Below are 72089 nucleotides of genomic sequence, written 5' to 3' on the forward strand. Positions count from 1 at the left end.
GGGCAAACTGGCACTTGGCACCGTATTTGCAGGCGCCGCTTTCCTCAAAGGTGCGGCACAGCTCTGTCTTGTAACGGGACGACATGCTGGCCGTGATGGGGCTGGCGGATTTAGGCGAGCTGGACCCCAAAGAACTGGTACTGACGGACAGCCCGGGAGGGGGCGCCAGGGTGGTGGGTGCCACCTGGCCTGTGTTGCTGAAACTGCCAACCTGGTTCTCGATCATGCTGACCGAACGGTCCACTCGGAAGGGGATGTGGTTCAGGCAGGACCGGGGGAGCTGCTGTCGGGGCTCCTGCGTCCAGCGATGCACATTGCCCTGCATTGACCAGCAGGACGGCTCGTTCAGGTGGTCAGCACTCCCACTGTTGAACTTGGAGTTGGCCAGGGTGACTGGAGAGGTGGAGTGACGTCGCTGGAAGCCCACTGGCTTTGGGGTCACCTGCTGTTCAGCCTCCGTGAGCTTCAAGTTTAAGAAGTTCTGCAAGAAAAAAAAAGACATGAATGGCTGGTCACCTAAATCAGCGAGTGACCACGACCCTCCCCACTATGCTGCACTTTGGCTCAAACACGCCCACTGGCACCTGGCACTCAGCCCAGCAGCGCCTGGCATCTGCCAAACGAGAGGAACGTCCATGAGTGGCATAGACGCCGAGCCGCGTGGAGACCTGACGCTCAGATAAGTCCGCAGACACGTGAACTGAGGCGCGCGCACTAAAGACCCGAACAAGCAGCAGGCCACGCGGTCGCGTTCACGAGATAAACAAGAGAAGAGGCACCTGAGCCACTGGCCGCGGCAGTAACACGCGATCGCTTCCACGCGCGCACACGTAGAGCACAACAGCAAGCGATCACACGTGACTTAAAGAGGACTCACACAGAAACAAGCACCTGGACACGCGATCGCGTCCACACCTCATAAACGCAAGAAGAAGCACCAAAGCAACCAGTCGCATCCACGCGCGCAGACATATTTACATTAGCATTCCGACTCGCGATCGCGTGCACGCGCACATATATTTACAGTAACATTAGCAGTCTGACTCGCGATCGCGTTCACGCGCACATATATTTACAGTAACATTAGCAGTCTGACACGCAATCGCGTCCACGCGCGCACACATAAAGACAACAACAAGCGCCCGGACTCGCGATCAGAGGTGATTTTAGAAAGTCCACGCGCGCGCTCTAAACACAAAGATTTGCACTTGTACAGGCGATCGCGTCCACGCGCGCAGATATAACTACACAAACAAGCGCCCGGACACGCGCTTGCGCCAGCGCACACATCCTGAGCCCGGCATCCTCACACGGTCGTGAATACACAATCATTCACGCATATACACACACACTCCTGGCACCCGCCTGCATTTTTGTGCAAATTCGCGCGTGGTATCGGGCTCATGTGGCAAAGCACAAGCAAAGTTAATTAAAGGCGCATGTCAGACTTGTTGCAAGTGCCCACCCTATTCAAAGTCTCCAAAGCTCTTCTCACCTTGCAAAAGTTGTCGTCTAACGCCATGAAGGGCGTCATGTAGTCGGAGGGCATGTCTGGCTGGGTTGGCACCGAGGGCACGCGGAGAGCTCAAGACGTTCCTGGCTGCTGCTCTGTCCAGTTATCTAAAGGACGAAACTCTGCCGAAAGTTTTAATACAAAGTTACAGAACCCCCTCCCCCCCCTCCACGGCGTGGCTCCTCCCTCCGCGGGTGAGGGGGAAGAACGCGAAGACACGCCCACATGTTCCCAGTCCGTATTGCTAGTGGTCTCATCAATCAGCGTGACACTGAAAAGGCTCATTTGCGTAAAGAAATAAACACCGGCGACAATACGAGCAGGTCGCTCGCTCGGTTTTCTTTCTTTCTTTCTTTCTTTCTTTCTTTCTTTCTTTCTTTCTTTCTTTCTTTCTTTCTTTCTTTCTTTCTTCAATGAGTGATGAAGGATGCAGGGACGCGCTGCAGACCCGTCCTGGAAAAATAATTTGAAAAATAAGTAAAAACAACCAAGAAAAGAAAAGACTGGCTTTAAAAGTCGGCTTTATTTCTCTCTGGTCATCTGGGCACCGCGCCTGGCGCTTTATAAAACTTTTATAAACTTCGGGTTTTGGCGTGGAGTTGGATCGGCAGTTTTCCATTTACTGCGATCTCCTCGTGTTTTGGGGAAGGGGCAACGACAATTAGGACAAGAAGAGCGAGGACCACTAGACATTAACATGCCAAAGGCGCTAAGAATTCATGACAAAGGCGCCTCACAGCGGGTGACCACTGCATGTCCGAATGGCGCTCGACGAGAGATGACGGACAGGGCAGTTGGATGAAGAGAGGCGCATGCGCACTGCCCAGTTCAGCCGCGTAGTAAACAACAAATGAGGCGAACGAGGAAATGCGCGATCGCGCCCGAGCACAGCTGCTGGCGTGTCTTCGGTGTTTGGTTCATATAGCGCCTTGAATGCTGAGCGCCATCGCTCTTTAAAAAAGCGTCAAATCTGAAAATGCACGCGTGTTTAGCGTTTCAAATGGCACACGAATAAACACCTCGGGGGGCTTCAATTAGATTCGTTCATTTATCGGTAACGCTGAGAAGTAAAAGTTTGAAACTGGATAAGCAAAGGCTGCCAGCGCGATCGGGACAGGACGGGACGCCCAGCAGAACAAACGGAGTGACCGGCGGCGGCTCCACGTGCGGCGCACGCTGAAAGATGAAAGACGAAGTCGCTTTAAAGAAACGGCGCGCCCGCCTCTGCTCCCACTCGCGTTTTAAATGAGCCGCGACGCGGACATGTCACGGCCACTGTCGTTAACCCACGAGTGACTCACTGTGCCTACTGACAAGAGCGTCTGAGAGGCTGTGGCAGTGGCCTGTGCCACCCTGGTCATGTCACATATGCTGGCAGCCCGCAAAGTGCAGAAATATGGCATTTTGACTGGGCAGCATTTACAAGTGAAAGGTGCTATATACAGTTATAAACGTCACCCCCCTTCACTTATTACATTTTATGTCACTACAATGCAGTTGATCGTTGTTTCCTGTTGCAAGGCACTATATAGATCTATCTATCTATCTATCTATCTATCTATCTATCTATCTATCTATCTATCTATCTATCTATCTATCTATCTATCTATCTATCTATCTATCTATCATATAGTGCCTTTCCTATCTATCTATCTATCTATCTATCTATCTATCTATCTATCTATCTATCTATCTATCTATCTATCTATCTATCTATCTATATCCACAGGACTTCCTTCCCGTGACACCCCCTTAGACGTTCCGCTGTTTCAGATGGCAGCGGGCACATTCTTCCAGTTCCACATTTTGTGTTGCTTTACATTTTATATAACGCCTTTGCTTTGGCTCTAGTGGCTGAATTTGACTTCACTTTACAGGTCTTCGGGTGGCACATGGCTGGCACTGCTGCTTTATTGTGCCAGCAGCTTGGGTTCAAATTGTGTACCTGGGTGATGCCCATGAGGGCTTTGCATGTTTTCTCCATGTATGTGGGACTTTTAATGGCATCTCAGTGGGCCAGACGTCATGCCCAGGACTGGTTCCTGCCTTGCACCCGATGCTGCTTGCACGTCATGGAAGGGTTCTCAGGGTTTAACCCTTTAAGTGGTCTCAGTGGGCACTTCTCCCCTCTTCTGTTCCTTCATCACTTGATCTTCTCAAAGGAGAATTAATGAGGGTCACTTGTCTGTCCTCTATAAACTAAGGGGGGGTGCCCTCGACTTGCCAGGCACTTTCAGACTCAACGCAATGCCACATGGTGCCCAGGAACTCCAAGATCTCAGTCAAATAAACATCAAAGCAGTGTGTGCCCTGGTGAATTGTGCTGCCCCACCACCCTCACTGAGTGTCTGTCCATCCATTAAGTGAGCCTTGAGGTGGGGGCTTTTCTCCATGGCACCAGTCACAGAGTAATGGACGGACATTGAAATGGGGCTTCATGAAATCTGCCTGTTGAGCTCCACTTTCACCATCCTGGGCAGCAGCTCCTCCGTCCACATGTTTTTAAAACCAATTCGCAATATCAAGGCCTGGGCAGCATGGCATGGGGTGGCAGGGCACCTTTAGCACATACCAGAACTCACTGAAATAAGGTATGTCAGTTTACCCCACACACAAGTGGGGGGCATGAGGGAAATGGTGTCTGGGTTGGCATTTGACCCCAGTGCACTGGAACTGTGTGCCAACAATGCCAATCACTACACAGTCACACCTGGGCAGTAACCGTAGCACACTGTGGTTCAAGTGGCAAAACAAGGAATGCATATCTTATGGCCTGTGCCAAGCACCATATGGAGTGACAAGGACACAAATGAGCTGAGTGGAAGGACTGGCAGTGGCATGGACGTTCAGTCGCTACTTTGGGCACAGAGCTTCGCTCACTGCATCATTACATTTGGGTCTTCAGATGTCGCACTCACTTCATTCATCTGGACCTTCACGTCCCCCAAACTAAATCACTCATCTGAAGCCCAGATGACGTCCCGAGGATGCCCATCAGCTCACGTGCCCATTCACCGTCCAGTGCCAACCACCCGTTCAGTTTCCATGCAATGCAGGGTGGGCTCCACGTTTTGCTCCTTGACCGCTGACCGGTGTGTTGGTGACAATGGTGGTCTTAATGTTTTTATGGTGATCTCTGATTTCCCACTTTGCTGTCACCCACCCTCTACCCCCTGCTGGAGGAAATTGTTTTAGCCATCAGAACAAAGACCACCTGCTGGGCAAGCAGACACCTCTGAGTGGTCACCTGGATTGGAGCTGTCTTGGGGGGGGGGGGGTGATGATGGCGATGGGGGAGGGGCGCCGTGCTTGGTGCAGGTGACAAACTCCTCACAGTCACAGGTGAAAGGCGCTATATAAGAGGATTGAAATGAACTCTGTTCATCTTGGCTCACTGGCTGTCAGTGTCCCCATAATGTTACAAAAGAAGTGTTGCCTTGGGGACTCTAAAAAGGGCGGAGATTGTTGGGTCACGGCAGTCCAGGGTGAGGCGCTGCTGAGCGAAGAAGGAAGCAGCAAGATGAAGCAGCAGCCACCACGTTCTGTTAAAGTTGGGCACACACATACCATGCAGTCTAAATTCTACGTGGCACAATCCAGTTGACCCAGAGGACACAAGAGGGTCGAATGGGCTATGGACACCCACGGGCGGGTGACCAGCATGTAGTGTGGCCTTTAAGGAGGAAACAACTGACTGTGTGCGCAGAAGACAGTGATAAGTCAATGTGCCTGTCATCAAGTGACAAAGGAGCCTGTGGGCCACCAGACAGAGAAGATAAGTGACACTTTAGGACACAGAAGGGACAGGTGTGAGCCGAGCAGATAGCATGGGTCTTCTGTGGCTTTTCCTTCTTTAGATTCATAAAGCTTCCCTTCACAGGTCTCACTGGTGATGAGGTGGCAGAGTGGACAGGACAAGCTCATGCCAGTCAAGAATGTCCATTGGGCACAGCTTCTTATGTTCACATAGGCGGCACAATGACAGCCACGCCATGCCAGAGGTCTCGTATGTCAAAGGGGCACAGGGGTTTCAGTTTTAATTCTCATAGAGAAAAATTTCATATGGGCACAGTTATTTGTACGCTGACAGTGCCAGCCTTCAGGCTCAAATCCAGTATATGACATTGGCACAGCTGTATATTCCAGCAGTGTAATGTCCATTTAAAGAATGCGGGCAAAGTAGACTTAGGCCAAATGACACATCATATAGACACAGTGATGCCAATAAGAGCTCTGGCCACAGTGACGCCAGTTTTTATCTCAAATCTGCATGATCACAGTTATGCCAACTAGCAATAGTACATACAAAGTGATGCCAACCACCAGCCCCAAATCCAGCTAAATGTACTTACACTTATCAGCATGGGAATGGTGACAGCTGGCATCATCTCTAAATTCAGCATATGGCATGAAGACAAAGACACCCGCCCATTATCCCAGGTCTTCAGATGGGCACAGGCTGCCAGACTCTTGCGTTTGGTTCGGTCACAGTTCCAGGGTGGCAGTGTGCCTTCATTTGTCCATAAGGAAGGGCACTAAGAAGCAGGTGACCTCCAGAGAGACCATGGACTCACCCCTCAGCTTTATAGCACCTTTCCTCTTGACACTGTCATGGCATTCACCAGTAGTGCCCAGCAGGTCCTGGCCCACCTTTTGCGGTTTCAGCACAACTGAAGGGAGTCCAGTACTTGTCCAGGGAGTGCCACCTGCCCTGGCACAATGTCATTGGTGTGTGTGGTTTAGTGACACCTTGACTTGACTGAAGAGTACAAGAGTTGAATTGTGAGAGATAAACAAGGACAGAAGTTGTGACCACGGGCACTCATCTGAAGGCGGGCACAAAGATAGATGAGTCTATGGCTGTGTGCCTGCCATAAGGTATGGGCAGACCACCCAATCACAAAGTCACCATCAGCTGACCTTCTCCTTCTTTTGAGCTGCCACCCATGAGGCCCAGACATTGGGGGTGGGCATTATAATGGCACAACATATGTGCCCAACTCAAATCGCCATTCATATTTCAATGCTGCTGTGTAATGAATGTGAAAGGCGCTATACAAGACACCATGGAGTGGACAATTAGGCCTTTGTGTGGCTGGGAGGACCCCAAAATGAGTGTCATGTCAAATAGCCCCTCATGCGGCGCTTGTGAATGGCGATAAGGGCACCTCCCTAGCCTGGCAGTACTAGTGCATCTGTGCCCACAGTATGTGAATCTGCAGCTCTCTGGCGTCTCATCAACAGCTCGGCATTCCTCGGGTGGTCCTCCGAGCCTCCTAGAGACCGACTTTGCCGTGTCGGCATTCTATTGTTGCACAGAGTGGCGGGGGAGGGGTGGGCACAGGCACTCGACTTCCTCTCCACTGTCCAGCTGCTGCCCACCAGCACAGCCCACTGGCCCCTCCTCTTTGCTGTCATTAACCTTCCTGCTAGATGATGGCACCAAAAAAAGCAGGTGACAAAGGGACAGAAGGGTTGGCCTTGGACTTCGTGAAAGGCACTATAGTTGAAGATCGAAGGGTCCCCTTTGTCACACCTTCGGTTTGCTGTATGTGTGAGGGTTCAAGTCAGTTTCAATTTGACAGCTTGGCTCAGCGCCCCCTATAGGTGGCCAGGGTCACCCACACAATCATCAGGATGGCGCTCCCCCTAGTGGCCACTCAGACTGAGCTCAATCAGGACAGCAGGAGGTCCAGCCGAGGTGAGCAGCTATTGGGGTCTTCAGAGTGGAGGGGGCCATTGACAACTCCAGGGTTTGAATGCCAGCCCGGTCACTCTCTCTGTCCCCATGCTAAAGCCCTGTGACGGAGTGGCATCCTTGTCAGATTATGTTTCTTGCTTGTAGTCTCAGTGGGATCAATAACTGGATGGATGGACCCCAGCCTTAGGACTCAGCAGGCCGGACCTGACGTGATGAAATCTTGGAATCCTTGGGACGATGGGGCATGAGAGCCATGGACAGAGTCAGGCAGGAGAACGGATGGGACCTCAGGGTGCCCAATCAGTGGATACTGAAAAGCTCACAGGCTGTAACGGTGGTCCGGAAAAATTAGACTGTGGCCGAGACGCACCACATGGGCACTGATGACGCTCCCCACGTCCAGATATTTGCCCAAGTCCTGCCTCTGTCTGGACACAGGACAGGTGTGGGCACAGCAGCAGGACAGCGCAGGTGGACTCGGGTGCAAGTAGCCAGGGGTCTGTCTTATCTGAGGAGAACACATTGGGCTCAGAGTCGAAGCAGTGAGAGAGTATACCTGTGGGTGCAAGGCACTATATAAATTAAAATGTGACTAACCATCCAAAGCAGTTGTTTAGCCTGGCATATTTGATGCCGGGGGTGGAATCGGCTGAAGACTTGAAGTCACAGCAGATATTTGCCAAGCAGCAGTCACACCACACAATCAAGGCGCTATATGTGTAGGGTAGAGAATGTAAGGGTTAAGTTTAGAGTTAGGGGTGGGCAGGCTGAGGACCCTCAGATTACTGGACTGACCATCGGGGGCATACTGGAGGTGAGACCTACCAGCCTCTCCTACTGGGCACAGTGCCACTCTGTGCATGGAGGTAAAGTGCATTCAGTGAGTCCAGAGCACCATGAGTGCACCCTGCCTGTCTCTAATGTCCCTAATGTCCCATGACTAAATATGTAGGACACCCTGTCACACTCCTTTTGTCATGGGAGGCTCTTAGGGTGGCGACGGGAATGGAACTTCATTTGGGGACACCGTTAGATTAACATAGGCACCGCCCCGCCAAGGGAGTCACAAGCCTGCCAAGGTCTTTACTAAGTGTGCGGCTGCTGGCACCCCTGAAGTCTGGAGTCCATAAAACCTGCCACCATGCCTTCTGCCCACTGGCAAGACCTGGCTGTAGACATGCCCAGCTGGCACTCATGTTTGTTTGTAAAAGTGACAGTGCCACCTACTACTACACACACACACAGCCCTGCCATGGCAGACAGACTAGGATAAAGCTTCCAGGCCAGGAGGATCATGCCAGTGTTGATATGGGGCACCTGAATGATCTTTGACCTGCTGCCAAGTGAGTCTCATTTGTGCCATATAGCCATGGGCACCGCATGTGAAAATGGGTCTGCAAACTGCTATGGGGACAGAGAGACCCAAGAAAGTGACCAATGGGAGGCAAGGAGATGGACAGAAGAGGGACAATGGGGGGAGTCATGTAAACATGATGTGGACAGTGGGGACAGTGGGGACAAGTGGCAGCGGGCAAATGAAGTGAGGCCAAAAAGCGGGACAGTACTGCACAGGTGAATGTGAGGGCCTGTAAAAGAGACAGGTGAGAAAAACAGTGAAAGGCAGCATCAGGTTAGAGTGGCAGTGCCCGATGGGGGCCAATGTGAGATGCCAGAGATGGCGACCACATGCCAGACATTTCCAGTGTGTTTAATGGTTAGGGTGTTGGATGGCGAGGCTGCCAGTTGCATGTGGGTTGGCGCTCATTTTAGGGACCCAGCAGACCTTGGTAATGGCCAGTCTACCAGTCTGCTGCCCGGGTGGCACTCATGTATCGCTTTCGATGGGCACAGCCCCCACCAAGCCATGAAACCCAGCCCGCCACTCGGGGCGATTTCATTTCATTCTGCTTTATGGTTTCCTAACGATTGTTTTGTGGCGACAGACGCTTCTGGGCACAATTCTCTTCTTTCCAAACGGCCGAGTGGTTTGTCTCGCTGCCCTGCCCTGGCGCTCTGTTCTGCCTGCGCCGCCTTATCTCTGACCACAATCTCGGCTCACTGCGCCTCGCAGGAGTGACTTTGCAACTGTTAACCCAGCCGGGTGTCATTTATATAACTCTTACAGTAACGGTCGTCTGCCTGCTGCCATGGGGAGCCAGTCTGGGCACACGCGGCAGGCGGGTGGCTGTTGGCACACGTCTGCTCATTCCTGAGCTCAGCGGCAGGGCACGGTGACATTGCCTGGTCCCTGGACTGTAGGGCAATTTAAATAAAATGGCGAGTGGTGGCAGGCTGTAAAATAATTGAGGGCATCCTGCCCTTCTATATGACTGGCGAGGCAGTCGACTTCTGTCAGGTGTGTAGACTGTGCCAGTTGAATTCAAGTATACTTCCAGCCTCCTTGACACATGGCTCCCTGGACCGAGAGCTAAAAAGCAGCATGATATGTGGTGATGCCATGGCCAGTTAGATGAGCATCCGGCATGATGATAGCCAGCTGGATGTCTGCAGTAAAACAAAAATTAGTGCCAGGGTCATCCTGGGCATCAGCCAAAGTCCCAATTAGCAGGGGTAGAAGTGAGTGACCCACTTGGACATGAAGGCAGTGCCCACCAAAGAGGGATCAGTTTGCATTAAGTACCCAGAACTGGTCAATATGTCAAGTAGCCAGGTGCCCAAAGGGCGGGCGAAGCTCACCCATTCAATTCAGTGCCCATTATAGAGTTAAGACTGGAAGCAGAGCCAAACTGATGGCTTTACTGTGTCCAAACCACCAGATGCCCATCATGGCAGGAGTGCAGTTGTCATCACAAGTTGGAGCTGTAGGGCTCACCCATGATGGGCATGTCCTTGGTGGTGTTCAAATGGGCATCTCCTGCTAAACAGTAATGGGAGCAGCGGGTAAACTGGCAGAAGGCTCCAGTGAGACACCGAATTGGCAATCATTCTTCTTTTTTTTATTCCCACTTAAGCCATACCTCAAGGGTGTGGTGTCAGGCTGGGGGTCCTCTGTGGTCGAGTGGCATCTTCAGGTGTCTCACTTCTGGATCTTGAGCCCCCCTCATGGATTCTGTCAGGGGGTCACTTTTCTTCATTTGCATTGCCGTGAATGTTCATTTGGGCACATTGTGCCCACTCACCCACCTGTGGCTCACTTTAGAGTGAGTGATTTCTGGGTGCGGCGAGTCACCTGACTGTCACCTCCTGCTGTCCACCTCCTCCTTTGCTCGGTCACTCCTGCTGGCCACGTGACCTGAATGTCTTTTTGCCAACTTTACTGGACGCTCATCAGATTTTTTATTGAATTTATAAAGTGTGAGGAGACGTGATAAAGCTTGCTGGTGCCACTCGTGTGCCAAGGCCCCTTCACTGAGCTCCTCCTGACCACAAATGGTGTCGAATTTCATGGAGTAGAACTTCTGGCCAGCAATGGTTGTGGAGGTGACGTCCTCGGATCACCGTGACGTCACGAGGCCCTTCATTGATGTGACATTTAATGACGGAGCTCCTTGGCAGTGTGGAGGACGTCACCTTTGAAGGTAACTCAGTCACATTACTGCACTTGTCACTTACAAAAGAAAACAAAGCTAGTCGTGTCACATCGTTAGCCACGTCATGTAAAATGTGTTGTGTGACAAACCGCATGTTCCTTTTTCTTCTTTTGTATGAAAGGCTGGCCAGCATGTGCTATGAAATCCATCAACCCATACGTGGACCTACCACAGGCAGGTGGGGTCATCTCATACTGCGCCCAGGGTCCGCACCGCAGGGGTCTTGTGCTTTGGTTTGTTGCATTTTACATGTCTCAGTTGTGTCCGTTTCACTCTTTTTATGTTATTTATTTTTTTGTGGATCTTTTATTTTCCAAGCGTCCATTTGCATTCTGTTATGCCCCCTGGGTTTTGTGGGTTGTCCCCTAAGAGGCGGGGCCAGGTGCCCATTACAGTCAGGAGGCTGGCCTCAGCCTTAAAAAGGGTGGGAGGAAATCAGTCAGTCCCTTGCGGTTCATTGAATGCACTGGCGGACACTTGTGACAATGACCACTAGAGGGGAGTATAACCCCAGCTAGAATAAGAGCACATCTTTAAAAAATTAAAAGGTTTATTCTCATAAAACGCTCCAAAGAGCACAAAAGGCACAAAGGAGCAAAGATGAACAAAGTCCTGAATCAGGAATCGTAAAAGCGGAGATTAATAAAACAGAACAAGAAGGTCAAGATGGCACAAACTGTGTCTAAGAAAAGGGGGCCAGCACAGCAAAAACACAAGAAAACTCACCAACTCCGGGGTGCCAGGAACTGTGGGAGACCCCACTGGGCAACACGCATGGAATGCCACCAACACAATGAAACTGTAAACGCAACCAGCATACCTGAAGAAGAATCAAAAATGAAAAAAAAAAGTGGACTTGAACCTGGGCCAGGGCTGTGACAGGACATTGAGATCTGTCTGAGCTTTAGTGAATTCACATTGATTTATTCAGCTGCTGCCTTTATCCAAAGCGACTTCCAAAACTTGAGATACAATTGGCTCCATTTCCTTTTTTTTAATTGGAGCTCTGGCAGGTCAAGTGATTTGGTGATAGAAGTGGGATTTGAACCTCCAACCTGAGGGTTTGAAGTCCAAAGCCTTAACCTCCACGCCACCCTGCCCCCTGATTGCTGTCTTTTTGATTTGTCTGTTGGCACTTTGCTCGTTTTGGCTTGTGTTTGTGGTTTTCCAGTGACTCCTCTGTGCCCGTTGCTGCGCTTGCCACATTTCTTGTACAGATTCTTCATCACTTGCCAGGGTTTGCTAGGCTTTCCCCCTCTAGTGGGCATTATGAGTCATTTGTGGAGCTTTGGAAACTCATGACACATTCATCCTCTGCAGTCAGGGGGTGCAGTGGGCTTCTCGGTCAGTCAATGCCAGTAGCCAATCACCTGGCTTTGCCCGTCTGGATCCACTTGCACAGATGGGTGGAGATTTTCTCATATGAATGCCATTAAAACAAGTCCCTCCATGACTAATGCCAGGTGGCATCAGTGACATTGGGATTGCCAGCTTGGTCAATGATTTCACGGACCTGAGAGGGCTGGCGCAGTGACTCTAAAACACCTGAGAAGGGGACACCTGCAGGAAGGTCACCAGTGAGTCATAAGAGGTGAAGGACAAAGAACAAAAACAAAAGGAACGAGAAAGTCGCAAAGAGGTTTGGGGGAGCTGGCAAAGAAAACGAGTGGAACTAACTTATGCGACAAAATGCCAGTTTTAAAGTCTGGCACCAGAAGTAACGTCACCGGAGCCAGGCCGGGCTTCCTGTAAAAGTTCTGCAGGAGAAAAAAGAGAAAGGGTTAATGCACTGCGCCCTCTGCTGGTCTGGAATGGAATTGCCCTTATTTGAGCCCTTCATGGTAGGCACTTAGGGTCCTGTGAGGGTCCTGCTCATTGGTGGTCTCATTCTCACTGGAAATCGCTGAAGCACTAGCCCTGATTTGCACCTTTGTATGTCCAGCAGTGCTTACTGTTAACATTCGCTCAGCACACAGAGAACCTCAAATACAAAACCAAGGACGGGTCAGCACTGGCCGAGGCTGCCCATTGCAATCTTCATGGCTCATCAGGGTGGTCTACAAGCCCTCTCTGCCAGGATTCGCCAACATGCCGCTGCTCCTGAAAGGGCCACACTTCAAAAGCCACCACAAGTACTACACCTGTCAGGTTTTGTACCCCAATGGCATCCTGATTTAACAGAAGCCAACGGTTAATCGCTACCCTGGGAGAACGTCACCTAATCACCCAGTCACTGAGCGTCACAAAGTAACAGGACAAAAGCAGCAAAGCAAGTCTCAAACTCCAAAGAAATCCTCAATTTAAAAACACAGACATAAATGTTAGACATGAAAACTGTCACACATGGGCGCCTGGGAGCCACCTTCCAGATTCTGAAATGGTCTGCAGTATCACCATGGGTCCTGAGGGGGCGCTGGTGCTCTCCGTGTTTTCCGTTCCCCACCACAGTTCCATGGAGACATCCCAGGAGGACATGCAGCTCAGCCCACACCCCAGAGAAGACTCCGCCCCTCCAATACCAGAAATGGGGGGGTGGGGTCATTGTGGACCAGGACCTCAATGGAGACCGAGTTCCCAGTCAAGTGCCACACTAATTGAGTGACCCCTAATTTTTTTTTTGATTTTCTTCAGCTGTCATTAAGTGGGGTTGCCCAGTTGGCATCTCAACTTTTTGTTGGCATCCTCCAGTCAGAAAGCATACAACCTGAAAGAATCAGAGCAAGCTGCCTATCAGGTGCCTGTGTTTATGGTTGTTGGGGTCTTTGTCTTCTTAAGCCAGGTGTGACGCTTGGGTGGTCTGAAATGGGCAAACTCTGACCGAGGGGTCTTCTCTCAGGCAGTTTTGTTATTTCTCTCTATTAAAAGTCTTTTAAAGCCCTTTGAATTTATAGCGCCTTGCCAGCTGACTTATGTAAGACGTCACACCGGTCAAAAACTGTTAGACAACTGAGAAGTTGTGACGATCGACTGTTTGTTAAGTGACTTTAATGTGACCATGAAGAGTGACAACCTTAAAGTCACAAGCCTGCAGTTGACATCTCCTGACGAACACATACTCTACACGCTGGTTAGTTTCTCTTCATCATCGTCATACTTGTCTTCCCAGAATTCTTGTCTCTGTCTCTTCTTTTGTATGCAGCTCAGGGTTCCGAGTTCAGCACTCCCTTAGGAATCTCAAGGACCCGATGAGCCCATTTGTGGTGGCCTGCTGTCTCGGTCGTCTCAGTGAAGGACATTTGGGTGACACCAGTTCAGAGTTCCCAATGTGCTCAGGGCAGTCAGGTGTGACAAGAATTAGACTCAGAAGTCATAGAAAGGTTTGGGGCAGCCACCTGTGTATTCTCCCTGGCAACAATTGGCTTTTTAGAAAAATAGATGGCACAGATGTGCAGAAGTCAGAGTCCAATACAGAACAGTTCAGCTGGTGCTACGATGGCGGGTTCAAAGGCCCATACGGGATATGATGTCAAAGGGGCCACAACTGGAAGGATCTTCATCTTCCTCCATAGGCTCGGACCTGGACGTGACATCATCAAAAGGGCCGGAAATGAAGTGGTCCTCCTCCATAGGAGAAGTGACATCACCAGAGGGGCCGGAGCTGGAAGTGATGTCATTCGAAAGGGCCGGAACTGGAAGTGATGTCATCAAAAGGGCCGGAACTGGGACCAGAAGTGACTTCATCAGAGTGGCCACAACTGGAAGTGACATCAGTGGGACCAGGCAGAATTTCCCGTGAACCATCTGCAAGAGTCAGCACACTGTGCCACCCTCTGGTCTGGCGGTGGGACTACTCTCATTCAGGTCCTTTAGCTGCCTCCAATGGGCACGTGGGTGACACCAGTTAAGAGGAACCAGCTGAGTGATCCTCCCATTTAACTGAAGCACCCCAATTCAGTGTTACAGTAAGAGCATGATGGTACAATGGGTTCGGCCCACCCGGCGGGCTTCATGTTGGCTCTTAGATCTGTTTTTCCAGATGCCATACCCTTTGTTCCCACCTTCTTGATGAGCGGATGTCGTTTTCAATGACAACTTTGTGGACGTGTTTTAACAGTTCTGGGTTTGTTCTGCATTGTGGCACCGGTGGACATATAAAACAGAAGAAGCGGGATCAGCAGGGCCACTGAGCTCATCTAGTGACAGGCCTGTCACACTATGACACACAGGACCGTCACCAGCTCACCAGCAAAGTGTTAACGCTTGGCCCCAACAACTCCTCTTGATTTCAGTGTTTGGACCTCCTACACATAAAGTCGAGTGGACAGGTGGTGGAAAGGGGCCGAAGTGGAATTTAAATAAATAAATAACAGAGAACAAAGAAGGACATCTGGGAAAGGGACACAACAAGGGGACAATCCTAACACTCTGAGAGAGACCCCCATCCTGCCGACTACGCCAATGTTCTTAAAGTGGCCAGGGGTTCAGCCTTATCATTGTCATGAACTCGGGGTTCAAACAGTGACTCAAGACTGGGGGGGGGGGGGGGGATAACTGTCAAACCCTGGCAAGTCACAAAAGGGCAAATGTAAACTCTTTATAAATAAAAACGTTTATATTTTAGAGGCTCAGTTAAACAAAAATAAACTCCATTGAGCACAAAGGGAAACTGAGTCACCGAAACAGCAAAGCAATCCAATAAATCCATCCATCCATTATCCATTATCCAACCCGCTATATCCTAACTACAGGGATACGGGGCTCTGCTGGAGCCAATCCCAACCAGCACAGGGCACAAGGCAGGATACAAACCCTGGGCAGGGCGCCAGCCCACCGCAGGGCTCCAATAAATCCCAATACACTAAATCAAGCCAAGCAAAAAACAACGGGACTCACCGACACCACAAGCACATTCAATGAACCGCAAGGGACTGTGGGCTTCATTTAGCCTATGGGGGTCTGGGGGTCTGTCGCTTGACAGTGAGGGGCACTCAGAAACTAAAGGATCAGTAGTGAAATGAGCAAAGCAGACATACAAGAGTCATCTGAAAAACAGCTGGGTGGCAGTGGGGGGGGGGGGGGCAGTTGGCTGAATGAGAACAATCTTCTTATGTTGGCACTGCACACAAAACAAAAACAACTAGTGGGAGGCCTGGAAAAGACCCCTAAAACCAAGTCCGGACCCTCCCTAGCCTGCCTTGAGTTGGCCTCACCTTAGGCAGCCTAACCTCCCAACTTCACAGGCAGGCTTTGGCCTATCCAGACCCTGAAAATGTGGAACAGGCCTTAAAAATTATATCAAGATCGTGAAATAATCCGAATCAGGGGGCTCATGTAAATACAAGAAAAAAGTCTCAAACGCTCAGGATGACAATCCATAAGCCCCCCGTAATAAAGAGGGCAGACACTAATCAGTAATCCAATCAAACCGAGTGAACTCACAAACGACTCCTACAAACTCCAATGATCAGCCACTGTGGCCCCCACCCAGGCTGTGGTCTCACCAGCAGTGACATCACAGTGGCCCCGCCTCCTGGGGAACCTCCTATTAAACACAAGGCTCTGCCACCGCATCACAGCCAGGCAGTGACCCTGAGTCCCGAGGTGGTGCCCCCTGCCAGTGTGCTGTTGTAACTCCTTCAGTAGATAACACACAGTGGGCTTTTAGAGTAAGCAGGTGGATCACATGTTAAATTACTGGGCACAGCTCCTCAGTGCCACCCTCCATGTGCCCTGTCACTCACTGATGTGGCTATGTGGTGTACCATCTGGGCCACTTACTATCAGCTCTCACCTTTTTAGCCGCAGCCATTTCTGATAAGTGAACTGCCTGGCATACGAGTCACTTAAAGTGCCATCCTGCCAATCCTCCGTGAAGATCTCTATAGTTTGGGCTGGCCACGACTGTCCCAAAACATTTGGGAAAGGGGGAGTTGGGCATTTAGAGCAGCTGCCAGTAAAACCAGTGGTGAGAATGGAAGAGCACAGCAGATGGCATTCATGGGCCCCCCTTCCTTTTTATGCTAACACTATAGTGCCTTTCACTGCATTACAGCTCAAAGCCTCTGAGACGTCACTGCAAGTGACTCACATGCGTCACCTCTACTGGTGCCATACATGCCAGTACTGACAGAATCAGACATCCATCAGAAGATGTTTGCATGTTGATATCTCTTATTATCACCTGTGCCAGTCCTAAATACGGTGCCCAGAATGGCACAAAGGCACTCCAGCTGTGGCTGCCCACTAGTCCAACCAACACCCCCAGGGCCCAGAAAAGATGTGTAGAAGACCCTAAAGTGATGGCAGACACATTTATCATTGACAAATGCCACTCAGTCCACCAATTGTTCTCTAATATAGCGCCTTAAGTACCCACACACTTTGTCTTCGTCAACTGCAGTCTTCCTGATCTGGCAGGAGTGGGTGTGAGGGGGCTGGTTAGCGAAGTGAGAGGGCTGGTTAGCGGAGGGCTGCAGCGGGTCTCCCTCGTGACTCCCAGCAGTTGCTTTTCTTCTTCTTTAATTTTAGTATCGTGTTGCACAAACTTCCTTTGAGGACGCGCTGGCACAACGGCCCTGAGTTCAGTTAGCACCTCACGTATTTCACCATGTGGCAGCAGCTGGCAGAGCCGCAGCATTGAGCAACGTGGCCAGCTCATCTTGCTGCTCTGTGTGCTGGGTGGGCGCCTGACAGCTCAGAGGGTCCTTATCAGCAGTGAGGGGGCACCACTTAGCGAGGGTCTATAGGAAACAACTGGAGGAGCAACTCAGGCTTGTGTGAACTGTTGAAGGGGTCTGCTTAAAAATTAAAATTGTAATGGTGGAACTGGTGGAACTGGCCTCCTGACCAGGATGGTGGATGGAGCAGAATGGCTATTGGAACAACATGCTCCTCCAGACCACCTGGTAAGGTGGCAGCATCCAGGAGCTGGAGCACCCTTGTGCCTACCAGTTGGTCAGACTGGGTAGAGAAGTCCTGAAGCACAACCCTAATGGATGCCATGGGTGTTGCCAGGGGGCACTGTTGAGAATAAGCATCTTTATCTGGACTGGGGTCTGTCTGACCAAGAGGCACTTCCTCGGTTGGTGGCCTTGCCTTCAGAAGACCTCCCCATGTCTGGCATAAAAGGAGCCACCCCTCATCACTAAGAGCTGATAAGCGAGAAGAACGGAGTTCATGTGGTTAGGAGCAAAGCTGTATGCAAGGAAAAGGTGGAAAAATAAAGGGCACCGCCAACTTGGACCTGAGCGCCCCCTGCTGGCCACATAGTAATGTTGTCTTGTATAGCACCTTTGACATCTATCTATCTATCTATCTATCTATCTATCTATCTATCTATCTATCTATCTATCTATCTATCTATCTATCTATCATATAGTGCCTTTCATATCTACCTATTGACTTTGTTATCCTTCCTTTCTATCCATTTTTCCCAATGACCTTCATCAACAGTTCATCCTCCTCCTTGGCACCTGCTTCTTGCCTTCTCTAAGCATTGCATTGGTGCCCAGTCAACTCACCATGTTCTGCATTTTCATATCCAGCACAGTCCAGCAGTTTGGTGCCCCTAATTCTTCTTCTTCTTCTTCGCTCCTCGTCCCACTGAGGCAGATGTGACTGCTGAAGGACAGGTTAAGGCCAGTAAAGTGACCTGTTAGTGGTCAGAGGTGGGAAGCTGAGGTCACCGACAAGAGGAAACAGAGGGAGAGAAGGCCACGAGTGAGTGCTGAGGCTTAGCATGGGTGGAGTACATGGGGAGTGCTCAGTGAAAAAGGTACATTGGGGCGTGGTCTGAGGTGGGGCCAAAGGTGAAACCTGACAGCAAGGTATGAAATTAAGGTGACTACAGGGGGCGTGGCCACAGCAAAGACACGCTGGGATGAGGTTGTGGGCGTGGTCACAGAGCAAGTCTGGATGTAAGGTAGGAAATCAAGAGGAGAGACAATCTGGGGGAGTGGTGTAGTGTGGGGGCGTGGTCAAAAGGGAAGTCTGCCAGCAAGGTGACTGTAAGGGGCGTGGCAATAGCCAAACCATTCCAGGGGTGTGGTCTTGGGTGTGGTCAAAGGGGAAGCCTGGCTGTAAGCAAAGAATTTTCAGTGACTGCAGAGGGTGTCATCAGAGCAGCTGTGACCTCATTTAGAAAGCCACCAAGCACAAGTGTCACATCCACTGAGGACCAGCAAGATGGGATTGGTGTGCCACTGGGTGCCCATCATGACATGGTGACCTGCAGTAAATGAAGTGAGGTGACTGACATGGAGTTGCTGTAGGTGACTGTCGTGTGCCTCTACCACCAAGGGTGCCATTCACACATGTCCTTCAAGAAGCTCCTGCCACCCTAACAGTGATGTGGATGCCAGCCTCTCTGATTGTCCAGTCTTGAGGGGAGGCACACAGAGCCCAATGAAGCTTTCATGGCACGATGTCCTGGGCTCAGAATCCAAGACAAAGGCCGCTGGGGACCTCAGAAGGCCCCAGCTCTGCCCACCTCCCCCTTGAAGCCCCTCTGAATGAACCTAATTATGTGTGTCTTAATTACGGTGGGCCTGGAGCAGCAGCCTGGGAAAAAGGGCCGCACATAAATCTCGCCAACAGGCGCGCACACACGCGGCCTAAAGAGCCTCAAAGAGGGGCATTTAAAGACGACCCTGGGGACCGGAGGCGAGCGGCCAGCCACAATGCCGTATTCTCCTGTTCCGGGATGCGCCGGCCCACTCCCATTGCCCGTCATCTGAGGCCCGCCCCTGTTGGCGCTGCTTTCCCACCACATTTAGGGGCTGCTTTTCTAAACAGCCTGCCTGCAGATGATCAGGGGGCAAGCTGGGACAATCGCTGTTTGTGTGCCGTGAACATCGGGCCACAAAAGCTTGACCTCTTCTGCACTGGGAGCGCTGGCCTCGGCGGGCTATTGAGGGGCACACACACACACACACACACACACACACACAAAAGCAACAATGAGCCCAGCGCTAATTTATGGGCATCTGCAGCTGAGCCTTTCAGACGGCTCTCTTCTCACAGTGCCTACTGTTTCAAGTGTGGTGCCCTCGCTTTTTTAGGGAGGACCCCAAGCAACTGGTGGGCACAAATGTCACATGAATTAGTGTGTTGGCTTTACTGAGTGCTTTTAACTTACAGCAAAGGCAACATGAAGCCAAAGCGTGCCCGATGCTGCCCATTTATCATCATCCATTCCTCTCTCAGCAGTTTTAGTCTTGAGCCTCCTGGCATCACTGTGTGCCACTCAATCCCATCTTTTTAAATGCTGTGCCCATTCAGACAATGTGGCGAAGTACCAGAGTCCGATTTGTCTTCTTAGTTTTGGAGGTGGACCCCTCCTGTGGCGATTGGTGCTTTAGCTGCCAACGTGGCTTTCCCATCTCCCTGGCACATGGTACTTCATGCCTGCTGATTGGTTCATCTGCTAATATGGGCACAGAATATGACACACTGAGCGAGTGATCTCTGACCTCGGCTTTAGTGCCCACTAATCAGAGTGGATGATCTTATATAGCGCCCTGTGCTTTGTGCTCTGCATAGGAGCAGGAACTTTACAACTACCTGTGGCATCTCTGCCCCTCTCAGCACCAACTTTTGTGCCCCCTCAGAATACAAGATAGGGCCGTATTCATGATGGCAGAAAGGTAAAACAAGACAAAGAGTTGAGGGCAGCCATTTAAAAGCCTCCCCAAGTCTGTGCAGCCCCCTTCCCCTCCTCTGATGCCACCCAAGGAGTTGAAATGGCCAAGAGGCTGGACCACAGACTCCAAAGATGGGTGTTCATGCCCACCTGTGCTCTAAGAGAAAGCATATGACGTGGTGGGCTCTGATGAAAGGCGCTATATAAGGTCGGGCATTGCCATCATGACAGGAAGCTATTAAAGGTGGCCTGGTTCAACGGTGACAGATGTCCATCTGACTACTGGAGCATCGGGCGCCCTTTTCAAACGCTTGCCACTTGATCCTTGTTTTGGGCCAGGCATGGGGGCATTCAGGGGCAAAGACTTGCTGGTGTGAAAGGCGCTATACAAGCCGGCTGATGGGAGCCGCTTACTGGCCAGCTGACCTCTGTGTCCACTCTAAAGTGCCTTCCCTCCCCCCTCACATTTCCACAACAAAGCCCCCAGTCGGATTCTCACGCACCCTCTGGTGGCCCCGCCCCCTCGGCGGTGACAGTTTTGTGAACAGATGTTCCCTCTGAGAGGAGCGCCGCGCATTCCCATGTCCTGCTCTCTCCGGATGAACAGAATGGATCAATAAGGAGGCCTGGCCCTGCCGTCACCCCCTCTGAACACTGGGCTGCATTCATGAGCCCCCCACTCGCCGCCCGCCCGCCTCTCATCTCACCAGCTCCTCAGGACAATTGAGGCAGACCCCCATTGTCTCCTGCCTGAGAATTTGGGAGCTTTGCTAGAGGCTTCCTTTGGTGGGCAGGAAAACGTTAATCATCTGGCCGCGGTGCCAGTGTTTGAGGGAGGATGACAGCTGGCATTTGGCAGGGCACACCCTAAGCAGTGATGCCAGTGGGGTGGCCTCCTTTTCTATGCCTGTTGTGTGGCCTTTGCCTGTTTGGCACAGGTGACCTGAGCATGACGCACAGTTTCTGAGTTCATGTAGGGCTTCAGGTCACCCATACTAACAGAACTGAGGGCAGGGCTCAACGTACACCTTGGCATCACCTTCCTCTTCCTCTCGTCTGTCCAGCCGCTGGGGTCTGCAGTCTCATTTCTCAGTGGCACAGTTGCACGGAGTGGACAGACAGGCCAAGGGCTTCAGAAGCTTCACTGTCTCCTAGCGTCACACTGGCCTGTGCTGCTGTCCATCAGGGTGAAGTTGGCACATTCTTCAAATGTACAAGTAGTGCCCCAATTTTACATTCCAAAATTTCAAAAGAAGTACAGCTGGCATTAACTGGTGAATATGCCCTGACATAGGCTGGGGTGCCATCCCAGAGATGTTGCTTACCTCAATGCCATTCCATTGTACTGAGCAAGTGAGCCCAAGGAGGGCAGAGGGGTGCCATGCCCTCTGCTCACTTGTGTCCTCTTCATGTGTGAACCAGCAGGACAAGTGCCATAATGTGGGCATTTACTTATGGCTCAATTGTTAGTTATGAGCCAGGTGTGCTGAAAACCAGAGGCCTTTGAACTGGCACATTCTGGCAGTGCCCATTTGTGCCATTGCATTACCCCAAACTGAATCCCCAGGTGAGCTCAAAAGTCCATGAAAGAGCGAGCAGAGGAAGTGGAGATGGGCTGAGAGGGTACGACTGGTGGGAGTCATCTGACCCATGGAGCTCTAGTGAGATGTCAGCCTCCTGCCTCAGCAGAGCTCACTTTGAAGAGGGCAAAATGCCAAACTGTGCCCACTGTGTGGGCAGCCATGAGGCAGATCTCCCTAGAGGGTGAGGAGATGGGCAAATCTCACAGAGCTTGCCACATGAGGAGTGGGCAGTAAAAGTGTGACTAAGTAAGGTCCTCTCGGTCAGCAGCCTTATTTAGATGCAGAGTAATGCTCAGCAACACTGGCATGGTGCCCACTACGCTGGGCTTCAGTGAAGGCTCTTTTATGAAGCTTGTGGATCAGAACACCGAGCCACGATGACCAGTGGGTTTGGGCTCAGGAAGGATGAGCACAGGGTCTCTGAATGGCATCGAGCAGCTCTACCATGCCATCAGACAGGTGCCCACAGACTGTTATCATGCAGGATGCCAGGAGCCGAGCTGGACATGCTGGACAAGGGGCCATCCCCCTCATCGGTCCTTGAAGGCCATTCACAATTCTCCAGGGTGCCAGCTGCCCATTTGACCACTTTAATGACAAGCTCAGCCTTTCTTTGTCATGACTGACCATTTGAGCCCCGCTGCCGGCCTGGTGAGAGTTTAATCCCGTCTTTGTGCCCGCCAGGCAGGGGGGCTTTAGAAAGGGGGGGCCTGAAACAAGCTGCTCATTACTGCAGCGAGCCGAGTGAAAACACGACAGATGTTGGTCAGCATGGAGTGGCCGGCCTGCAGGATTTGAGGCCCTCCGCTTCCCGGCATTTCACCACAGTCAATATGGAGCTGCAATGACGGGACTGGGTTTGGTGCCCATGATGCCAGTCAAGTCAGCCTGGCATGACACACGTGTGAAAGGAAAGAAAAAAACAAACAAACAACTGATGAGTGAAAATCCAATGAAGGGGACGACTGCCACAGAAACAGAAGGGAAGGAATCGAGAAGAGAGGGGATGGGCAGCGGACCACCTGGGCATTCTGGGGGCATTCCCGGGGCAATGAGGGAATGAAGCAAAATACCCAAGGAATGAACGAGTGAAAGAAAAATAAATGTGCCCCTGAATAAATGAACAATGAAATGATAAACAAAGGAGCGTGTGACTGTCACGGACATCTGATGAAAACATGAAGAGCGGAGCTCAATCCAATGAAACACTGAAGGAGGGAATGAAGGAGTGAAAGGAGAAAGGGCTGAACGAATGAGCAGATGAACGAATGAGACATTAAAGCGGTCAGTGTAGACTCAAATCCATGGACGGGTGGGGGGGGGGGGGATAAATGAGTGAAAACTTAAGGGACGGATGAATGAATGAATGAATGAATGAATGAATGAATGAATGGAGATAAATGAACACATCCATACAGGAAAACATATAGGAACGAAGGAACGAAGCAACGAATGAATTCACATACAATTAACTAATTAATTATGAAATCAAATGAATGAAACATAAATGGGCATTCCATGAACAAATGAATGAATGAATGAACATTTAAACGACAAATCAATGGACACATTAGTGAATGAATGAATGAATGAATGAATAGAAACCTCACAGTAGAACACATCCAGTGTTCAAATAAATGAACAAATGAACGTCAGATGAGTGAATGAGTGGATGAATCGGTGGATGGATTGACTAAAGACTAAATCAATGAAAGAATGAACAACTAATCAATGTAGGAAGGATGGAAAGAAGGATGAATTAGCCCATGGAATGAATGACTCAAACTGGCCCACCTGGCTGAGATGGCAGAACATTGGAGCGCCCCCTGAGCCCAAGCTGAATGTTTTTGGGTTGTGCCCCACAGATCAGCGCTGGCCCCGGGTTCAAGCTCAGGATGCTGGGTGGGTGAGGCAGCAGTGCTAAGTCAGGTGCCACAAAAGGACAAACATAAGAATGGAGGGGTGGATAAACAAACAGAGAAAAGAAAAGGAAATGAACGAATGAACGAATGAACGAATGAATGAAGGCAGGATGGAGTAAGCAGGCGATCAAAGCTCAGGTGTACCCTGCCCAGTTTTATGTAGCGCCCTTTGTTCCCTGTGACTGCTGACCCAAGTGGAGCAGGATGACAGCATGACAACGGCAGAAGCCTCAGTGCCAACCGCATTGTCACTTCACTGAGGGAGGCACTGTGGGGTCAGGAAAGGCCCAGTTGATGTCACAGAGCTGGCATTTGGTTGATGCCCATTTAAGAGAGTGGCTTACAAGGTGGCAGCACTTGTGTCTCTCACAGGCATCACAGGTTGCTTTAGGGGTGACTGAAGAGGTGGCTTCAGTTTTCTTGGTGCCCAGCAGAGTAAATTCTGGGGCCACGATGTCTCATGAGTGGGCACCTCAGGATGACCCTGAGATTGGACGTGGTCTTGGTGGCAGAGGGTGACCATGTGGCATACACTCCTGCTATAAATCTTCACTTGGCTTTTCCATTCATCCGTTCCCTGTGACCACTTCTGCCACTTCGGCCTACCTGGGTGGTATTGAGCATAAAGTTCTGGGCACATTGAAGACCTCAAAGCAGCCTGTCCCCCAAATCCACATGTTCACACTGGCACGAGCGGCACACAGGTAGTGATTTGAACCCGGGTCTCTGAGGGTGGTCAGGTGACATTCATTGAGCAGTAACTGGGACCCTCAGTGGACCTTCAACTCCTAATAAGGAACAAGCAGAAAGGCAACCATCCAATGACGAGGGGGCACCATCTGCTTTAGGGTCTTAGGCTGGCCATGTTGGGCACATTTACAGCACACCTTTCTGACAGAGACACGGGGAGAACATGCCAAGTTCATCAGTCAGTGCCCAGGGATGACCGCTATGCCACCCGTTTACACAGTTTCCTTTCCTTCTGGTTAGCTGTAAAGTGCCCTCTGGCTAGAGTTGGCAGCGGGTCAGCCCTCATTTGCATTAAAATGGCCATTTCTGATGGCCCATCTCACAGGCCTTCCTTTAGAGTGAGTTGTAGGCATAGGGTGGCATGTGAGCAGCCCAAAAAAATTCTTCTATCCTGTCACCTCTCACATTTAAAGATCACAAGATTAGAAGGGGATGACCTGACCGTCCACCACCAGTGACCACTGCTGGTATTGGGAGTGAAACTTAACAGATGATGGCCTCAAGCAGCCATTGGAGGCCACCTAACAATATTTACCTCGAGAGACCACCTAAGGGCACAGAAAGTAACAGGTAAGATGACCAAACAGACCACATGAACACCAGTGTGCCCCCTTAGCGTCCACCTCAGTCATCTACAGTCTCACTGCCAGTTGACAACTGCAGCATCTGCCGAGTCCCCATAGTGCTGCCACCTGCTGGTTGGGGGTGTATTATAGTGTAACCCAGGAGGGTCCTGTGAGTGGCACGCCCTGGCCACCACCATAGTAGATAATCAGAGGAGAGCTCAGAGGAAGGTGAAGTGACCAGGGCATAGCTGGGCAGGGAAGCACCAGGACTGTTCATCTCACTGTGTCACTCGTCTAGGTAACTGGGCACTACATGTTTAATAATGGTGACACCTCAGGGTTCAAAGTGGACCAGCTGCGCATCTGGGGGTCCCTACCTTATGGCTGATGCCCATGTAGATGACACTGAAGGGCTTGAACATGAAAGGGTCAGAGGTAAAGAGGGGCACACGGGTCTAACGCTGGGGGTACACCATTTTCACTAGGGGGCAGCAGTGGTCGCCATACAAAGAAGCTTGAAAAGGACATGGAGGTCATGGGCAAACCCTCAAGAGAGGCTGCGCTCTGTGCCCTTGTGCCCTGGCACCTGCCGGGGCCACTGTGGGAGGCTCCACTTGATGCTGAGGGTGTGTGCCAACCCAGAGCTCACAACATCCCTTAATGTCACAGACACCTGCTCCAAGAAGTTGGTCACATGTGAAAGGCGCTATATAAATCAAATGTGCCCTCTCTAGTGGACCATGCAGACCAGTAGCGCACTTGCATCGCCCCCCCCCCCCACAGGTCCACTCTCTAAGCCCGGATGTAGACACTCAGAGGAAGGCTGTGGCCAGTGGTACAGTGACCTGGAGGTGGCTGAGAGTCACAGAGTGACAGAGTCAGGGAACGAGGTGGAAGCCACAAATGTCACCGCAAGAAAAGAATGAGGGCCAACACGCCCTGCCAGCCTGCCGAGGGACATTTGGTCTCAACTGGACACACAGGATGGATCTTCCATCGTGAGGACTCAGGTCAAAGTGCAGGGTGAAGGGCTGTGCCATCGGTGGAGCCACAGATGACACATCACCACAATTGTACAAAAATACTTTTATTTCTCTAAAAACGCAGATTTTTGGTGTCTATGAAATCCAACGCGTCAGATTTACCTTTATGGAGAAAAATATGAATTTGAACCCCAAAGGATGCCAGCCCTCTACCCGACTGTCCGCCACTCATCGGTGAGCCGCTCTCCTCTCGGGCCGCATTAAGATTCCAAAGTTCAGAAGTCCGCATCCCGCTGCGAGTGCCAAAAAGAAAAGAGAAAAGAAAGCTGGAGCCAGCGGCCGGTGGGCCACAAGACGTCCCCTCTCTTCACGTCGTCCCCTCTTAGCGCTGAGGTGCTCGCCGGAAGACCTTCAGGTGACACCACAGGCCGCAGCCCCCAGACAATCTGCAGAGCAAATGAAACCCCAAGAGGGGCGTCGATGACCAATCCAGGGTACAGTGACTTCACGGGGCTTGGTGAGCAGTCCAGAGGTGACAACCAGGGAATCGGCCAACAAGCAGGACATCGGGGGTCTTCGGTGAGCCACCTAAAGAAAAGGCAAAACACAAAGTGAGGGCTTTCAATGCACCACTCAGAGCTGCCACACGGGGGCAGTGCTGCACCATCTAAAGCTCCTTGGTGGTCTCTGAAAGTTGAGAGAACTGTAATGGTGACGTCACTGACACCAAGAACAAAAAGTGGGACAACTGGGCACCAAAATGTGAGGCAACAATCCAAGGAGTGCCTTCACCAACATCCCACCCAGGATAGGACCCCAATATCGATAAGGAGACCATCAGCACTACTAGGCCACAAACCCACCAACCCCAGCATCACTACTGTGCCACTCCATGAGACCCCAAACTGGGGGTCCACCACCTCACTTATTGACGTGCCCCCCCGAGCTAACAGGGGGTTTCTGAGCACCCATACAGGCATGCTGCCCACCCAATTAGGAGCTCACCTTCTCTAATGTGCAAACAAGACCCCCACCTCCAGCTTCATTACTGTGCCACTCAGTCTACCAGACCCCAATCTGGGGTCCCTTCCCTTTGTGATATGCCACCCAGCTAACAGGACTTCACGTCTCAAAAGTAGCACAGGGAAAGTTCAGCAGTATGCCACCCAACTTACAGAGGGTGTCAGTACCACAGTGCCACCCAACCCTGAATCTCTAAGGGACACACTTAGTTTTATGCTACAGTGCCACCCAACCCACAATGTCTAATGATAGTGATATGCCACAGTTGTGATTCTGGGGCTCTCTTGACAGACTGCTGCCCTATGGGACTCCTCTGTCTCTTTGGAGCACACTTTGTGACAGGCCATCCAGACCATAAGACCCCCCCAAATGTCATTGGTTACCATGACGACTACATGACACCATTCAAGTGAATGTCTGCAGGAAGGCTGTGAGCTTCAAGAGCCTGCAGAGCATGCAGCAGTTGAAGGAGCCTTCAGTGGCCACTAGATGGCAGCATTGGGCTGCTCCTCTGCACTCACAGCCCACTGGTGGGGGGTTGGGGGGCTTCACAAACAAAAAGCATGGAGCTGAAGCGTGGCGGGCACAGTGAAAATGCCAAACCTTCTGGTGTGAATGCACACAGGTGGGCGCCGAGGACGGGGAGGAGGGCCATCGAGCGAGTGGACTGGCACGTGAGCCATCTGTCACATCAACGCCCATGTCACCTCCAGAGAGGGGGCCACCCACGCCGGTGTTTAAGCACATGTGGTGCAATGGCAGCTCCAACTGGGTCACATCCTCCGCGCTGGCACTGAGAATCACGCAGACCCGTATGGCCACTTAGCACCAGCCAGAACGGCTGGTCCTGTCTGAAGAGCAAGCTGTGCAGGGAATCTGAACGGGCACCTGTGGATGTGGTGCCTGCCCGCTCTGTGCCCACCGGCCACACTCAGCACCCCATACACACCCCTTACCCGTGGGGCTCTCCTCGTTTCTCTGTAAAGTCGTTGCAGCAGCTTTACATTTCCTGAGTTACTTGTGAATCTGAGGGGAAAGAAAAGAAAAAGTTAATAAAAGTGGCTAAGACCCCCTGGGTGGGCCTGGAAGAAGAGACGCCAAGCATCCTCGCCTGGGTCAAGGCGTTTGGCACAATAAAAATATTAGTGGGCAGCACAGTGCCCGATGCCACACAGCTCCACACTTTGTCCAGGTGGGGTTTTCTATGCCAACATGCCAAGCAGTGGCATATCATGGGAATGGGTGACTCTAAACTGTCCCTGTGTGGCTGGCTGGCCGCTGGCATGTGAGGGCAGTGAGCTGAGTGCTGCTTTCTACCTGGCGCTGCAGTGATTGGCTCTGCCCTGCCTATCACCACAGAGGACTTACTGAGTTGAAGGATGAGTGAAGGAGAACAGGGAGATGGCATCCATCCATCCATCCATCCATCCATTCCATTCAACAGCTCCAGGCTGCAGGGTTTACAATAAGAGTAAAGGGCTGGCATGAGGGCACACTGCCAGGGACTTGAACTCTTGTCTGTGTGGAGTCTGAGTGCCCATTTCCTCTGCTCAGTTGGTGGAGTTTGGGCGTGAGTGGGTGAGTGTGCCCTGCAGCAGACTGGTGCCGCCTCTCAGCAGTGATAACGAGATGGCTCTGTCTTCAAGCACTGAAACTGAAACAGTCATTGAATCTGAAAGTGATGTTCTCGTTACTTACACATATGTAGTAGGTGATCATATTATTATCATCATCATTATTATTATTATTATTAATAATAATCATTATCATCATCACCATTTCCATCATCATTATGTTTTCTACACTTCTCACTTTGGACTTTAAGTGTTTTGCATGTTCTACATTAGAGAGATGGGGATTTCAGTGGCGTCTTTGAGCCCCTCTGTCTTGAGCCGCCTCTTCAGCTGATGTTGTGCTGACCCCAACACGCATTATGTTAGTTCACACAAGAACTGATGTCCATCCATCCATCCATCTGTCCATCCATTACATTTATCTCCAGGTGGCTCAGATTATAATAGCACTATTGGCAGGTTGGCATGATGGAACACTGGATAGGGGTGCTGCCTCTCAGCTCCGGAGTCTTCAATTTGAGCCACCATCTGTGTGGAGCCACCATGTTGTGCCAGTGCCAGTGTGAAGTTCTCCTCTGCTGTGTTAGTTTACCCTCCATTGGAGTGTATGTGTGTGCCCTGCAGTGACCTTGTACCCTGTCCAGCATTGATGCCCGCTCTGTGACCCTCAATTGCTTTAAGTCACTTCATTAGAATGAGAAGAGTGAGAACCAAAACATCTAAGGGTCCTGCCAGGCGCCATCTTGTCACCAAAGAAGTTGCATAAGTGCTTCACTGGAGGCTGCCCAGCAGCCCCTCATGATGCCCACTCAGCACTCTTCATCCACCTGGCAATCATGCCAAGTACTCAGACAGGTTTAATATACCACTTTGGTTGATCAAGATGGTGGTCACGTTCATTTGAAAGTGCCAGAATGTTTTTCCCAGTCCTTCCTGAGGTCAGGGTGGCTGTCACACGTCCCCCACTCTGCCAAGTGGCCATGCACACCTTGACCCTCAGCTAGTTCATGTGGCACAGCAGGTGTGAGTGGCCACTTCATCCATTGAAGACACTCCTCTGGTGAGTGCAATACCACTGGCCAGGACTACGAGCAGTCAGTGCCAACTGATCTCCTGCATCATCTCATCACAGAGACTTGGGCAAGGTGCTCTGTGCCAAGAGAGAGATGGGCTGCAGAGTGGGCAGAGGGTGCAGTTGGAGTGGTCAGCACAACGAGCCCTAATGAAGCTGCAATGAGGGGCAAACTGAGATGAAGCAGAGGATGATGGGCACAAATCAGGCTAACAGCATAGCCAACAGTGGCGGGCATGAAACACGGACAGCTTTATGCCACAATGCCACTCGACGGTGACTAGAGATGGGGATTTCAGTGGCCTCTTTGAGCCCCTCTGTCTTGAGCCGCCTCTTCAGCTGATGTTTCTGCCAGTGAAGTGCAGTCTGATGGGCAAAAGTACACACCTCAGAATGCCAGTCAGCCCTGTGCCCTTTGTGCAGTGAGGAAGGCACTACAGAGTGAGTGACTATCTGAGCATAAGTGGACATGCCATATGTGCCATCTGGAGTGGTCATTCTGTGTGGTGATCATCTAATGATGGCAGCTGAGGGCAGCCCAGGCCAGTGCCAACTTGAACTTGTTCGACTTGGTGACCCTGTAACTACTTGACATGCACTGCCACACCTCAGCCACTGGGATGCCAAGCTGTGTTTGGTAGCCAAAAGGACAGAAGTAAGGGCACCATGTGAGGGGTCGGCCACTCAGTCAATCTCAAGTGTGATTAATGCCTGGGGGGGCTCACCAGCTCACAAATCAGAAGGGGGCAGCCATAATGTTGTGTACATCAGTGGGCATTGAGTGCTTTGGCTGTGGCCACAGAAATGCTGTTGGCATTTTGTTAAAAAGCTGGCACGGTTGTTATGAACCAAAAATCAGGGCAGTTTGGATTTCCGGTGCCCTTCCATTTTCAGGCTCATCCATGAATCTGAACTTGATTCACAGGGCTGGGTGGGGTGCCAGTCTACCCCCACAGGGCACATGCACGCACACAAGTCACACCACCATGGGAGTGGCCTGGGACAGGAAATCTGTTTGAAAAGACCACCACTACCAGTAAGTGACCCCGACACCAGGGGTCTTCCACGGCCACCTCTCCCTTGTGAGCTCTTTTTTGGAGTGCAGGCCCCCTAAAGCCTGCTGCTTGAGTTTGAGGGGTGGGGTGGGCAGGACGGCTATGAGGTTAGAGACTTGGGGTCTCCTCTTGTTTGCTAACCATTGTGTGATTTTTTTTACTTGTATTCTCTGCTGCCCAAGGCCTTTTTAAGGGTCCTGCCAACCTCGGGCTGGGTGCCAGTTTCGATGCCGCTGGCCGATTTTCGAGCCTGCAGGATGCTTTGGCTTTGTGTGCCATTTGGTGTTTTGTTGGTTTAATGATGTCGGCCTCGGCTTTTTGTCCATTTTAGACCCTTAGGCCCTTTAGGCCCTCGACTGTGTCTGCCCCTTGTGTTTCACATTCACATTGTGAATGTTTGGCCGAGGGGTCTTTTTGTTTGCCCATCTAAGTTCTGACTTTGGCGTCTCTTCCCTCTTCTTCTCAGGGCAGCTCAGGACTTTTTTGGCTTTGATGTTCTTGAGTGACCGCCACTTCATCACCTGTTCCTGCCCCAAAAACCCCAAACAGCTTTGGCCATCTGCCCTCCCAGGACGTTACCAAATCGACACAGGCTCGCCAGGACAGGATGGCATTGTCAGAGATGCCACCAAACAATAATCAGTTATCAATGGGTCCAAGCGGGTATAAGCAATGTGCCATGTGGGCAGCTCACCTTGACACCCGATGCGCCAGCAGAAGCTCGTGGCACCGGAACCCGGCGGCCCCCCTTCGTTACTGTGACATGGCATCGTCCTCACTCAGGCTTTTCCTGCAGTCGGGATTAAGATCCACGACCGTCGTCCCCTTCACGAACACCTCCTGGCCCGGGACCTCGTACTTGCTGGCAGCGCCGGACGGGACCCCGGGCTGGCTGCCATTAGTCTGCAGGCAGACGTTGCTGACCTTGGCCTGCTTCTGCTTGCTGTAGTTGTTGTAGAGCTTGTACTTCATGAGGAGGATGAAGATGAAGACCAAGACGGACGCCACGATGATCCCACCAATGATGATGATCATGGTGCCACCCAGAAACTGATCGTGGATGGAGCGGCACTGCTTGTACTCCTTGTCGGTGGTGAAGGGCACACAGCCAATGAGCTTGGTGGCCGTCAGTGATGTCATGCCGTCATCGTACACGGCCAGGACGCAGAGGTCATACTCCCGTGACGATGCCAGGTCACTCAGCAGGAATGACTTGCTGCTCGCCGGAATCATCCTGAGGGGAGAACACAAAAGAAAGGAGTCTGGTTAGCCCGAGGGTCCCGCTGCAGCAGCCCCCGACTGACTAGGCCAGCTGGGCTCATGACAAACCCACCATGAAGGCAAGTTCAGGGGCAGCAAATGCCAGTGTGACACACCCCTGACAATGGAGTGTGCCCATGGTGGTACCTGAGGGCAAAGTTAATGAGGTGGTCATGGTGTCCCCCACATCTATAAAAAAATCCTCAAGTGATAGCCAAACGTGAGAAAGACCCTTGTCATACAGCCTATTGATGACGTGCCACCAAGGGAAGGCAACCAGGGCACAGACGTCACACGAAACAGAATATCAGCCCTACTGTCACCAAAACTCAAAACGCTAACCGCAAATTCAAAAATGTGGAAAACCAAGAAGACTTTCACAACTTTCACCTGCAGGCCACCACCTCCAAGTCCATGAGCCCAGCAACGCTGGAGCAATGGTCACAAAATGGTGACAAGAAAACAAGATGACACCACGGACACATGGAGTGCATGTGGAAATAAAATACTAAAGATGACTGAAAGACTTGGTGGTCTTCAAGTTCAACGAAGTTTAGGAGAGCAAAGAATCACAAAAGCAGAAGAAGCCGTGTGTGTGTGTGTGTGTGTGTGGGGGGGGGGACTTGGGGGGTGATTAGGGTGGGAGGGCATCTTTGTTGTTCTTTAAATTTTATTGAAGATTTGAAAAGAGATGAATGTGGATTGCCGTGTGTCACATTGACCTCTTGAACCAAATCACAGCCAGAGACGCCGTGTCCTTCCTGTGAGAGACAAGCACACATGGCAGACATCAGGAAATGGCATCTCATGACATAAGAATCTAAGTGGCATCACAGGGAACTTCATGGAGGAAATGATTAAAGCAAAGACCATCAGGAGCAGGAGAGCCAGGAGGGGTCAGCAGGGGAGGACTTGGATAAGAGGGGCAGGGGCTCAAACTACAAGACGTGAGGGAGAGGGCATTAAACTAAACGTACATAGAGTGGACTATGGAAGGGGCTGATTAGCAGTGGGCAGAAATGTAAGGTAGATAAATATAAAATCCTACACATCTACCTTAATAAAAGGATAAGAGTTTTTGTGTGTCTGTCCAGCTTGATATGTATCTGTCATTCCAACAGATGGCACTTCACAAACACTGCATTTATGCATCCCATACTAAATAACATATAACAGAGACATAGGCATTGCTTTTGTCATTCCAACTGATGGCACACCACCATCATTTCTAATAATGCATTGCATTTGTCATTCCAACAGATGGTGTACCACCAACATTTCTAGTAGTAAAATGCAGTACATTTGTCATTCCAGCATATGGTGCATTACAAACATTTGTAATAATAAAATGCTTTGAATTTATCATTTCAGCTGATGGTGCATCTCAGACATTTGTGGTAATAAAACTCATTACATTTGTCACTCCAGCAGATGGTGCGTCACAAACACTAACTTGGCTTTTACGAATCCCATACCAAATGACACATAACAAAGACATATGCATTGTATTTGTCATTCCAGCAGATGGTGCATCACAAACATTAATATATCTATTATGAATCCCACCCCACAGCATTTAACAGAGATAAAGTATATGCATTGCATTATTCATTCCAACAGATGGTGCATCACAAACATCTGTAATAATAAAATGCATTGCCTTTGTCAATTCAACAGATGGTGCATCACAAACATTAATGTTGCATTTATGAATCCCATCATATGGCAAATAACAGAGATAAGGTATAAGCATTGCATTATTCTTTCCAACAGATGGTGTATCATAAACATTTATAGTAATAAAATCGCATTGCATTTGTCATTCCGGCAGATGGTGCATCACAAACATTAATACTGCTATTATGAATCCCATCCCATTGATAGATAGATAGATAGATAGATAGATAGATAGATAGATAGATAGATAGATAGATAGATAGATAGATTGGATTACATTGATAGATACTTTGGATATAACTGAGATAAAGTATATGCATTTCATTTTCTGTTCCAACAGATGGTGCATCACAAATATCTGTAATAATAAAATGCATTGCCTTTGTCATGTCAACAGAAGGCACAACTCAAACATTAATATTGCTTTTATGAATCCCATACCAAATGACACATAACAAAAAACATAAGCATTGTATTATGCCATTCTAACAGATGGTACATCACAAACATCTGTAATAATAAAAAGCATTGCATTTGTCATTTCAATAGGTGGTGCATCTCAAACATTTGTGGTGATAACATGCATTGGAACAAGACCACCTCATCCCCCAATACAGTAGAAGGCAGCATCCGAAGGTTTTGATGTCCATTCGAACACCTGCAGGGTATGCTGGGAACTGTAATCCCATTAGGCTACCCTTTTGGGTCTCATGGGTGGCACTAGGGGGTGCTGCAAGGATTTGCAATCCCTACTTTGTGGGACTTCTGAATGACCCGGAAGTACTTCCAATGGGCCTAACCCTGGAGATACTCGCAGGTCTCAGATAAAAGGAGCTGAGCTGGAGTTGAGTGTGGAGTCGGGACAAAGAAGGAGAAGAGAAGCGCATTGTGCTCGAGTTCACCAGCCAGTGCGAGAGACGAAACCTGATGAGGGCTTTCTAATTGGAATAAACGTCACATTTGAACCTGGGACTTGTGTCTGTGTGGTGGTGTCTGGGGCTTGGGATGCTATAAGACCCTCTGCAGGTCACAATATGATGAACAATTGAGACACCCATATGGGAATCCATCCATCCATCCATCCATCCATCCATCCATCCATCCATCCATCCATCCATCCATCCATCCATCCATCCATCCATCCATCCGTTTTCTGCTGCTTACACAAGCCCAGGTCACAAGGGCAGCAGTATACACAAAGATGCCCAGACATCCCTTTTGCCTCCAACCCCTCCAGAAGGACACGGAGGTGCTCCCACTCCAGCTGGGAGGTCTGACCTGTTCAGGTGGTCCCGGGTCAACCTCATGGTCTCCTCATCCTTGAAGGCGTCTTAATCAGAAGGCCAAATCGGCTCAAACTCGCTCTGTGGGACATGGAGGAGCTCCTCCTGTTCCTGATTGTATCCCTGATCTGATTCTGTCAGCCACTAAGCCCCCCCCCCCCCCCCAGCTCAAGGACAGGGACATAAATCGACCAGCAAATCCAGAGCTTCACTTTTTGTCTCCACTCTTTCTTCACCAGACTAACCAGTCCAACATCGTCATGACGTCACTTTGATCCATCTCTCAGTCTCCTGCTCCCTTCTTTCCAAGATCCTCCTTCGGGTGGTCATCAAGGCCCAGTGCATTGTGGTGCCTTGGTGGACACATCTCCAGATGTGGCACCTGAGCAGACATCCAGTTTATATGTTCGACGTGGGCATCAACATTGTTTGACTTCCCTAAGTTTTATCCCACAGTAAATGACACCCAAGGATAGGAGGTGCCTTCATGGATTTGGGAAAGGACCACCCGCTGCTGGACAAGGTGACGCATTCACTGATGGACAAGAAGCAGTGGTTGTTCAGATGGCGCTGGAGAACAACGCTGGACATCTACATGAAACTGAGACAGCTGTCATTGCAGATGTCACTTTCTTCCGCCACAGTCAGCATATCGACTGTCAATCAGGTCTTTAAGGATCACAATGTGGAGAATGTCCCCTGATAGGAAGTGACAGGGTGAAGTAGATGAGTCACCCGTCTGCACAGGGCATGTGCCATCATCGCACCTTCACTGCGTGTTTTACTCCAAGCACTGCCCGTCATAAACTCCTTCACGTGTTCCACTTTGTGTGCCAGTTGGCATTCTGGAGAGGACAGGGCTGGGGTGTCACATTCATTCCTTTTGGTGGCACAGGGTCACAGTCCAGATGTGATGGCACAGAGGTGGAAACATCGCAGTGTGTGCTGCCAGATCAGGTGCTGCTCCTGTGGCATTATAACACGCCAGGCTGTTGATGAGCTCTACAGACAACAGATGGTGTCCATAGGGGGACCGGGCATAGTGGTCAGTACATGTGGCCATTGGGGACAATGTCCCATTTCATCACTCGTCTGCAGTGACGGGCTCATCCTCACAGGTCCGTGGAGTTCCCTCCTGTCTGCCTGGAGATGGAAGGTTTGAGACCACCATCCTTACACCCAAATGCTATGACTAAGACTTGGAGGGCAATCACAGCGTCAGACTGCCAGGGCCGGATCAGGGGTGCCACACTGCAGTGCCAGGGAGAAAGTTTAACGTGATGTCGATGAACGCATGCGGCCAAACATCAGACTGACCAGGGAGAGAGAAAGGAGGACAAGGCACAACTTGGAATGGTGTGTGAATGGCGTGTCATGGTGTGATACCCCGGCTACCCGCTGGCACGAGCATCTTCTGTCTCCAGTGACATCGAGAGTCATAACTGAGGATGGATGAGGACAAGTGAGGACACAACAGCAAGCTACTGGTGCCAAGTGCGCTGATCACAATCAGCAAAAGGCAAACAGACTCCAAAAAAACCAAAGTGTGGAGCCTTCAGCCTTTCAATCCGTAATCCATAAGTGGCACAACAGCGAGGAAGTCCAAGGTCGAGGATGGACATCACAGTCTGCCATGCCCAGGTCACTCGCTCTCAGTCCTGTCTCTCCTGCTCACCCATCGATGTGCCCAGCAAATGAGGTCCACCGACTGCCTCCCACCCCAACTAACCCTCTTCGGTGTCCACTGGGACACCCTCTCACTCACCAGCTTTAACTGTGGGACCCTGGAGCTCACGCTGTCCCTTTGAAATTGAAAGTGTTTGAAGTGAGATGTCACAGGAGCTGCTGGAAAGCCGGACGGGGACAAATGGTTAGAAATGAAACGATTTGAGAAGACCCTAAACAGAAAATAAAAAAAAATCATTGGGGACGTTATTAAGGAACTTAATGTGTCACTTTGGGCACACATGCGGGAAAGGGGAGGAGAGAAAAAGAAAGAAAGTGGAAACAGCCAGCAGGGAGAGCAGCAAGGAGATGGAATGGTGACATCAAAGAATGACTGGAAGAAGGAGGACGGATAGCAGGAAAGATAGGTAAGGAAGAAAAATAGAAAAGGAGTCTGGAAAAGAAGGAAAAACACCAGTGGCCTCCACTGACCCTGGAAAGAGCTCTGTATGGATGGATGGATGGATGGAAGGAGGGAGGGAGCAAAGGATGGATGGATGTAGGGGGCAAGGGATGGATGGATGGAGAAAGGGAGGGAGGGAGGGAGGGATGGATGGAGGAGGTGAGGGATGAAGGGATGGATGGAGGGAGCGAGGGATGGATGGAGGGAGGGAGCAAGGGATGGATGGATGGAGGGAGGGAGGGAGCGAGGGATGGATTGATGGATGAATGGATGGAGGGTGTGAGGGATGGATGGATGGAGAGAGGGAGGGAGGGAGGGATGGATGGAGGAGGTGAGGGATGGATAGATGGATGGATGGATGGATGGATGGATGGATGGATGGCATGAGGGATGGATGGATGGAGAGAGGGAGGGAGGGAGGGATGGATGGAGGAGGTGAGGGATGGATAGATGGATGGATGGATGGCATGAGGGATGGATGGATGGATGGATGGATGGAGGGAGCGAGGTATGGAGTTATGATTGGGTCACTCAGTTTCGCTGTGACAAGTTGTGCTTAGCCTACTGCTCTGACTGCTGTGAAATTCACTTTGGCTTTTCATTTGGGTTCCTCAGTAGGAGTTCACTGCCATTTGGTGGTCTTTGAATCATGAAGAACGCCTGTGGCCAGAACCTTGATGTTGATCTTAATCCTCTAATAATCTGAGGTAGCAGCAACATGACCCGTGGTCAAAGTGACCACAAATCCAAGTGACACGGCAGAAGGCAAACGAAGAGCAGCGGGACCTGGTGAGCGTCAAGCAAATCGCAGAAGCCAATGATAGGATGAAAAATGAAAAGCAATAAGTGGACACAACCTTGAGCACCACAGACAAGCAAAACATGATCCTGAATGTGGAGAAGTTGAGCAGAAGGCAACCATGCTGGGAGACAAGGTCTGGGAAAAAGAGGGACCCTCAAGCCCGTACTGGTGAAATGTGCAGGTTAGGATACTAAAGTTGGAGGAATGGAAGACCCTGAGGAGAGCACAGAAACAATTCAAGAAGACCTGGACACGCTTCAGTACTGGGCAAACACTTGGACCACGAAGTTCAATATAGAAAAGTGTAAAGTGGTACATGTGGCCCAAAGGGATGCCAATTATAAAGACAAGATGGGGGACACTGAGCCATCAGAAGAGACCTCTGAAAAGGATGTAGGGGTTTATGTTGACACAATGCTCTCATCATTTAGAAGAAAACAAAACGTTGGCTTACATCATAAAATGTCTCAAAATGGAGGGATGATGTGCTCCGACTACATAATGCACTGGTGAGACCACATCTGGACTGCTGTGTGTGTGCAGCTCTGGTCACCACACTACAAGAAAGACATAGCAGCATGTGAAGCTGTGCAGAGGAGAGCAGCCAGGTGCATCATGGGACTTAAGGACAGAGGAGGAGACAGCGTGGGCACCTGACCAGGGTCTTCAAAATCTGCAAAGGTATTGATAAAGAAGACCCAGCAGAATTCCTTCAGCTTTAGGGGGGAACTGAGCACTCGAGGACGTCACTGGAAGTTAAGGGGACGTGCAGTGAGGGCTGAAGGCAGAGAGAACTTCTTTACACAAAGAGTTGTGGGAGTCTAGAAGATGAAGCAGAAACCTTGACAGCCTCTAAGAGCATGGGAAAGGCACTATATAAATAACCTTTATTATTATTATTATTATTATTAAGAAGGATCTGGATGAAACATTAGCTAAACACGCCACCTTGTCAGGCTGAAAGGTCTCCTCTCATTTGTCAGATTTCTTATATTCTTTCTGTATGTTCTTATGTGCTGATAATCCTCTTGGACACGATACATATGTGATCTGACTTCATAATCATGTGCAAGTATTGCTTTAATTGATCATCAAACATAATTAAACATAAATGAAGGATGACAAAGTGACCTGTGGTGACGTGTTTACAGCAATGTGCCAGTAAAACTAAAAGCAAATTGTCCTTAATGACATAAAGAAAAGAAAAAAATACCGGCGACATCTGCTGTGAGTCAAGCAAATCGCAGAAGGTCCTTTAGTGATGAAGAACGACTAGGAACGAGGAGACAAGACGCTGAAGCACATCGACAAGCAAGAAGTCAACCAGAATGCCCAGCAATGGAGTGGCAAACAAACACGACGGCTTGCAGGCCCGCTAGACAAAATCGAAGAAGAGGAACGCATGGCGACAGACCAGGAGATCATCAAAGAGTCGAAGCGCCCCACCATATGAAAGCATCGCTCTTACATCTTTGATTCGCTGACCGTTTTTCAACTTTGTGCCCCAGCAGAAGTAAATGTTAAAAAAGCACATTTACTGTTCGTCACACTCGGTCCAACTGGCACCTCAAGTGGAAACCCCAAAGTGCGGGGTGGAGGAGGAGGCTTCTACTGTCCACATCAGGTCGGGGGTCCCCATGGAGCTTTGAGAGTCCACTTTTATTAACATCACATCAGAGGCAAGGGGTCCCCCCCTCCAGAGTTTGAAGGAGGACCAATGATGGGGACAGTCCCAGCCTCTTTGGTCTTTCACCCTCAGGATGTGGCATTTCCTACTCTTGACCTCAGGGTGTCACTCCTGGTCCACCTAACGCGCTGTTGACTGCCAGGCTTGCCACTTATTCAGAACAACAATAACAATGAATAACAAGTAAATGAAATGCAAATACAAACACATAAAAACAAATCCCTGAGAGCCAATCCTCAAATCAGGGCATGATCAGCGTGTGCCAGATCACCACTGGCACCAAAGGGAGAAGCCGGGAAATCAGCGAGATATCCTCGACATAACAAGGATGAAAGGCCAAAGAAGAGATGGCATTATGATAATGAGAAACAGGCAAACGAGTCTGAAACTCGTATCTGGAAAGAAAGGGGCACGCATGGCCTGGCCTGGCATACCAGCTCTTTACTGCCCAACCAGCTTTCTCACATCCATTCTGGCGTTTGTCAGAAGTTGGCACTCCTCGACAGAAAGCCATGATGATGCCAACTGGCAAGTGTCCATCTCCACAGCTCCTTTGTCCATAAATCGTAGTCATGACCACACCCCCTCTGCATTTGGCCATGCCTACTCGTGCCAACAGAGTGCTGTGCCATCAACGTCACCCTTGCTTTGTGTGTCAGCTGTTATGGACACCCCAAGAGAGGTGCCCTGACGGAGTGTGAAGTGGGAAGAGATGAGTGAGCCACCACCTTATGAGGGCAAAGCAGGGAAAGCTCATTAATGGCAAACTCTACTTTCTAGGATACTAAAGAGAGTGGAAAGATGTCATCTAAAATCACAAGGACAAGATGGCCATCAATAATAATAAACCGAACCTAAGAAGGCCAAAACCCGGGCACATCTTGTTGTATTATTTGATAACTGCAGCCAATGAAAGGCGCTATATCAGAATGAACTAAATGGGCCTGCGTTTCTGTCCACGTCTTCAGTCCAGCTAGTCAATGCCAGGCACAAGTCCTACATGACCTGCCCACTGGGCTCACCTGAGAGTTTTTCACTACAGCCGTATCTGAGCTTTTCCGGAAGCCCCCATTGTTTTCTGTCTGGACCCCCGATCATTTGGGCACAAATCCCTGTGAGCCCTGGTGGAGTGTGTGAGAGACCCCACATTGGGCAGGTGGCTGCCCGCTGGTCCAGGTGGTGTGACCATCAAGACGGCGTTTTCTGCTTTCGTCCCGTCCTCTTCTTCACTGCAGGTTCCTGCTCTTGGCTGCCACCGCTGGCACCGCCGCTCTCTCACGCTGGGCACAGACAAGTCTTAATTAGCCGTGCTGTATGCGCAGTGAGAATTTTCCGCTTTGAGCCCCGCGCTCGTTGGGTGTGTTTGAGTGTCAGAACAAAAGCTGACAGGTAATTATTAGGACTCGCTTAGTGGAAATAATGAAGCGCCTCTCAGTGGTGGGCCGCGCCGCGCCGCCTTATGATGGGTTTGAGTTGCTTTTCACTTTTCTTATTACAGCAAAGAGGTGGGCCGGCTTGTCACTAAAATCCTCAAATGTCACTGAGAGGGACGCCAAGGCACTTGGGCTCACCGAGCTCCATGGAGATGACGGCCGTCTTCTTACCTGCTCCTCGACCCCAGTCTGCTGGGGTCTACACTAGTGAGGAGTCAAATGCAGCCCCCCATTCATAAGTACAGTGGGGGGGGGGGGTTTAGATTTGCACCCCTCAGTGTGATGGCAGCCCCAGTGATGGATCAGACAGGGATTGAGTACAAGGACTTTCTTATTGCTGGTTATGCCTTTGCCCCCCCCCCCCCATCAGGTAGGGGTCACTGTGATGTGAACACTCCTCAGCTCCTCTGGGCATGAGACCTGTTGGCATGACCCCCTTAAATTATATGACACCCCCCCCCCCACCAAAAGAGACAGAGACAGAAACCTTCCTGCAAAGAGTAAGGAGACAGAAGAACAGGAGAAGAGGATGGAGAGCTCATCAAGGAGAAGTGTGAGCCCACCTCACTGTGAACCTGCTGTTTTGTTCCAGGCCTGTGAGGTGCCACACACACACACACACACACACACACACACACACACACACACACACACACACAGTCACCAGCATTCAACCAAAGTAGTGTGTCTTTAGAAAATATAAAGGAAGAAGCACTGGCAGGGGTTAGCAAACTGCTGAGCCACCCAATCACACCCACAGCATTCAATTAGAAACCCCCACTTTGATGGGTTAGGAGCGGGTAGGACTCAAGGTGAAGGGTGAAAGGACATCACAGTCCACTGGCATCACCTCGGCTCCACTGCCACTTCCTGTCCATCAGCTGTTCAATGAAGACAGAGCCCAGAAGTTCATCTTGGAAACAGACAAGGATGGACCTCACCTATAAAAGGAAGCGTCCTGAAGCCAGCTGCGGCGGTTTGGAGTTCAGGGGTCTCAGTCCTGCGTCACCTGTTGGAGTTTCTCTATCAGTAAACTGTCACCCATTAAATGGGGGTCTCCAAAACTGGACTCCGCTATTATTAAAATGTGATGTCGTTTGTTTGGAAGTCCACCTGGGCACGGTGACCACACCAGGGCAAGGACATAGAGAGGGGAGTCAAGGACAGGGCGGGCAGAGGCAAATCTACGGCCATATGACTGGCACAACCTCCTTAATGCCCGCTTGTGGCTCACCACTTGTACAGATGCTGTGATGTGATGAGTTCACCAGTGCCATTCATCTCGTTTGTCCACTGTGGTCCTGCTGCCCACCACACGACTCGGTCACTATCTCTGCTAAAAACCCACCACTTTAATCCACCTTGCTTTTAGCACTTTAGGAATGGGAGGGCACAGCAGTGTCCCCTCATACTTTGGGTAGAAGTTGTCATTTTAAGGGTGGGTCACTAATCACTGCTGCTGTGTGTTTTAGGGTCCTTAGTGGGCACTTGGTGATGGTTGGCACACGTGATGCTTTGAAGACAATGAGGGCTTCCCAAGAGTGACCTGCTAATGGTGGCACATTCATAGACTGTAGGGTGACCTGGCCGGGCTGAGTGGTCTTTTGGCCGTGAAGATTTTTATACATTTTGATTGTCTGCTGCTTTAAATAGCCTTTTAGGAAGTACGGACCTCCAGCGTTGATGTTCTTCCGTCACTCTCTGCAGCCCACCTCATGGTGAAGTGAAGTTGGAAAGTGGGCCACAGACATGCATGGCGTGCTTGCTGTGGTGTTCTGTGTGCTTCCTAACATTTGTGTGAATTTCGTCCTCAACAAGTCTCCATCTGTGCCCCTCGTTCTTGTCGAAGTTTTAACCGTCTCAGTCCCACCACCTCTTTAAACTCCCTTTAGTTCAGCCCTTCCTGCTGGCCTGCTGTCCGTGGTCCTGAACCGAGCCAGGGTGTCCCCTCTAAGTGCTATGGAGACTAAAGCTGGGCACAGTAGAGCAGGCTGAGGTGTCACTGGTGTGGTGCGTTAATTACCTTCAGAGTGACTTTAACATTAATATTTAACAGCTGCGGACCACCAGACGAGGTCCCACTTTGATCACCTCACCTCTTCATCTGTTTAATCTCTAAAGCGCTGCTTCACCAGCCATTGCAGTGCCACCCAGTTATTCACATGCCAGTGTGTGTGTGTGCCACCAGGCTGGGGGGGTGGTGCCCCCTTTTTAGATTTAGTGTGACCTACCAAGGTTGGTGTGGGCTCTCCTTGGTGAACTGAGCACAAGGGTGGGAGTTCTGTGTGACCACCAAAGGCATCAGAGCATTAGATGAACTGAGCGCAGTCTTCAAGGCATTGTGTGTGTGTGTGTGTATGTGCGTGTTGTGGCAAGCGGCTGGGGGTGGCACCCAGCCGGGAGGCCTGGAAGGACCGGAGGAGGGCTTACACCTCCTCCAGACCACTAGGGGGCAACTGCCCTGGTGGCTTTGGGGACCATGGGAACAGTGTAGAAGCTCAACCCTATAGAGAACAGTGGTCACCGCCAGGGGGCGCCTGGATGCCTGAAGAGCCCTGGCCCTCAGCACTTCTGCCACACCCGGAAGTGCTGGAGGGACGAAGACCAGGGACACCCCGAGTGCTTCCGGGTGCACAGCTGGCATTTCCGCCACACCGGGGAGTGCCGGCAGTCGCTCATTGGGAGGCACCTGGAGCACATCTGGGTGTGTATGACAAGGGGCCACCTCCCTCCATTTGATGGCTGGAGTCGGGAGGAAGAGGAGAGGAGTGGAGGAGCACCTGAGGAAGAGAGGCATTGTGAGAATGTAATGAATTATTATTATTATTAAAGGCCTGGACTTTGGGGGAGTACTGGGGTGTCACTTTGTAAATAGAACAATGTGTAATAAACGTGTGTGGGGTGAACTATCAGTGTCCGCCTGTCTGTGTCCGACAGTGTGTGTGTCTATGTGTGTGCGTGTGTGTGGATGCATGGGTGTGTGTGGGTGTGCATGTGTGCGAGTGTGTGTGTCTATGTGTGTGCATGTGCAGGTCATAGGCCTGCTTTGGAGTTTTAGGGCCAGGCCTACTCTAACTGTTGAACGGATGCCTTTCTTTGTTCCTGTTTAGACACCGAAGCACCAGACCTCCCCCCTAAACACTCCATCTTTCAGATGTTCATCTGGTCACCAAGCTCTGCCCACACAGATTATTGGTGCCAGTCCTTAACGGCTCCCCTCTCCCTTTCAGAGTTTGTCACTTGGCCTTTTGTTTGACTCTGCAGGTCACAAGCCTGCTTTGGAGTTTCAGGACCAGGCCTACCATATTGGAAATTTAGGGCATAAACATTTTTTTGAGCCCGTCCCACCCTGCTCTCCCAGTAAAGACTCCATCCCTAGGTGCCCACTAAGACTTGATTGGCCACCTCGTCATAAGATCATAGGTGTGAGGCCCTAACCTTGACACCCGGGCTGGGACCCACCGGCGGCTCACCTGTATATCAAGATGTCATCCAAGGAGCTGTTGTACTGGATCTGGTACATGCGGATGCCAGGGATGTGATTCTGGGACGTCCACCTGATGAGGGCCGACGAGGAGGTCAGCTCCGACACCGAGACGTGCTGCTCCAGGCGGCCATAAGAGTCGTTGGCGGACTTGACGGTCAAGATGTCCGAGGGTCCGGGCTCCGACTCCTTCATGTGGCTCGTGCGATTGCTGAGGAGCGGGAAGGGGTTGACGATGAGCTCGACGGGCGTCGTGGACTCGCCGGCCGCGTTGGAGGCGATGCAGGTGAAGATGCCTGAGTCCTTGATGGTGGTCGTGTGGATGTCCAGCGTGCCATTCTCATAGGAGGTGGTGCGGGACGTGTTGGCGATCACCTTGCCATCCGGAGAGATCCAGTGGATGGATGGCTCGGGATCTCCAACGGATTTGCACCTCAGGCTCACCTCCTGGCCCTCCATGACAAACATCTTGGAAGTGTGGCGCGTGATCATGGGGGGATCACAGATGAACTCCTCCTCCTTGATGCTCCAGAAGTACTTGCCCGTGAGCTCAGGTGGCGAGGCGCAGGTCTCCAGGTCGTCCTCGCGGGTCAGCCGCCGGAGCCACACCAGCTCGCAGTTGCAGTGCAGGGGGTTGCCGCCGAAGCTCAGCACCAATGAAGACAAGGGAGAACCCTTCATCTTGGCGTAAACGGGAATGCGAAGGAACAGAGGGTCTGGAGGGATCTTCTTGAGCTTGTTGGAAGTCATGTCCAGGCGGGCAAGCTTGTGCAGGTTGGAGAAGATCCCCTCCGGGACGAACTCGATGAGGTTGTGGTCCAGGTTGAGCGTGTTGACACTCACCAGCCGGCTGATGGTCTCCCAGGGGATCTTTACCAGGTTGTTGTACGAGAGGTCCAGGTCCTCCAGGGTCTCCAGAAAGTCCTCAAAGGAGCCCTCCGAGATGGACTGCAGCTGGTTATTGCTGAGGATCAGGTGGCGCAGGTTGGCCAGGCCTTGGAAGTGTTCGTCGCTGATGGTGGTCAGCCGGTTGCTGTCGAGGGTGCAGGGCGTGCAGGTCGTGCAGGTCCTCGAAGGCGCTGGGGATGATCTGGCTGATGGTGTTCCTCGACAGGGTCAGGTGGATGAGGCTCGTCATGTTGGCAAAGTCTTTCTTTCTCAGAGTGGTGATGAAGTTGTCCATCAGCCGCAACTCGGCTGTCCGGCGGTCAATGTTGGGGGGCACAAACAGCAGGCCAGTCTTGGTGCACAGGACTGTGAAGGAAGGGAGCAGATTCTGGCACATGCACCGTTTGGGGCACTGCATGGCCATCGTGGGCACGAGGATCACCAGCAGACTAAGGAGCAGCCGTTCCATGGTGGGCACCTGTGCAAGGAATGAGGAAAGAAAAACAAAGGAAGGAAGGAAGGAAGGAAGGAAGGAAGGAAGGAAGGAAGGAAGGCAGAAAGTGATTTTAGTTAAAACGTCAGTGACAGGGGGTCGAGATTTAGGGGGCGGGGGGCTTCTTAGCAGATCTAATGTTCTCCTCCTCACTCTCAGGGTCAGTGAAGGGTCAGTCAGCTATGACTAAACCTGGTGACAAGTCTCATCCGGAGTCACTCGGTGTCACTCAATGCAGATATGCCACCAACAGCCCACCAGCAGTCCTTAAATCTGTGCTCTGATGTTCTGTTTAATATGTGGTGTGGTCTTCATGGCAGTCTGGTGGTCTGTAGGGGGCATGCAAGTCATAACAAGAAACTGGAACTTAAACCTGAACCTGAACTTGAACTCTTAAATTTATAAGAACTTAAATAATGACAATAATATTATTAGCATTAATAATTACAACAATAGCATCACACAATCATCATCATCATCATCATATTCATCACCTGTGTGTTTGTGTGCCTGGTTCAGGATGTTGTGTTCTGTCACCGTGAAAGGCACTATATGAAGCAGTGCCCCCCCTTCCCCTGCAGCTCATTAATGGCTGCTGTTCCCCTATGCCCCCCACTCCCTTTGTCCCTTTGCTCCTCTGCCTCTTCCTCCTTGCCATGAGTACAGATGATGCTGTTTGTGCTGATGATTTTGCTGTCCTCCTGCTTTAACCTTCTCTATTTCCTAAGACCCCCTAAGCAGCCTGACTAACATGTCACAGTGTCCTGAAGGGCGCCCCCTAAAGTGAGCACATGGCTGCTCTTCGTCCTTGACCTCATCCTCCACATGCTGCTGACCTGTCATCCTATGGCCATCTTTCATCTCAGTGGATTCCACAGCACAAACAAACTGTGCTTCAGTGTGGTCCCTCACAGAGCTCCTCAAGATCTGAGGTGGGACACCAAGGGTCTGGGAGATGCCATGGCTGACCAGGCCACAGCTTGGCTGGTGCTGTCACCAAGTTTCGAGTTTCCATTTTGAAGTGATGAGCTCCCTGCACTGTCACCTGCTTTATGAAGTCCCTGAAGTTCAGACCTGAATGTCATCTTAAGGCCACCACATCCACTCACCTGCCTCTGAGCTATTTTGTCACAGGACTTTCTTTTAAATTCTGCTTCCCTTTCCAACATTTACCTGGCTGTCAAAAGGGAAAATGTCACAGAGGTGCGTGTGAGGTGTCACATGTGCTGGAAGCCCGCCGGCATTAGAGGCCAGCCAAGCTTGTGCTGATGCCACCGCTGGAGGAGTGTGACGGTCAGAACGAGCCGACTTCACAATGAGGCAGCCTCTCCACGGCGAGTGCCACTTCTATTCAGACGTGCCGTCGGAGCTCATTAGGAAGTCACCAGTGTATGCCCACAGTACCCACCCTCATTGAGTGAGAACAGGGCCACCCAATGCCCCCAGGCCAGCATCCATCTTTGGATCATGTCCAGGGCTCATTTTGGATTTCAATCCAAATCCCTTTAGGATTTAGAGAAGATAAGGGGCTAAGGAGGAAGAAGAGGATGAAGAAGAGGAAGGAGAGGGCCACCTAAGAACAGCAATTGAGCCCTTTTTGTGAACTTGGAACCTCCTTCTGACAGCATAGACAGTAATTCTGACCTCTTGAAGGCGCTACATAAGCACACATGTGACCCTGACAGGCCAGCCTCCATTCTGTTCTGCTCATAGTGCCTTTGTCACTCTTTGTGACTGTAGCCACCTGCTTGGTGTCTGACTCCATGTTTGAATGGGCCCTGGGCTGGCATGGACTGTCCCTTATGTCTGCTGGCTTTGGGACAACACTGGTCAGTACTGGAATGGACTTTTGTTGTAGCCCCCCAGCATTTAACCTTCTGGGATCTATCTATCTATCTATCTATCTATCTATCTATCTATCTATCTATCTATCTATCTATCTATCTATCTATCTATCTATCTATCTATCTATTATATAGCGCCTTTCACTCTCTATCTATCTATCTATCTATCTATCTATCTATCTATCTATCTATCTATCTATCTATCTATTATATAGTGCCTTTCACATCCCATTAAGGCCACAGACAAGCCCCCACCGCCCCCCCATCACAATGTCTGTCTTCTGTATGGGACGCTCTTTCATTCTCAGCTCTCCTGTCTCACCCTTTCTGGGCACAGGCTGGTGGTCTCATCTCGTTGCCCGTTATTCTAATTTGGATGCCCTTGGTGCAGATGCCCGCCTCCCTGTACTCCTCCTTCCTCTGTTATTCATTTCATTCTAAAGGCCCACTGATTTTTAAGCAGTTCCCCAAATTTTGGTAGCATCATCAGGTTACACACTGCAGAATTTGGCAGAGATAAATACAGTAACTGGCAAAGTGGTCCACAGTGTCAAGAATACAACGTTGGCACTGAGAGTGGGTCATTGAGCCCTTTGTGCCAGCTGCCTGCCCAGCTGAACTTCCCTGATGCCCCCAGTGCACTGACACCCACCTCCTCAGTCCTCATCTTCTAAATCCCTGCTTCAAGGCTAAGCATTTCTGCCATTTGTGCCAGATATCCTCTTAGCCAGTGTGCCCTTGTGCCCCCACTGCCATATCAGCGGCTGCCACACACTTGGCTGGCATCCAACACACGGCTGTTAAGCGAGATGTGAAATGGCCGGCGACACGAGAGCCAAGAGGTGAAAAAGGACACTCGGGCTGCACTGTCTGAGTGGCATCCATTAGTGTCTGGTTGGCACTCAGCACATGTGGGCACAGATGACAAGTAAGTGGGTGGGTTTGATTTTTTCATCTTTGTCAGGCCTCCCAGTTTGAAAGAACGAATACCCGGCAGCATTTCAGCGACTTTCATTTCTCTACCATCACCAAGGCTCATTATTTATGAGGCATTAATTGCGTATTATTATAACCTGCGGCAACCAATCTGTGAGTGTCAAGGGGCCGTCCTCGAGTGCGGGATGAGGGGGAACACAAAGAGAAAGAAAGAAAGAAAGAAAGAAAGAAAGAAAGAAAGAAAGAAAGAAAGAAAGAAAGAAAGAAAGAAAGGGGCACAAAATGGGCATTCAAATAGGAGATGGGCATAGAGAGTCCAGCAAGGAGAGCACTTACAGAGTAGCCAGCATGCCTTGGTGCCACTTAAAGGTGACAGCAGGGACACGGGTGTCAGGACATGGTCTACAGCAAAGCCAGTTAAGTCACTTCAGTGGCACAACTGGTGGATGAGGGCCAAGTGGCCAGTTCATGTTTCAGTGTCTACACGTCCAACTTCATCTGAGATGAGTCCCCAACCTGCATGTCACTGACGTCCTCACATGAACTCAAGTCACCCTGGTGACTTTGTGCCCTGGACTGTCCTCTATAATAAGGTGCCCTCCAAATTCAAAGTGTTTGGTGATGGCACTTGGCGCCTGGCACTTTCAAACAGAGCTCAGTGCCCCCTCCTGTGCAGATGAGCAGATTACACACACGCACACACACTGCCACTCCTCATCCTCCTCCACCCCCCCACCCGCTCACTCCATCTCAGTAGCGCCTTTTGCCCCCCCTGCTCGTTGGCATCCTTTTTCATTCTTTGCCTGCCTGAAGACAAGCGGCCTAATTAGCCTCAATTACTCCCATTATTGTGAACACGAATTCAGCCTAAAGAGACAAGTCGGTGAACATGCCAAGCACACGCCAAGCACACGCCGTGTTGCACTACATCCCGCTGCTACTGAAGCTGGCAAGTGGAGTTCACAGTAGTTCAGAAACTGGATGCCAGGGGGCGCTGTGCTTCAGACCCACTAAGACTTCACTAAGGTGACGCTAATGTGTTCCTAGTGTGCCCCCTGTTATATAGCGCCATTAACAGGCAATCAGTCAAAAAGTGCTGAGCTGAAAGGCCAACGGGCACCGACAACAACACAAGACTACATGAATAAAGAGAGTCACCTGGGCACAGGAACACCATGATGGCAGCAAGAAGTCATGCCACCAAGGTGACACCCAAAGTAGTACGTGACCTGAACTGGACAGCAGCGTCTTCTACTGAGGGAAGGCCGGGCAAACACGAGGAGCCCAATCAGGCTTCTTTGGTGACCACCTAAGAGGGACTTGAACCTATCACCTGGGCACCTGGGCACCAGGGACAGCAACTACTGGCAGCTGGTGCAAGCACACAAATACCTGAGACGGTGAGATTGCTACCACTTTTATGCCTACTGTCTCAGGTGTTGTGCCACTTTATAATTCAACTGGCTTGGCAGCATGCCACTGAGGTTCTGTGGTTAGCCCCTGGCATCCTAGGTTTGTGTCTCTCTCCGTATCACACTCTCCAGTTGTCCCCATGCAAGGCCAAACTGTCCCACTGGGGGTGTCTCATCACAGACTGGCATCCCATACTAGATGGGTTCCTGCTTTGCACCTGACACCCCATGGGCTGCCCATGGCACTGACTATGTTATGAAAGCTTAGCAGGTGCTGTAGTTAGGGCACTGGACCTCAAACCAGTCCTGATGCCAGTCCAGTACCCATTTGGCCTCTGGGCATCTCAGCCTGCTGTATGTGTGGACATGTGACTCAGATTTCTGATGAACGCCATTAAGTGAAGAGCATTGAAGTCAGCAGGTGAAATCGGAAAAGCCACTCGGGTGCAAAGGAGGGCACAATAAGTGGATGCTCCTAAAATGCCACCACCAAGCTGTCTGGTTGGCTCTGCAGTACACCCTCTTGCCGTGTGACATCAGTGCTGCCAGCTGGTTTAGGATGCCCCTGGCTCCCATTGTCTCTTTGCCACACTTTCCGTTTCACCCGCTCAGTGTTCCCAGATTTTTGCAGCCTTTTTTTAATTTGCTGCCACGTGCTTCACAGCTCATTTGCATATTTACCAAGTGGGCATTTCTGATGCTTGTCAAGGTCACTCAGCAGCTGGCACATGGTGCCCACTGACGTCCACACCCAGGCTGCCTTGACGCTTAACCCTTAGCTCTCCTCTCTAGGTGCAGCCAGAGTGCCTGGCAGAGTTTGATTTGTAATATAAATCTGCACCAGCTGTTGGCAGGTGGGCACATTCTGGTATTTTGCCACTCAGACAGAACCTGGCCTGCTTTCATATGCATGGGGAAGCTCAACTTTTTGTTGTGCCCAAATGTGGCATCGTTTCTGATTGAATCCGAAGTGCCAGGTCACACAGCACTGCTGAGCATGGCACATTAGACTTGTTTCTGGTGCCACATGCTCCATTGCTTTAGTTTCCAGGTGGCAGTGGCTGCACTGGCAGTACATGCCCACTTTTGTTTGCTTTTTTGTCCACCTGTCTGGCACCTTCCTCCCAGAACTGTTACCCTTTGCTTGTCCAACTGCCCCCTTTGACTGCCAGTCCCTGACTTGGTCTTTGGCCTTAATGTCCCCATGAACTGCAGGGGTCACTCCTGTTGGACAGCTCAGCTGACCAGAGTGGCTGTTGCCCAAAGTGGACAATTGTACAGGGTTACGTGGCATCACAACACACAGCATCAGTGCCAGCAATGAGTCCAGAAGATGCCCACTGGGCTTTTCCCACTGAGTTTTAGCCAATCTGAGGTGCATTCCCTGGCAAAGTGATGGTGGCACCATCTTCCTTATTGTGAGTGGGCATCACTGGGCCTCCATGTAAAGTCAATGTAAAATGAAGTGAACATGTGCCCACACCCTCAGCCACAAGGGGGCACACTAGAGGCTCGATAAAACTGAAAGGTGGCTCACAGAGCACGAGGGACAGACCTGGGCTCAAACTTGGCAGAATGGCCTTGTCCCAGTGCTCAGCTTCTGTCCTTGTCCCTTAGATGTGTGACACTCGGTGACATGGAGTCAGTATGAATGACTGTAGGTTTATGCCAGGGTCCTGACAAGAAAGCCCCAAAATAGAAATGGGCAGAACCTGAGTGGACTTTAGATGAGCCCACCTAAGACAAGATGAAGGAGGACGTGTGTGAGGGGCCGTCATGGAAAAGAGCAGCACTGGCCGATTGCTCACTGCTTTTGGCCGATGGGCTGTCATGTGCCTCAAGGGGGCACTTCACTAGAGCGAGCTGGGCAGATGTCACCGGGCACTGATCTGGAACAAAACAGACAAAGTAGACAGGAGCATCTGAATGTCACTCATCCAAGACAGTCCCCTCTGCTGGCAGCAATTCATTTTGGAGTCACCCCATTTAATATAAAGAGGATTAAAGTGCGGATTAGACTGGCAGGCAAATGACGCCAGTGGCGAGCAGTCAGGACCCCAACAGAAAACTCAACGGGCATTGTTTGTCACATGGAGGCCACGATGTTGCCAGCTGTCATTAGATGGTATGAAGTGGGAGATGGACAGATGGCTCATTGGTGCCACTGGCGGTGGCTGTGTGCCCCTTGACAGGTCATGTGATCTGGCATCATACAGGAGACAACATTGGGAAATATGCAGTAGGGGAGGCGGAGCCTCGTGGAAATGGGCGGAGCTTTGAATGTCCAGACAGAGAAGGGCTGATGGACATATGGTGACCAGTTTGTAGAGTGCCCATCATGGCAATCTGTCTATCATATAGCGCCTTTCACATCTATCTATCTATCTATCTATCTATCTATCTATCTATCTATCTATCTATCTATCTATCTATCTATCTATCTATCTATCTATCTATCTATCTGTGTATCATGTGTTATATAGCGCCCTTCTTAGTGACATCATCAAATGTCCCCATTCTAGCACTCACTGCTCTGATGCCTCCCGTCACTAGGGGGCGCATGTTGTTTTTTGCTCATTTCTTGTGGTTCGCTCTCAGTTCTTTTTCCATAACCTCATCTTTTCCCGTCTCCCCCATTTCTCCCAGTAATGCCTGTGTAGCCCCCCCCACCACCTCCCCTCTGCCCAGAAGTCCCTTCCTATTTAGTCCCTTGTCATTTCCTTATCAATTCATTCATTTGAAGTGACTTTTAACTGGCAGTGAGTGACCCCCCCCACCTCCCAATAGACTGGAGGGCCGGCCTCAGGACAGCCTGACCCCTAACTCAGTGACAGCCCACAGGTGAGCCTCATCCTGACCGTTAACTCCGCCCCTTTGACTCCTGTAGCCCAGTGTCACCAGCACCAACTCTAACCACACGCGAAGCCCCACCTGTGCCCCCCAAAATATAAGCCTCATTATTTGTCTTAACGTCTGCTCTTGTGCCACATGTGCACAGAGGGTTAATGCCACACCACATGCCCACTTCAAGCAGGAGCCACTGATTTCAAAGTGGTGTGCCACAGCGCAATGGGAGGCTTGGGCTGTGGCACCTTTGAATCAGCCGGGCACACTCTCTCCTGCCCGTCATATTCCACTGCCATTTCTACGTGGGGTCTTTTGTTGCACCACACAAACCACAGAGAGGCCATTAGCCCGAGGAGGAAAACAAAGCTGCCAATGTGTGCCCACGATGCTCCTCTGAGCAGTCAGTGACACCTTAGATAGGGTGGCACTTGGGTGCAAAACTCCCATATGAAACATGCTGTGGCCCTTGATGGGCAGAGGTACATGTGACGTTCTGTGGCCCCTGACAGCTTGGGTTAAAGGAGGAGGGCACTGGTCTACTTAGGCAGTGCTGTCTTTGAGTTGCATGGTGTTTCTCGACAAGTTTGAGCACTGGCATGCTGGTCAGTGGGCACCAATCATCACTTCCAGCCATGCTTTGGTTACTGCTTCTGTCCATCTCAGAGTGGCCATTCCAGTTTTGATTTACCAACGACTTTGAACCATCAACTTCTCTCACACAAGCATCCATCCATCCATCCATCCATCCATCCATCCATCCATCCATCCATCCATCCATACTGACAGAGTTGCTGAAATAACTGCTGTGCCAGAGGCAATGGATACAGCACTGGGTGAGATGGCAGATCACTACACTTGGCACAGCCACTCACCCAGGCCAGCATGTGTCCCTAACACACACACCTGTAGAAAGCCGGTGTGGACCTGAGGAGAACATGCAAAGTCCACACAGCCAACTGGTGCCCTTCAACTCATATAGCGCCTTTCCTGACTTCTTTTTTCAGAGCCAGTGGCCATTGAACAAGTCCTTGAGGTTGGACCAGATGCCATCTCATGTGTACTTTGTGGACCTGAAGTCTGAGCCTCGGGGTCCTGCCGTGCCACTTATCCATAAACATGCAGGATTAATAAATAATAATAATACATTTTATTTATATAGTGCCTTTCCCATGCTCAAGGCACTTACAGAATGGGATGGTGACCAAGATGCTCAGAATCGGAGCCCCTCAACAGAAGGGGGCAGCTGCACATAAATAATTAAATCCTTTGGTCACATCTCAGCACTTCTGCTATTTGTCACTTGTCACTTATGACCCTATGCTCTGACCCCTAAAGGTTAAACAAAAAAGAGAATTTCCCCTCAGGGATAACTAAAGTTTATAAAAAAATGTTTCAGATGCCAGCCTTTGACTTTTGGGTCTCGGGCAGCATTGGGATGATAAAGTGTGCAGCGGATCACCTCTGCAAGGACACTCCAATGTAAACCAAGGCCATCTGCCCACTCATTCCATTCTACTTGTTGCCGCCCACATCCACTAGACTTGTGCCAGTCTGCCCCCTCCTGTGGCATTTCTGTCCTACTCTAATCTCCTCACTTCCTCCATTGTGCTTCATTTCTGGCTCAGCCCAGCAGTCACCCTGAGGATTGGCAGAGATCCTTGTTGCAGCGCCCTCTGGTGGGCCTGTCCTGTATTTTATACAAGTGACCAGTGGATGCCCACTCTCATTATCTCAATGGATTGAGAATGACGCCCACTAGAGGGCGCACACTGAATACTGCATGTGCTCTTTTTCTATGTAGGCCCTTTCTGGCCATTCCTCTGCTCCATGCCCTCCTCATGCCAGCCTTATGCTGATGAGCCTTTTCCAGGCCAGCGATCCTCCACAGTGTGCATTAAAAGGCACTCGGTGCTAAGCGAAGTGTCCAACAACTCGGCATTAAAAATTCAGGAGCGTAAAGCTATTAGTGTTTGCTACGGTCCATGGGCCCAAGGGACAGCTGTTTCAATATGCCGCGCCGTGCTGCTCTCCGGCTGTGGGATAATTGCTTATGAAGCCGTAAGGTCGGTGCCAACACAAATGTACAGCTGCCACCGCTGCACCGACACGACCAAAGGTCTGAGGAGCGGCCGCTCTTTAGTGGCACTTGCTGGGGTCAACCAGGCAGTCCTCATCGAAGAGGCTGTCAGTCAAAGAAAATGATCACACAGCAAATGTCTGAATTGCCAAGAGGCCACTGACTGTTGTGCCCACTGCCCACAAGCCAGAAAACCTCAGTCTGTAGTGTGCCACATGTTATTGTCCCTGTTTATTTTGATGTCATTCTTCCCAGTCACCTGAGCCCCCCATCAGATATTAAGATGGATGCTCTCAGTACCAGAGCTCAGGTGCCCAGTGCTGCGGGTTCAGATGCTTCTCATCTCCAATGCGTTAAAAACCCTGGGCAGGATGGCATGGCACTTCAGCTTAATAAGCCCAGGGGCAAGGCTGAAGGACAAAAAGATAGGATAGGTGACAGGCACACCTTCCTTTATCCAGAGGGAACTTTCCCATCCTGAATCCACACAACCCTTTGGCTGTGCCAGGATGCCAACTAATGTCAGTGCTCCTGAAGTGATGCCACGGGTGGCTCACTCTTGTTCAGCATGTCCCTTTTGGTGATACGCCAAAGTTATAGAAAAGGCAGATGTGGGCTTCATGTCTTTAAGATGGTCCTGCAGGAATATGCAAGGGATTATGGGTATTGTAGTTTGTGTCAGTTTGTTCACACGATACACTGAATGAACTGGAGGTGGACGATACCAAGAGACACTTGGGCAGCAGGGGGTCACTTTGGTGGTTTATTATATAGCGCCTTTCACATCTATCTCTCTCTCTCTCTATAATCACACACGTGTGATTGGGAGGCAGTCAAAGGGCTCAAATCAGGGTACTTGCATGACCACGTCATGTGACTGAGCTCCTGGTCCCCTACTCTCAGGCTCTGTGCCACTGTGCTACCCTGCCCCATCAATGCCCTAAAATTATTTTGGCCGTCCATTTCCTAAACTTGAAGGCTGTTGGGAGCCAGAGCCTATCGGGCACAATGGCCAGTCCAGCACAGTGACTGTGAAGAGTCCAGAGAACTTCATGGCCACATCACTGAGGACCCCAACAACTGGCCATGTCTCTGAAAGTGGCAGCACAATGCCACCCTGTAACTGTAACAATGGAACTGACCTCACTGAGGTGACCACTGACTGGGCTGATCTTCTTTTTCACTGACATGTGCCAAAGCAGGAAAATGGAAAGTAGGCACACTGGGGACATACAGTGAAATGGGGGAAGTGGGCCATGGTGGTCACTCCAGTGAGGTGTGTGATTGTCGCAGGCTGAGAAAAAAAAATACCACCACATAACAAGGTGGGTCTGAGTGCCCAGTCACCCAGGGGCAGGCTCTGATTATGGCATGATGCCCAGAGGCCCAACAAGCATCTGCCTTCATTCAGTGAGTGGGCAGGGTGGGCATGTGACCACCAAACAAATATAATGGGCATTTTAACAAGCCATTAGGTGCCACAAGGGACAAGGGCATAGCTCAGAGTACTAGAAAGATAAAGTTCAAAGACAACTGGAGTTGGGTGAACTCAAACCACTGTAGACTGGCAAGCTGGCACAGTCATATGCACCCAGATGGCATGTTCGGGTCAGAGTGAGTATGGACCCCAAGAAAGACTGGCACTCCTTCCACTACTGCTTCCTGCTTTGCACCTGGTCATGCCACAATAAGCTCCAAACCCCAAGACCCCAGAAGCTTGTGGAGTGCCCCCTGTGCTGCCCACACTTGAGCATCCCATCAGCTGACTTCTGGCTCTTCCACTGTGATTTAACTGGCACAGAAAGTCAACCTAAGAGTTGAGATGCCAATGTGTAACCTCAGACATTGTGTGCCCTGTTTTTGATGCCATCCAAGGCCACATCCTCTAACTGGATTAGTGTGTGACCCTGAGTGGGTCACCTAACCTGCCCGTGTGCCATCTGCATGATGACGATGGCCAAATCTAAAATGACAACAGCAGTTATTGTCCTCCTGATGCCCAGACACCCACTGGGTGCTGTCTGTTCATATGGCTGTGTTGGCATCCTACCTCCTGAGTTGATGTACAAATTGTAAGGGTGGCATCGCGCACTGGCTCAAGACAGTTGGGTATCTAGATGAGACTTTAGCTTACAGTGATGTGGGCAGACTGAAGGGGGTCATTTGAAACAGCAGGTGTGCCAGGCACAACCCACAACCGATGAAGGAACAAACACTGGCATGGGCTAAGATGAGCACACTGGGACCAGCTGTGGCATTCAGCTGGGATTCCCAATGGCTACGTGTGACTGGTACTCGTCTCCTCAGTCACCTCGCCCATTGTGGCTGACTTGTCCTTTTGTCTTTTTTCATTTCTACTCCTGTGCCAGCCTTGCAGCCCACGAATAAGAATCAAAGCGCCAGCCGCCACCTGTTGACAGCACCTTAATGATGATGAAGTACCTCACATCAGAGTGGCAGTGTGGTCAGCAGACATGGCGCCCGCAGGCCATAATTATTCTTGGGGCACGTCTACCTCTCGAGTCGACTGCCTGGCACCCTGATTTGAATCCTTCTTCATATTTAGTGGGTGGCAGCCATCGCATTCAAGACCAGGAGGACGACAAACTGGGCCAGAAGAAATGCCCTGTTGGCACAGCCAGGTGTCCTAAACCCTGGAAGGAGTCTGCCCAGTGGTCACCATTGTGTTTGGGGCACAACCTCCGCTGGCCATGGGACCTCACAAGAAGAGGGCACAGGATGACCCAAAGTGACCTCTGTGTCCTTAGCCTCATCATGTTTGAAAATGTACATCGTCATCTGTAGGGGGCACTCTTGGGATGTTGAGTGGGGGGATTATTAAAACACAATGAAGGAGTGCAAGGAAAAAAATACAAGAAGAGGAAAAGTGTGTGCCAGTCAAGGTGCCCACCTAGCATTAAAGCAGCCACAAACCCTCACACCATCTGACTTTGGCATCACGCTAGCCCTTGGCATCACGCTGGCACCGTGTTTGCATCCCAGCCGGGTGGTGTCTGATGTGTGCGTGACGTGTAGTAAAACGGCGAGCGGAGCGGCGGCCTCCCGCTGTGAGCCAATGCAGAGCTGCGCGTCGCCAACGGCGTGAACTTGGAGTCATTAAATGAAATGTGAGATCAGATCATCAGAACCTAAAATACAAGCAAATCCTACGGGGGGAGACACTCGGGAGGCCTGGAGATTCACAAAGGAGCGTCATTAAGTACAATTATCCTAAGTAGTGAGTGCCAGCCATGCCGGGCAGTTTGAGGGCATCGTCGATCCGCCGCCCCACGTACTTATCTCAAGCACTCCATCACATTCAAGTGCCTCCAGCAGGACGTCCCCCGTGGCTCATCAGTTTGTGTGTCCCCTGCGCCTCACTACAACACCCGTGGGGGAGGGGTCCTGGCTTCACGTGCCCGCCTGTTGTTGGAGGGGGTGGCACACGAATGAGCGTCTCACATGAACTTCAGACTGTTGACCACATGTGGAGGACTGCCTGTCTTCTTTTGCAGGCCCCCCATTTGTACCATTTGCCCCCCCCCCCAGTCCCTTTTGTGGCTCCCGCGATGCCCACTCAGGCCAAAGGTCAACTTGGGCCCATGCCTTCATTGTCTGGTCTGCAATGGACTTTAGTGGGGCCTGTGGGGGGGGGTCCATTAGTGGACTGACGCCTGCATTGGGACTGAGCTACAGTGGCTAAAGGGCTGGCTGAGTGGCATAGTGGGCCCTGCTCAAATGAGCCCCTGAGTGCCAGCTCATGGCATTTATGTGGGCATCAGTCCTCATGTTAAGGTGAAAGAAACATGGACAGCAATAGCATCGGAGGCCAGCAGGGGGCAGCAGCAGACAGGAGCCATGTGGGGACCCCCGAGACCCCATGGCTGGAGCTCCGCCCCTTTTTAAATTATTTGATAGATGCTGTGATTGAGCAGCTCTTTGGCTTTCTGCTTATGCCCACCAGAGACTTGGTGCACTTAGCCCAGGGGGTGGGGCATTCAGACAGTGCCACGTTGGCCCCGCCCGGCCTGTACATAAACCAGCGGTGACGCCTTACTGTTTTGCTTTTTCGTGAATTTTGGACTTTGAGCATTAGAATGATGTTGGTGCTCCTGTTTCTGATGTACTTTGGTGCTTTGGTTCTTGGATTTTGACTTTTCAGCGTCCATTTCTGTCACACAGAATGCCTTTTTGTTTTATTTTATTTATTTAATTTGCAATTTCATTTTTCAATATGTTATAGGAGGGCTGCCATGTTACTGTGACTCAGGGGTTCCCCTCACCCTTGTTCAGCCTGCTTCTCAGGTTTGGTGCCAGGCTCAAGTCCAGTTTCTGTATTGATGCCTTCTGACACTGGAAAGCCCAGCCTGGCATATGGTGACAGCTAAACTACGGGGGCACCAGGGCACACCTATGGTGGTGGTGTGGCCTGTAGAGGGCACTCGAGGTGTGCAGCCGCAGGGCATCCACTTGATATAGAATGGCATCGACAAGTCATTGTGACACATGAGAAGAGTCCTTAGACTCACACGGTGACATTAATAAAGTGACATCAGACAACATAATTTAGAAATAGAAAGAAAAATCTAGAAATCCAACAAAGTCAATTCAATTCACAGTGGGTCCATTTGGCGGGCTGAGCGCCCCCTAGCTGTTGAAGAGGGCATGTAAATGATTATGTGCCCACGTCTGTGATGTTCACCAACACCACCACTGGGGGGCTCAAGTGGGCGATAAGCACACAGTCTTTGGAATGCTAGTCCCAGAGCAAAGATGGCAGAGTGACATGTGACTAACCGAGTGGGTGGTCAGTGATGGTCCTTGTGCCTGTGCCATACAACAGGATGATGTTAATGACATAATAAGGTTGGCAATTTAAGATGCCTTTTTGAAATGCTGTCATTGTCACTGACATACGGGCTTCAAGAAGACAAGCCAAGTGGACGGCTGCTGACCAGTTGCCCTCACTGGTGTGTTGAGAAATGCCAGCTGTGGCAGATTAGGGAGAACTTTCCAGATGGCCAATGCATAAATGATGGTACAACACTAGAGTTCATGCCTGCTGTGCCAGTTATGCTCTTTCATTCCCTTGAACCTCTGTCCCTCTGTGAGGTGTTTCTCACTCTGAGACCCCAGTCACTGTGCCCCAGATGGCAGATGCCAGTCCTGCAGAGGCCCCTTTTTCTACTTCTATAAACCAACAAACTGGCAAAAAAGGACACGCTGACTAGCCAGTGATTGCACCATGCCCACCTAATCATGCACCGAATCAACTCTAGGATAAGCTGATCCTCTGCTACTTGGCATTGTCATCGTATAAAAATGATGGGCACGCAGGAGAGGGCATTGTGTGCCCCTGAGCCTGGGCTGTGAACTCTTCAGGAGGGCATTAGATGGGGAACAATATGCCATGGTCCTACAAAAATGCCAGGGCACCAAGCAAGGCAGCTATGCCCTCCAGTCACATGACCCCAGGTGGGCATCATGGGGAAGCAGAAAGGTGGCAGACAGCTGTAAAGAGCAGAGTGGAGGAAGGAGAAGATGGAGAAGAAGAGACAGAGGGAGCGTCGACTCTAACGTGTGTGAAGACTGATAAGCAGGTCGAGAAATTCATGAAGTGGTGCCACAGAAAGCTTGGAGGGAGCGTCCTGGACATGCCCCCTAGCAACCAGTCATCATGCCGGAGTAACGGGCAGTGCCCACAAGATAACAAAATGCCAAACCAAACAAAACAGACGTTCATCCTACAAAATGAAGACCCCACCAAAACGAGAGGAGAACAAAGAAACAAAATGTGACCTAACAAGTGGGCATCGAGGTCACAGATGGCATTTGGACCCTAACTGGGCAGGCCACCTTCATGAGTGAAGAATGGATGCCAACCTCTGAGATGTATGATGAATGGGGGTGATGTTGTATTCTAGGTATTACTGGCTGGACTGAAGCCCCTCAACTGGCAAAGAAAAAGGAGATGGGCATTGCAGGCACAAGGGGCACTAAAGGCACCACAGACTAAATGCTAAGAGGCTTGGGGGGCTCAGCATGCCTGGCAGCCCCTTCAGGTCACAGCACTCATGACAAGCACATTAAGGTGCAGTTCAATGGAGGAACTCCAGCTCATCTGCAGACCACCCTAGAAAAACCAAAGGGCCACAGGAGAGATGGAGAAGAGCCCACCATCGGAGATCAGAGGCTGGGAAAAATCAGGAAGACAAAGAGAACCGAGGAGCCCCCATTTAGCTGAGAGCCCCAGTGCCCTTGACACCTCCCTTAGGTTTTTAGTTGGTAGCCCACCTTAATTGTGGCCCCCGTTGTTACAGCGCACCCCACTTCAGTTAAGAAACTCATTTAGGGTGCGAGCCCCCCCTTTAGTCAGTATGCCCACTTTAATTAAGCTAAGAGCCCACTTTGATGTTTAACCCACTGCAGTCAAGAGCCCCCCTTGAAATGAGGGTCCCACTTTAGCTACATAAGCCCCATTATAAGTGAGTGTCCTAATCCAGTTGAGCCCCCACTTTTGTTGTATAAATCATTGTAACTGAGGGTCTCACTTTACTGGAGGGGTCCACTTTCAATTCAAGTCACTCATTTCAGGTGATAATGTCCCTTTAGTGAGGAGCCCCACCTTGGCTGTAAGTCGAGAGCCCCCTTTAAACTTCACGTCCCTTTTCAAGTGACAGCCCCCCTGCCCCCCCATAGGTGCCTCTTAATCACAAGCTCCATTTGAACTGAGTAGCCCACTTGAGTTGAGACCCCACTTTGGTTCTGTAATCGTGTTAGTCAAGGGCCCCACTTTACTTGAGTGGCCCACTTTCATCCCTACATGTTACAGAATGTCCCTGTCACCGGCCGTCACCCCCTGCTGTCCTGTCCTGCCTGCTCACTTGAACCCGCGCTCAGCTGCTCCCTCGTGTTGTTTGACCCCAGGGGATTCTCTCCTAATGTAGGTGGTCTGCAGTGCACTTGTAATCCAGATAGATGAGAAGGTGCCCCCTTAACGTGTTGTCCACTCCGGGCACATCCTGCAGTGTCACCTGTGCCCCCCGGAGTCAGATGACTATAACTCGTGCAATTTATTCCTTGTATCTTCAGAATGTAACAACGGGAGCGGATCTGCACGCGCAGCGAAAATCGAGCAGAAAGTGTCGGCACTGGAGCAGAAAATTAAACCACCAGAGAGACTGAAGACTCACCGGCGTGGCACAGAGGCACAGCTCCTAACTGGCAGGCACTGGCACCAGGCCACCCGTTCAGTCTTCTGAGGAAGTGCCAGGGTCAGGGACACGAGAAGAAGATCATCATGGCCATCAGTTCCTAAACTCCTTTGAGTCAAGCGGGCCCAACGGCAGAACCATCAGCCCCTCCAGTTCCCCCCCACCCACCACCATTTGCACCCGAGTCCGACAGCTCACAAACAACCTTCACAGACAAAGAGGCAGAAAACAACTCAAGAGCACCTAGTGGCCCTTGTGACTTCAACTTGACAAAATGACAAAATGACAAAATGGAGGCCACTGAGGAGACAATCTGAGCAGGCGAGGAGCTGGACAAGCAAGGTGAAGAAGAAGAAGACCTTCATGACTCCTGCATGATCAACTGACAGTAAAGCCTCATCCAGATACTCTGGGAAACAAATCAGGCCAGGTGACAATGACCCATATGGTCAGCCGGTGGCAGTGTGTATAGCGCCTTTCATGTGTCTCTCTTTATGCAGCTACCTAATCATCTGTCTATTTCAGAGTGTGTTTTCATATCCACCCGTTTCTCATATTTCCATGTATCATATAGTGCCTTGCATGTCTATCTTCTATGCGTGGCATATTGTGAGAGGCTTCACACTGGGACTGGCACTCCAGCTGGACTTGTACCCAGAATCCTTATCTGGCTGGGACGCCAGTATAATGGAAGGACAGGGGAACACCAGTTCTTTAGGGCTTTGTCTGGGTGGGCGCTACCTTTGTGGATGCCCACAGTGCATGATGGGAACTGTAGTTTTTTGGACCAGCCCTGTAGGGTTCTGTGGTTGCCACCTGGGGGCGCTGAAGGGATTGGTATGCCCTACTTGGTGGGGTTTGACCATCATCCAAGCCATGGTTTCAGGACACTGGAAGTACATAAAAGGAGGTGCCCACCTCAACACAGGGAGCCAGAGAGGCGCGAGGAGGAAGACAAAGATTGCTGGTGCAGCGGAGGGGAGATGACAGAGAAGTGCGCAGAATGAGAGCTGTGGGAAACACTGACTTGTAAGAGTTTCACACAAATAAACTCTTTGTTCCTATTGAAATAATAAACTTTATGTTAGGAGTCTGGGGAGCTGCAGCGCCCCCTGGGGACCACAAGTGACTTTCTCATCCATCCACCTATCAGTCTATTCAGTAGTGCATTGTGATTGTACAATCAATTACTGTATATAGCGCCTTTCTGATCCATCTCTCTCTTAATACAGTGCCTCTACTTCTCATCTGGCATTCTCTTGTTCCTGCACATTTGATGGTCCCCTCACCATTCTTGACGTCACGTCTACTGACCTGCTAAGGTTTTCATGCCGTGTCTCACCCGTCCCCTCTGCCAGGCACTATAAATGACAGTGAACTCCTGGGCAGGTCACTCTCTCTGTAGGTCTACACAGGCGTGGTGCTGACCTTGTGACCCCTTAGATGTGTCCCGCCACACAGGACCACAGGCATGTAGAAACAGCATGGCAGGGGGCTGAGGCCCCTCTAAACCCGACTTGATGGCATGTCAGGGTGACCAACGCCTCATTCACGTGGACCCCTGCAAGACCACCCAGATTCCACACCAGGCCCATGGAGTAGCCAAGAGAGGTAAGATGGGCAGATTAAACACATGTACAGCATTCTGGAACTCAATTCAAGGTCGTGGGGGCCACAGCCGACCCCTGCAGCACCCAACCTGGGTGAGATGCCAGCACATGACAGGGACAACCTAAGTGACATAACCTGGAAATCTTTAGAGATGTGGTGGGGGGGGGGGGGGGGGGGGGGGGGGCAACCAAAGCAGACACAGGGAGAAGGACACAAAGGGCACTCAGAAGATGATTTGAACCCAAGATCTGTGAAGCTGCAGTGTAGCCAGGGTGCCACGTTAGACACTTAGAATCCACACAATGCTGCAGGCAGTCATTGCCCATCATTTTGGGCATCAGCATCCAAATGTGTGCCTCATGAATGTGAGCGACGGTTTAGTGCCTCAGTGAGGGCCAACAGATGGAGAACAAATGAATGAACGAATGAATGAATGAATGAATGACAGAGTGAGTGAGTGAGGACTCGACCCCCATTAACAGCCGCTGCCTTTTCCTTAATTTTCCTGGATAACTGACTCTTCTAAACTGGCACTGTGTTGGTGAGTGGGTGTGCCCCCTGGTGGACTGGCATGCCATCCAGAGCATGCCGTCCCTGCCTGCTGCTGGGTTCTGTGAGGAGAGACTTCAGCAGTCCAGGACCCCCAACTGTCATGCTGAGGTGTGTTACAATGCCATCGCTGCCAGGCTTGTGACCCAGAGAGAGTCCTTCTGGTCAGGTGGACATCAGTGGTGTGAGGCTTGATCGGAGATCAGTCAGGAGGACAGGTGGCTGCCCATGTGTTGTTGTCAGATGTACCCTGAGTACCACATGTGTCTCACTCTGGTGCTGTGACCACACTGTGCCCAGGACGTCTCCATTATAGCCTTGCTGAGGTGCCACTGGGGGAGGGGGGCTGTCTATGTCGGGTGAAAAGGAAAGGCAGAGCACAGGATGGTGACTGGCAAGTGACACTAAGTGACGTCAAGGGAGACCCTGCCTTTGGCACAATCTGCCTGCCTTCTTTGACCTAAGGAAACCTCATAGCATTTGAGTGGTACAATCAGGCATGCCATCTGGCATTAAATAGGCAGAGACAAATGCAATTGTCCTCGTTGGGGTTTTCTGCATCCTCCAAGTTTCTTTGCTCTGAGCAGTGTTTCTCTTTTAAAGCGGATTTCGTCGATGCCCGCTTTCATTTCACAAGGTGAGCACCCATTCATAATTAATTACATAATGAGATTTAAAAGGCATCACAGCGGCTTTCGGGGCTGGCACCAAAACATTTAAAGCTGAAAATAAGAGTGTCAAGAGGTGCCCGCTCAGCAGGATTGTCTCTTGCCTTTTCTGCTCATCCCTGGCACCTTATACCCTTGATGCCACTTGTCTAACTACAGGGGCGTCCTTGTTTGTAAATCTGCAATTAAAAATAATTAGCCCGGTGCTTCCGATATTTACTTCATGCGGTCAATGAGCAGTAAAACATCTAAATGCATGTGGGCATCGTGTTAAAGACGTGCCATAGTGCCGTCGCTCCGATCCCATTAAACGCTCCACTGGAGGCTCAAGAAAGCTTCTGGGTGCTCAAAGGAAGGAGCAGATGTAGGCATCGCTTAGTGCCACCCCATCATGGCACACCTCATGCTTGAGCTTCTGTGACTCTGAAGTGCATGGAGTAGGGGGGCAGATGAATGGAAAAATGGAAGGAGAGGAGGAAGGACCAATGAACAATACGAGGTAAACCAAGGGTGGGAGGAATGGAAGGGTACATGGATATTAGTTGGACCAATGGACAGGTGGGCAGAGGGCTGGACAGATGGGTATACGTAAAGACAGACAAAAGGACAAATAGATGAATGGGATGATGATCTACACAGATAGATAGATAGATAGATAGATAGATAGATAGATAGATAGATAGATAGATATGAAAGGCACTATATAATAGATAGATAGATAGATAGATAGATAGATAGATAGATAGATAGATAGATAGATAGATAGATATGAAAGGCACTATATAATAGATAGATAGATAGATAGATAGATAGATAGATAGATAGATAGATAGATAGATAGATAGATAGATAGATAGATAGATAGTGTGAAAGGTGCTATATGATAGATAGATAGATAGATAGATAGATAGATAGATAGATAGATAGATAGATAGATAGATAGTGTGAAAGGTGCTATATGATAGATAGATAGATAGATAGATAGATAGATAGATAGATAGATAGATAGATAGATAGATAGATAGATAGATAGTGTGAAAGGTGCTATATGATAGATAGATAGATAGATAGATAGATAGATAGATAGATAGATAGATAGATAGATAGATAGATAGATAGATAGATATGAAAGGCACTATATAATAGATAGATAGATAGATAGATAGATAGATAGATAGATAGATAGATAGATATGAAAGGCACTACATAATAGATAGATAGATAGATAGATAGATAGATAGATAGATAGATAGATAGATAGATAGATAGATAGATAGATATGAAAGGCACTATATAATAGATAGATAGATAGATAGATAGATAGATATGAAAGGCACTATATAATAGATAGATAGATAGATAGATAGATAGATAGATAGATAGATAGATAGATAGATGTGAAAGGCACTATATAATAGATAGATAGATAGATAGATAGATAGATAGATAGATAGATAGATAGATAGATAGATAGATAGATAGATAGATAGATATGAAAGGCACTACATAATAGATAGATAGATAGATAGATAGATAGATAGATAGATAGATAGATAGATAGATAGATGACCTAATATGTATAGAGGTGCTGAAGTATAGACAGACAGACGGATGGATGGACAGATTTAAGGATGGATGGATGAGTGGATCTCTTCTTATATCCGTGGCCCACCTAAGCCAGAATTCCGTGTCCCCCACGGAGCCGAGTGGCCTGTCCCACAGGGGGGTTTACTTTTCTAGGTGTGCCCTTTTCGATACACTTGGGGTATTTTTTGTTTTCCTGCTCTTTCCCGGACGTTTCCTTTTTTCTTTGCCTTTCCAGCTGATCAGATGTCCCCGCAGGTCTGAGTGAATCAGGGGCGGACAGCCCGATGGAGGACACGGCGCTGCTCATGCATGGCAGGCACGGTGCTCTCGGTGATCAGCTCAGCGTAACAAGCTGGATTAGGACGTCACGTGGAGCAGAGACTGGAGGAATGGAGTGGTGGGGGGGGGGGGGGGGGGGGGGGAGGGTCGGTCGGTTTGATGACAGGATAAACACACAGAAAGGGGGGCGCGTTGTTAACACCTGCGCTGCGTGCTTGGATTTGAGGGATGAGCAGCCACTCGGGGTCCGAGTAAGTGAATGATGACATCGAGGGGTCCGCTCGTGACGTAGTGATTGGTGAAGGACGGGACTTTATTTCATGTTCTATTAAGATAGAGATATAAAAGCAGCCCGCTCTCCACTTTACCTTTTGTCGTTTTCTGTTAACTTGACAACTGAGATAAGCCCCCCCTATCCTACCCCCCCCCCCCCCACCACACACACTCTCTCTTCCTTCTCGCTCATTCTCTTATCTCTCTCTCTATATATTTGTTAAAGGTCTCCACGCAAGTCCCCCCCCCAGGCACACACATCTGTTTCTAATAAGACGTCCTGAATCCACAGAAAGCTCTGGGGGCCTTTCATATAAAAAAAAAATCCACCCAACGCTCCGTCTGTTTAATAAAAAGACACAAAAGCGACACTGGGTGTGTGCGACAAATCCGCCCCTCCGCCGACTGTCTCTCGTTTAAGCGCACGTCCCGATGAGCTCTTCAGCGCGGCCCGTCCGCTCGCATCAGCGCCGGTGACTGGAAGAGAATTCGCGGCATTGGATGAGAAGATGAGGGAAGCGCGCGGGCAGAGCACGGGGCGGCAGAATGGAGCGGCGTAACCCCCAGAGGACTCGTGCGGCTGCGGCTCGGGAGCTAACGGGATGACGTTCAAAGACGCGCGGGGCAGCGGAGTATCACCGATCCTACCGCTGCGTGCGATTGATTACTTATTTATCGACGACATGCTTGTAAGCAGGCGAGGGTTTCGCGCAGCCCGCACGCGCACGCGCACTGCCTAAAAAGAGATAAAAGGTGGCGCAACCGGCTGGAGCGCTCGGCTCTCATAATGGATGGACGGACGCACGCAAGTCCAAGTGCGCCTCAGCTTGCATCTCAATGCCCGATGACGGGTCGGCTTCACTGCGCACGCACTCGACGGCTATTGATTACATAAGCGCGATAAAGACGCCAAAAAAATCCATTCTTGCTGCGGTCTGCTTCCTGAAAAATGTCACCTAATATTTAGTCATCAAGTGCAATGGCTCACTGCGGATTTTGGTCTGTTTTTCCAATTCTGATATACTAACCCGTTATAAAAAAATCTGCACGATCTCGACACACATAATAACATCGTTTAAACCGATCCGAATAAAACAAGAAAGAAATAAACGGCAAGGGCAGCGGCTCCGCCGAGCCGTCTCCCGGTGTGTCGCTCTCCCGAGTTTTAGGGAGAGCCGCAAACTTGGGGAGGACCGGCGGCGCTCACGACACGACGAGCGCATCTGCAGACCTGAGGGGCGACACCCAAAATCAGAAGAAGCGGTCGGTCGGTGCAGCTGCAGGGCTGGTGGGGGAGGGGAGGGGGGAACTTTAGAGCTTTACAACTGGGGGGGTCCACGAAACTCCGGGACGGCTTGTCCATCAACAGCCCATTTGATTCCAAGGCGCCTGAGCGGCTCTGCCTTTAAATTGAAATAAGGAAGGGCGATGCTCGAGTGTTTGTCACAGACACAATGGCACCGGGGCGAGCCGGACATCACGTCTTCAAGGTGATCTGCCTGACCGGCGGCGCTTCGGGGAAATCGCACAAGTAGCCCACTGAGAACGGCGACATACCCAAACCCTCCCCCCCAACCCCTCGCACCCCACGAAGATTACCTGCTTAAAGACGGGGCACGGGCGGACGGGTGCCATGCAGCGCCCCCCAGCTTTCCTGACGGCGGGTGGGAATGAAGGGGGCGAGGCGGTGGTCCTCCGCGGCCGAGAGTGCAGGAACGCAGAAGCCAGCGGGCAGCGCCAAGTCTCCTTCTGCTCCTCCTCTTCCTCTTTTTCTTCGTCTTCTCCTTTCTATTTTCGATTTCCTGTTCAGGGATGCGCTCGCATCAGCACCAGCGGGTATCCGATTCACTTGGGGGGTCTCCGCTCAGATCCCGACCGCGAGCCCTGCTGCAGAAGGAGCCGTCGGCGCATCGCTAAACTGTGCGGCGTCTGACAGAAGAGCGGCGCGAGATGAGTCGGGCTGGGCTGTCCGTACCATGTGGAGCAGACGAAGGGGGCGACCGGCGTACTCTGTGGCCCCCGCGCCTTGCTGTAGTCCGCATGGGCAGGCGCCGATCGGGCTGCCTCGGTTTCGTTTTCCTCCTTTCACCTTGAACTTGGCGGCAGAGGATGAGCAGCTGTAGTTGAAGACGGGGCGAATGCCGACGTGCCAGGAACTCTCCGCTCTGTCATCCGTCAAAGCCGGCGAAGACGCCGCGATTTACCAGGGGCGCCAGCCGTTCCGTGCAAGTGGCCGAAGCCTCGCCATTCCGCCATTCCCGTTACAGTCCCGGCTGCCTCTTACGGGTCACCTCGATCGCCTTCCAGCCCCGTCGCCTTCTCTTCACGCCTCAACTTGCCGAATAAAGAGCCGCTCGATCCCCGCAATTAGCGGCAACGCGCCGGCGCGACTTGGGATGAAGCTGCGAGACTCGGAGCGGGAGGAGGCTGGCGGTAACGCGCGCGCGCGCGTGCATATGTGAGTGTGTGTGTGTGTTTCACAGTGCGCGCCACAGGGGGCAGAGGGGGGCGCGCCGTTCGGAGGAGCGCGCCGCAAGTGAAAGCCGACAGTCAGGTGTGTGCGGCGGCCCCTTAACGAGCACCGAGACACACGGGGGCGGCTGAAGAGAAAAGAGGCGCAGAACGGACAGGGCGATCGAACGCGAGGCTGTAGCGCTAACCGGTGCGCCACCCGGCCTTTAAAACGCGGGGGCCCAGGGCGCCAACGACAGGGAAGAGCACCCAAGTAAATGTTCTGGTTGGCAATGATGGCACCACACCACTGGAAACGTGCAAGTGGACGATTTTAAACCAAGGCGGCACCCCGAAAAAGAAAACATGCAATCCATGAAGCTGGCTTGACCAGGCTGATGCCCCCCTTCCTTCCTCGCCACTCACAGCCAATTCCCCTTCTTATTATGAAGTTAATGAAAAAGCACATTAAGGTAGGCGTCAGCTGTCAGCACTCATACGCTGGCATCAAAAATCCCAGGACGTGCAAAGCTGGAATTCCTACCAATGCTGGCACGCTCCAGGCTCTGCCAGTCTACTGGTTTCACGTGAGCCACCATGCCAGTCATTGCCTTCCTTCTTCCAACAGCTCAAAAGCCAAGGATGCTGCCTCTGTGCTATCGGAAGGGTGGCATTTTTCACACAGGGGTCTACCCTGATGGTAATAGAGGAGCCAAAAATTGGCTGACTGGGCAGTGAAAAGGGGTGATGGGCAGGCTGCTGGTACCCTTTGGAGTTTAAACATTCTCACCAAGCTAATGCCCTTCAATTTGGTAAAGTTACCCAGCCGTCTAAAAGCAAGCTGGACAGATGTCGACCCGATGCCAGTCACTCAGTCTGCATTTTAATGCCACTCAGAAGGTCCAAATTCCACCAGGGGATAGCGACATTGTCATTTCTAATTCAGAGTCGTGGGGCTTCACTGTGCTTTTGGAAATGGACACAGAGGAGCTGACCAGACGGATGACCCGCTCACGGCTCACAAATGCTGGAAAATCGGAGAAAGAAAAAGAGAAGAGACAGCGTGGCACAGGGCACTGGGTCAGTTATGTCAGTAAGTTCAGTGGACTCAGAAAGTCTTTAGACCCGTCACTCTGTCACAGTTTGTCCCCTTCTGTCATGTCATTATCTAACCTGGCTAATCAAGACCATTGGCATTGCAGGGGGTGGTGGTGGTGGTGCTGAACAGGGTGATGGGGCAGAAACAAACCCTTGGACAGGGCATCATACACACAAACTCACTCACACACCGATCCACCTAACATGCATGTCTTTGGACGGTGGAAGAAAACCCACGCAGACACGGTGTAAAAGGCGCTCTATAGCGCCCGACCCGGCACAGACTCAGGCAGAGGCACGTACTTAAATAAAGACTCTTTATTATTTCTTCAGCCATGGGGCATGCCTTCCCCGTGTCCCACAGGCCCAACACAGTCCCAAATACACTCACAATTACTCTCTCTATCTATCTATCCACCTCAGCACCACCACTCCTCCTCAGGCTTAGTCTTAGTCCTAGTCCTCGTCCTCGTCCTCGTCCTCCTCCTCCTCCCGACTCTGGCTCTCTTGAGTGGTGGTGGCTGGCCTTTTTTATACCCCACCCGGAAGCGTTCCAGGTGCTTGACCACCTGGTCCTAATTGACCTTCCGGGTGGGGCTGACGAGTCGACCAGCTGGGCTGGAAAGTCCATGCAGCTCCCCCTGGCGGCCATCCAAGCCCCCAACCAGGCTGTGGAGGACTCCATCTCCCATGGAGCCTTGTGCCAGGTTGGGGAATCATCGTCCACCAGGGAGGTATTGAGCTGCACATGGTGGCTCCCCCGGAACAGATGCAGCAGGGGCGTCCCTGCCGGGCATGGGACCCGGCTGTCCTTCACAACGGGAAGGACACACAGACTCCATGCACGGAGGACACACACCCTGGTCTCCTCACGCTGAGGCAGCAGCACCAACACAGCACCACCATGGCGGTCTTCTACTGCAGCTTTCTGCCACAATCGTTGAAATTAAACAGAAATTAGAATTGGATTGAAACTAAAAACCAGAGCCATCTCAGTGACACTGGCATTCAGACCAAGGACACTTGAAGTCTGACTGAATTGCAGCCCATTCTGTTGATCACGTTGGAGATGTTTGGAGACCACCTGCGGTCAAATGAATGGATGTGACCAATTAAAAAGACCCCCACTTGTCTCCAGAAGATCCACAGGTGAGCAAAGACCAAGATGTGAGGCCAAAAGAATTGTGTGCAGAGGTGAGCGACACGGCGGTGTGGAGGAACTGATCTGAGGGGAG

The 72089-nt window shown here is 50.8% G+C and overlaps 2 protein-coding genes across 2 annotated transcripts in view; both read right to left on the minus strand.

The window, feature by feature from the left end:
- Positions 1-1667, minus strand: part of LOC114646943 (mRNA decay activator protein ZFP36L1) — a 2963-nt gene extending 1296 nt beyond the window's left edge. The window contains exons 1-2 of the mRNA XM_028795368.2: positions 1496-1667; positions 1-481 (exon numbers count right to left, since the gene is read on the minus strand). The exon at positions 1-481 is cut by the window's left edge and continues 1296 nt beyond it. Coding sequence (XP_028651201.1) covers positions 1-481; positions 1496-1549 — 535 coding nt within the window. The 5' untranslated portion in view covers positions 1550-1667. The remainder of the gene's footprint in view (positions 482-1495) is intronic.
- A 24593-nt stretch (positions 1668-26260) lies between these two features.
- LOC114644485 (leucine-rich repeat and fibronectin type III domain-containing protein 1-like protein) lies at positions 26261-46017 on the minus strand. Its single transcript, XM_051923259.1, is given in 5 exon segments — positions 26261-26737; positions 28129-28198; positions 31568-32107; positions 44617-45668; positions 45670-46017. Coding segments are annotated over 3 exon segments (1848 nt in total). The 5' UTR covers positions 45985-46017; the 3' UTR covers positions 26261-26737; positions 28129-28198; positions 31568-31626.
- Between the last annotated feature and the right edge of the window lie 26072 nt (positions 46018-72089).

The sequence above is a fragment of the Erpetoichthys calabaricus genome, chromosome 1, assembly GCF_900747795.2.
Source record: "Erpetoichthys calabaricus chromosome 1, fErpCal1.3, whole genome shotgun sequence".
Lineage (NCBI taxonomy): Eukaryota > Metazoa > Chordata > Cladistia > Polypteriformes > Polypteridae > Erpetoichthys > Erpetoichthys calabaricus.